This window comes from Oncorhynchus mykiss, chromosome 24 (genome assembly GCF_013265735.2).
Source record: "Oncorhynchus mykiss isolate Arlee chromosome 24, USDA_OmykA_1.1, whole genome shotgun sequence".
Taxonomy (NCBI): Eukaryota; Metazoa; Chordata; class Actinopteri; order Salmoniformes; family Salmonidae; genus Oncorhynchus; species Oncorhynchus mykiss.
The window spans coordinates 1,376,549-1,448,637 of NC_048588.1; the positions used below are offsets into that span (position 1 = coordinate 1,376,549).

General features: G+C 42.1%; 1 protein-coding gene across 1 annotated transcript; it reads right to left on the minus strand.

The window, feature by feature from the left end:
• Positions 1 to 7,229: 7,229 nt before the first annotated feature.
• On the minus strand, positions 7,230 to 58,647 carry d2r1 (dopamine D2 receptor 1). Its single transcript, NM_001124371.2, is given in 8 exon segments — positions 7,230 to 8,321; positions 8,728 to 9,100; positions 9,291 to 9,377; positions 11,865 to 12,067; positions 20,933 to 21,069; positions 23,610 to 23,719; positions 40,941 to 41,251; positions 58,251 to 58,647. Coding segments are annotated over 7 exon segments (1,386 nt in total). The 5' UTR covers positions 41,220 to 41,251; positions 58,251 to 58,647; the 3' UTR covers positions 7,230 to 8,124.
• Between the last annotated feature and the right edge of the window lie 13,442 nt (positions 58,648 to 72,089).

Sequence of the window (72,089 nt, forward strand, 5' to 3'; positions counted from 1 at the left end):
TTCAGCGTGTCTCAAGCATGTGATTATGGCCGCGACGCCGTGGGAGCTCTCCAATCTTCCACCACTTCCCCAACACAATTAACAACAGGCTCCTCTTGCAATCTCCAGCCTCAAATGCGATAGATTGTACCAAGATTTAGATTGATACTGTGCCTGGGAGGGATAAATTATTACAAACGACTCCGTCCTGACTCCACAGCCATTAGTGAAATGGAAAAAGTGCCAGGTGAAAATAATTGCATTGATTAAAGAAAATGTTCCCTTTTAAGTAAGGGTCGAGCTTCGAAGGCTTAGGGACAAGTTGCCAATCTTGTCTATCAGCCACAAAATCTGTTCTCCATGCTTATCTACAAAGGACTTACATATGTATACTTTTAGGACAATAGTGTGCTTATTTAATAACCTCTTAGAGTCGATTGACGCACCGGTGCACCGTCAGTTTAAGCTAGAGATACGTTTTTTTTTTTTCCATTGGATGAGTCTCAATCCACCTCCTCCACCAGTGTCGCACTTACGCATCTGTGGTGAAAGTAGCAGAGCTAGAGTGGTGTTCGACAGACCATGAGACATCCCGAAAAATCGGTCTTCTCACAAAAATGTCTATAGCATCCAAACGGTTTGCTCTATCACCCACACAAGTGTCAAGGGACTCTTCAGAAACCAGTACCGTTGATGTGCCAACTACTGTTTGTAGCGTAAAAAATGTTTGGCTACAAACTAATGTGACCCCACTGTGGAAAGGGGAGATTCTCACAAACACAATGTTGATTACACCTCTCCCAGGATTTCTGTATCCAGTAAAATTATTTCTGGATGAATTGCTACAGTATTCCTCCTGATGGCATTTTAACCACCTTGGTCCAACCCCCTCAGACTCTGAAAGCACTCAAAGAGCCAAAATGTGCAGGGCTAAATCATTACAGTTCTGTTGCATCAACAACTTTATAAAATCACCACTTGTTTTCTTTTTGTCTCCACCATGCAATTTGTGGTAAAATATTGTCTTTCAAATAAATATTCAATGCGGTTCATGCCATGTGAACGCATACAGCAGCAGATGGAAGGGTTTTGGAAAAAGAAAAAGAAAGTCTCTGAACTTCTGTATTTATATAGTGCCGTATTTTCTGTCATTAATACCATTTTTAAAAATGTATATAAAAAAATAAGGAAATATTACATTTACATAAGTATTCAGACCCTTTCCTCAATACTTTGTTGAAGCACCTTCGGCAGCGATTACAGCCTCGAGTATCCTTGGGTATGTCACTACAAGCGTGGCACATCTGTATATGACTTTAATGGAGGGTAACTTAACTCCGTTTTACCTAATTTCTACCAGCATGTGCAACCAGAGTGAAATAAAACTCTAGACCCCTTTTACTCCACACACAGAGATGCGGTCAAAGCTCTCCCTCGCCTTCCATTTGGCAATTCTGGCCATAATTATATCCTCCTGATTCCTGCTTACAAGTGAAATCTAAAGCAGGAAGCACCAGTGACTCGGTCGAAAAAGAAGTGGTCAGATGACGCAGATGCTAAGCTGCAGGACTGTTTTGGGAGCACATACTGGAATATGTTCCGGAATTCCTCCGATGGCATTGAGGAGTATATCACATCAGTCACTGGCTTCATCAACAAGTGCACCGATGATGTTGTCCCCACAGTGATCGCAAGTACATACCCAACCAGAAACCATGTACTATAGGCAACTGAGCTAAAGGGTAGAGCTGCCGCTTTCAAGGAGCGGGACTCTAACCCGGACGCGTATAAGAAATCTCACTATGCCCTCAGACGAACCATCAAACAGGCAAAGAGTCAATACAGGACTAAGATTGAATCATTCTTCACTGGCTTCGACGCTCGTCGGATTTGGCAGGGCTTGCAAACCATTAGACTACAAAGCGAAGCACAGCCGCGAGCTAGTGACATGAGCCTACCAGATGAGCAAAATAACTTCTATGCTCACTTCGAGACAAGCAACACTAAAGTATGCATGAGAGCATCAGCTGTCCCGGATGACTGTGTGATCTCTCTTTCTGTAGCAGATGTGAATAAGACCTTTAAACTGTCCGCGTCTGTAATACGAACGTATTTTAAGCAGAACACCATAGTGCCTGTGACCAAGAACACTAAGGTAACCTGCCTACCGACCCGTAGCACTCACATCTGTAGTCATGAAGTGCTTTGAAAGGCTGGTCATAGCTCACATCAACACAACTATCCAAGATACCCTAGACCCACTCCAATTTGTATACCGCCCCAACAGATCCACAGATGATGCAATCTCTATTGCACTCAACACTGCGTTTTCCCACCTGGACAAAAATAACACCTATGTGAGAATGCTATTCATTGACTAGAGTTCAGCGTTCAACATCGTAGTGCCCTCAAAGCTCATCACTAAGCTAAGGACCCTGGGATTCAACACCTCCCTCTGCAACTGGATCCTGGACTTCCCGGCAGGCCGCCCCCAGGTGGTAAGGGTATGTAACAACACATCTGCCACGCTGATCCTCAACACAAGGGCCCCTCAGGGGTGCTTGCTCAGTCCCCTCCTGTACCCCCTGTTCACCCATGACTGCATGGCCAGGCACGACTCCAACACCATCATTAAGTTTGCAGATGACACAACAGTGGTAGGCCTGATCACTGATAACGATGAGACAGCCTATAGGGAGGAGGTCAGAGACCGGGCCAGGAAAACAATCAATCAATCAAATGTATTTAAAAAGCCCTTCTTACATCAGCTGATGTCACAAAGTGCTGTACAGAAACCCAGCCTAAAACTCCAAACAGCAAGCGATGCAGTTGTAGAAGCATGGTGGCTAGGAAAAACTCCCTAGAAAAGGGCAGAACCTGGGAAGAAACCTAGAGAGGAACCAGGCTATGAGGGGTGGCCAGTCCTCTTCTGGCTGTGCCAGGGGGAGATTATAACAGAACATGGCCAAGATGTTCAAATGTTCATAGATGACCAACAAGGTCAAATAATGATAATCACAGTTGTTGACGAGGGTGCAACAGGTCAGCACCTCAGGAGTAAATGTCAGGACAGTTGTGAACAGGGCACGACAAAGCCTATTCCGCCTCAGGAGACTGAAAAGATTTGGCATGGATCCTCAGATACTCAAAAAGTTCTACAGCTGCACCATCGAGAGCGTCCTGGTTGCATCACTGCCTGGTATAGCAACTGCTCGGCATCCAACCGCAAGGCATTACAGAGAGTAATGCGTACGTCCCAGTACATCACTGGGGATAAGCTTCCTGCCTTCCAGGACCTCTATACCAGCCCCTGTCAGAGGAAGGCCCTAAAAATGATCAATGACTCCAGCCATCCTAGGCATAGACCGTTCTCTCTGCTGTCGCACGGCAAGCGGTACTGGAACGCCAAGTCTAGGTTCAAAAGGCTTCTTAACAGCTTCTACCCCCAAGTCATAAGACTCATGAACAGCTAATCAAATGGCTACCCAGAGTATTTGCATTGGCCCCCCCTTTTACGCTGCTGTTACTCTCTGGTTATTATCTATGCGTAGTCACTTTACCTCTACCTACATGTACATATTACCTCAATTACCTCGACTAACCTGTGCCCCACATTGACTCTGTGCCGATAGCCAACATATATAGCCTTGATACTGTTTACTGCTGCTGTTGAATTATTTGTATTTTTTTTTTCACTTAACACTAATTTCTCAAAAAATGGCATTGTTGGTTAAACGCTTGTAAGTAAGCATTTCACTTGGAAGGTCTACACCTGTTGTATTCGGCGCATGTGACAAATAACATTTTTATTTCATATGGGGAGTTTCTCCCATTCTTCTCAGCAGATCCTCTCAAGCTCTGTCAGGCTGCTCAGCTATTTTGAGGTCTCTCCAGAGATGTTTGATCGGGTTTAAGTCCGGGCTCTGGCTCCGCCACTCAAGGACATTCGCAGACTTGACTCGAAGCCACTCCTGCGTTGTCTTGGCTGTGTGCTTAGGGTTGTTGTCCTGTTGGAAAGTTAACCTTTGGCCCAGTCTGAGGTCCTGAGCGCTCTGGAGCAGGTTTTCATCAAGGATCTCTCTGTACTTTGCACCGTTCATCTTTCCCTCGATCCTGCCTAGTCTCCCATTCCCTGCCGCCGAAAAACATCCCCACAGCATGATGCTGCCACCACCATGATTCACCATAGGGATGGTTCCAAGTTTCCTCCAGACATGACGCTTGGCATTTTAAGTCAAAGAGTTCAATCTTGGTTTCATCAGACCAGAGAATCCTGAACTCCAAGCAGGGTGTCATGTGCCTTTTACTGAGGAGTGGCTTCAGTCTGGCCACTCTACCATAAAGGCCTGATTGGTGGAGTGCTGCAGAGATGGTTGTCCTTCTGGAAGGTTCTCCCATCTCCACAGAGGATCTCTGGAGCTCTGTCAGAGTGACTGTCAGAGTGACCATCGGGTTCTTGGTCACCTCTCTGACCAAGGCTCTTCTCCCCTGATTGCTCAGTTTGGCCGGGCGGCCAGCTCTTGGAAGAGTCTTGGTGGTTACAAACTCCTTCCATTTAAGAATGATGGAGGTCACTGTGTTCATGGGGACCATCAATGCTGCCAACATTTTTTGGTACACTTCCCTAGATCTGTGCCTCGACACAATCCTGTCTCAGAGCTCTACGGACAATTCCTTTGACCTCATGCCTTGGTTTTTGCTCTGACATGCACTGTCGAATGTGGGACCTTATATAGGCAGGTGTGTGCCTTTCCAAATCATGTCCAATCAATTGAGGAGGAATCAACAGGAGGACTCCAATTAAAAAACATCTCAAGGATGATCAATGGAAACAGGATGCACTTCAGCTCAATTTCAAAGGGTCTGAATACTTGGGTAAATAAGGTATTTCTGTTTTAAATTTTTAGTACATTTGCAAACTTTTCTAAAAACCTGTTTTCGCTTTGTCATTATGCGGTATTGTGTGTAGATTGATGAGGAACATTTTTATTTAATCCATTTTAGAATAAGGCTGTAACGTAACAAAGGGAAGGGATCTGAATTCTTTCCGAATGCATTGCATCTCTATATTTACTGTAATATTTCCGTTAACCCTGTCTAACCCTGTCGTTGCAAAGTCATGTCTAGTCCATCATTAGCGATGAATAGGTCTAAACTGGATGTAACTGCATAGATGTAGATATGTGCTCTTCAGTTAATGAGACGAGACAGAGGTGAAATCAGTTGCAGTTCAAAACATCCTGTTAGATTTTCACAACGCAGTACCCAGGATGCTCCATCTCTGAGAGGCAATCATCCATCCAGCATACTCCCTGCAGCACAGCAATCACTAGTCAGAGCAGCACGACTTCACAGCTCACGCTGGAGGTAAATGGCAATGGCTGATCTAGCAATCACATGGAAAGCTCTGACACAAAGTCCATTAAGAGCCTTTCAGGCCGCCTGATCACAGCTCGGGTGTGGAAACTTTTCAATAATGCAGTGTCTGGCAAGCCTTCTTCACTCAGTTCATTAAAGGGCCCCAGTGTTGGAACACACACCACCACTACTACTTTATTTGAACATGCCAATCACTGGGGCTCAGGCATGCCTTTAGGGTGATAGCAGACGAGGAAAAGGGGAAAAGTCGCTTCAGAGATCAGAGGAAGAGGGATATACACTGGAAGGAGGCAGGCACTTGCGAGGCCAAGGGAGGCCTATCCCTGTCCTCCCCTGATGGTTTGTATTAGGGCTGTGCAGAGATTATACAGTGTTTCCAGTTGTCCCTCGAGGTAAGTGCTTGTCAAAAGTTGCCGTTGATATAAATTAAACTTGAGGAGAATCAATGTCACAGACCATTCAACGTTGCGTAAATCTTAGACAACACAGTGGAGGCCTGACTGTGTCATCATCACGGATGGAGGGGAGGACATTCAGATTGACAGTGACGGGATAGTACATGTATGGTTGGTATTGGGGTCATTGAAGGTGATATAGCATCTGAATAACAAGATTTTGAAGACTCAGGGTGCTGTTTGAATTGGGGTCCTGGGGACCTCCTTAAAATGTGACACAGGGCCAGGGGCTGGATGCTGGTTGTAGGAAACGTCTAGTATTTACAAAAAAATTCTAAGGGACAGCCTGTTACAGCGTAAGGATGATGAAAGAGAAAGGTAAATATTCAATCGGCTCTGGCACAGATGAACCATGGCTAAAGTGTAAATCAAAGTACGCAGAATAACACAGTAGCCTGTGATGAGACGTATAGTGTGACGACAGAATGTGTCTGAATGCCAAACAAATTCAGACAAGGTATACAAAAGGCACATTACTTGGTCAGAAAAAAACTACGACAAGGTTGTGGGTTTAAGTCCCACAGGGATGACACAGACATTCTAAAAGTGTATGCACTCATTGTACTGCAAGTCAATTAGGATTTTAAGGAAACATCTGGTAAGTGTCATTACTATCCTACCAGTACAACAATGGGGTTCTGTGTGTGACCGCTGGTACAGCTCTATTCTTTACTATTGTTGGTGGTATCAGGCCAGACAGCCAGGGTATACTTTCAGTGCAGTGAGGAGCCATCTTATGGGGTAGTGATGAGGGACTTGATATGTCAAGACAGGTAGCTCGTGGGGCAGAAAATCTTGAGGGTTCAAGATTACACATTAATTATGGGATGAGGCATCCCTTTTACACTGAAGACATTATGCGCTGTCATCAGAAACTGTGGCTGTGACCTTATGTAGAGAGACTAACCACAGTCTCTGATAATGGTTACCATGGGACTAATGACATTATAACATCCTACGAGATGGGGTCTGTAGATCAAGCTGTGTCATGGCACAAAAACCATAGACTAGGCCTAGGGGGCTTTGACACTAAAGACTTGCTCTTGATTTGTCTTTTTGAAATGGATAGATATATTGTATTCGATTTTTCACTATAATGGAAATAAAGTAATATTCAAACATGTTTTGTGTGTCCCACTATGGTTTCCTGCACAGAGAACATTAGAATAATCTGCAGAAAACATTGATATGGAATAGCGCGAGTCCCTATTCTTAGTTGAAACTACATAATTGCCATATTATTTTTTGCTGTGTATTTACAGGAAAATAATGAACGCCCTCTCGACCAATTATAATAGAGTATTCAGCCTAGTAGATTTTGCATTGTACTATTATATTAGTTATTTATACAGTATTACATTATAGAAACAGTATATAGAGTACCAAAGAATAACACATTTACATAGCACAGCACGTCTCATTACTTCATTTATTGGACATAGTTTTTTTTGTTGTTGTCAAACTTACATTTCATGAGAATCCATATAAAGGAGCATTGCAACATGCATCAAATTTTCATTGCAGGCATTTAATCACATAGAACAGGTTGATAAAAAGCATTTACAGCAAATGTAAATAATAATTGCTTAAAAACCTTATTCATGGTCCTTCCGAGCCAGATAGGAACAATTGTCACGTGGTGGCTGTAAGTTGTTTTGGTATAATATTAATAATAATAATCATATTATTAATAATAATAATAATGAAATGTATCACAAACATGTGCCTCTCTTGCCAAGTGGACCAGTGAGAAAACCATGAGTCAAAATGTTTAATCTCTATGCAAAACACATTTTATTCTGTGGGTGGTTTAAAGCTGCAGAGCTCATAGATGACCAGTTTAATATGATCAGGTTTAATACTGAGATGAACACTGATTTGTTGACATCTAGTTGTTCTTTGCAGGATTCAGCCATGATCAAAATACATCATATACACAGATTAAATAGGTGGTTTGCTTTAGTGTTTTTTAAGCACATCTTCTTGTGTTTTCTTTACATTTCCTGGAGTGGACAGTTCTTAAGTGACAAGCACGATGGTTAAGACCAACATGACATTTCCAACAGACAGTTCATTGATAAAAGACATTATTCCTCGATATACATTCATGTGGGAGATCATAAGTCCACAAAATAATCAAACAAAAGTCCCCAGGTCTTCATGTGTGGCATTTACTCAGTCTCTCCATTTCTCAAAAGATCATCACTGAGACTTATGGTCACGTGCAGAGTCCTCATGTGGATGAGGTATATTTTAGTAGGCTATAAGTTATGCTTTTCTTCATTTCAGCTCCCTGCTGAAAATGCCAACCTTAGCAATGCAGGATCTTGATGAAAGCTTTTCTGAACTCTATATTGAAAGTGGTGTATATGATGGGGTTCACCGCACTGTTCACATACCCCAGCCACGTGAAAGCATTATACATCTCCGCAGGAACCTTGCATGTGGTGCAGTGGGTGTTCAATATATGAGTGATGAAAAAAGGTAGCCAGCATATGATAAATACACCTAGAGAGAGAGAGAGAGAGAGAGAAGACAAAATGTGAAGAGATCGGAGAAACCAGCTATTACCGTGGTACTGGATTGATGCTGACATTGAGTCATGTCCTGAAGTTAAACTTGATTAAAAAAAAGTCCTTCTGATGTATGAAAATTTAAAACTGTCTCCTTTTGTTGCAACATTGTCTGCCTCGCTGCCTGTAAGCTCTTTTCAAGTTAAGGATTACTAAGGGACTATAATATACCTACACAGGCCATCAGAAAGCTACAGCTAGTAAAATAAATATATCAGCTACATTTTATTGAGTTCTCTTACTGCTTATAACGTGTGAAAGTAAAATAGACTTTACCCCAATGTTTATATCCCTCCTCTCTCAACAGTACCTTCAAAGTGGTATTCATGTTAACAACTTACCAAGGACTATGGCTAACATTTGAGTGGCTTTCTTTTCTTTCTGTTGGGAGATCTTCCTCTTACTCATGAGAGTGGGTTGCTGCTTGATAGACGTCTGGGTTTTGCCGTTGGGTAAGGCCTCGGTCTGAAACACTTTAGCCACTTTGGGCACCGCCAGTATGTCCTTCGAGTCGCTGTTCTTCTCCACTTTGAGGGAGCCCTCAGGCGGGGAGGGGGACACGGAGGTGGGGCTGGTGTTACCCTTGGTTGGCGGGAGGAGCTGGTGGCTGACAGGCGTGGCGGTAGCAGTGTCCACATTCTTCTGTTTCTGAGGGTTGGTGCTCTCGTCCAACTCCATGTCGTCCCCTTCGTGGGCCACCTCTTTGATGAAGATCTGCTGACAGAGATCAACAACAATGTAGTAGTAGTAGTAATACTATTAATAGAGCAGTAACTTCTATATCTTGCTTATGGGGAGAAATGGGAACGATAGAGGAGACACTGCATTAACTGCCTTTGAAAGTAAATACATTTCCTTCTGAGAGTTACTCTGTAAAAAATAGCACAACAAATACTTGACGCACCACTTTTTTCTTGTTGACAGGAAAGCTCCCATTAGGTTTCACAATCACAGTGCACAGACTCACATCTCCTGGGTGACTGCACTTCTCCTGAAACAACAACAGGGGAAAGAAGCCGGCACACAGTCACTGCACAGGCACCAAATGGTCTCCGAGTCGCTCTTTGAGAGGGCACAATTCTAAAGAACAATTAACCAAACAAACTGTCATTCTATTGAGCGTACACCGTTATTTGATTCCCATTCGAATCATTACATCCATAACACTCAATAGGGCAGAAATAAAAAGTCCACAGAGTTAAACTGACAATATTGTTTCAGAAATGGTTTATTGACTCTCAGTATAAAAGTGTTGAGGACTATTTTTCTTGCAATTGCCCAGTACCTTGTGAATTTATTTTCTCTTCGCTCTCCCTTCCCCACACCAAGACAAAAGCATGCATGTACATGAGTAATGTACAGGGGTGAGAGAAACACGTCTTCTTTTCCTGTATTGATCCGCTTTAATGTCACTAAAATCAATATCCAGAAAAGGTCACTTAAAAGGCACATCATAATTACTGTTGCATTTCAGGTCTCCTCCTAATCTAGTAGACCAATGTAACATGGCCAAGTGGGATTTGTCACGTGAAATGACCAATTACAGCACAATATGTTGCTAACAATCTCATTGCACAAAAGATAACCATCTTAAAAACACCTTAGGATAATTGAGTGTGCCCTTTTCATCCCAGCTAGAAAGCTATCTCGTGTGTATTTCTTGCCCCCTCCAACAAGATCATTATCTACAGTTGAAGTCGGAGGTTTACATACACCTTAGCCAAATACATTTAAACTCAGTTTTTCACAATTCCTGACATTTAATCCTAGTAAAAATTCCCTGTTTTAGCTCAGTTAGGATCACCACATTATTTTAAGAATGTGAAAGGTCAAAATAAAAAGAGAGAGAATGATTTATTTCAGCTTGTATTCCTATTATCACATTCCCAGTGGGTCAGAAGTTTACATACGCTCAATTAGTACTTGGTAGCATTGCCTTTAAAATTGTTTAACTTGGATCAAACGTTTTGGGTAGCCTTCCACAAGCTTCCCACAATAGGTTGGGTGAATTCAGGTTTGTAGGCCTCCTTGCTCACACATGCTTTTTCAGTTCTGGCCACAATTTTTCTATGGGATAGAGGTCAGGGCTTTGTGATGGCCACTCCAATACCTTAACTTTGTTGTCCTTAAGCCATTTTGCCACAACTTTGGAAGTATGCTTGGGGTCATTGTCCATTTGGAAGACCCATTTGAGACCAAGCTTTAACTTCCTGACTGATGTCTTAAGATGCTGCTTCAATATATCCACATAATTTTTCCCCCTTCATGATGCCATCTATGTTGTGAAGTGCACCAGTCTCTCGTGCAGCAAAGCACGCCCACAACATGATACTGCCACCCCCGTGCTTCAAGGATGGGATGGTGTTCTTTGGCTTGCAAGCCTCCCCCTTTTCCTCCAAACATAATGATAATGATGGTCATTATGGCCAAACAGTTCTATTTTTGTTTCATCAGACCAGGGGACATTTCTCCAAAAAGTACGATCTTTGACCCCATGTGCAGTTGCAAACCATAGTCTGGCTTTTTTATGCTGGTTTTGTAGCAGTGGCTTTTTCCTTGTTGAGCAGCCTTTCAGGTTATGTCGATATAGGACTTATTTTTACTGTGGATATAGATACTTTTGTACCTGTTTCATCCAGCATCTTCACAAGGTCCTTTACTGTTGTTCTGGGATTGATTTGCACTTTTCGCACCAAAGTACGTTAATCTTTAGGAGACAGAACGTGCCTCCTTCCTGAGCAGTATGACGGATGTGTGGTCCCATGGTGTTTATACTTGCGTACCAATGTTTGCACAGATTTGCGTGGTACCTTCAGGCATTTGGAAATTGTTCCCAAGGATGAACCAGATTTGTGGAGGTCTACAATTTTATTCTGAGGTCTTGGCTGATTTCTTTTGATTTTCCCATGATGTCGAGCAAAGAGGCACTGAGATTGAAGGTAGGCCTTGAAACACATCCACAGGTACACCTCCAATTGACTCAAATGATGTCAATTAGCCTATCAGAAGCTTCTAAAGCCAGGATATAATTGTCTGGAATTTTCCAAAATGTTTAAGGGCACAGTCAACTTAGTGCATTTAAACTTCTGACCCACCTGAATTGTTATACAGTGAATATAAGTGAAATAATCTGTCCAAAAACAATTATCGGAAAAATGACTTGTGTTATGCACAAAGTAGATGTCCTAACCGACTTGCCAAAACTATAGTTTGTTAACAAGAAATTTGTGGAGTGGTTGAAAAATGAGTTTTAATGACTCCAACCTAAGTGTATGTAAACTTCCGACTTACATACAACTGTATGTGTTTGGCCTCTCAAGTCTGGGAAGCGCAAACACTTTATGGACAATATTTTGCTTCCTCCTGTTAGATTACATTCTCCAAAAACACATGACGTGTTGTTGACAAAGTATTTCATTGAATTGGCTCTCCTAAGTGTCTCTTAATTTTTGAAAAACATGATTTGCAGCCTAGTCACCTTTAATGTGACGCCTGTGTCGCGGTCGCCTGTCCCTTGACACAAGCGCTTTGTGTTCACCCGTTTTCGCCGCTTGCGAAGCACCACATAAATTTGCACGTAGACCAGCAGAGTGATGATGAAGGGAATGTAGAAGGACACAATGGAGGAGTACACCACAAAGGCCGGGTTGGCGATGATGCACAGGGACTCGTCGCGAGTCGCTAGGGAGGAAAACAAAATGACAGAAAACAACAATACTAGTCAAACGTACAGTGGCAAGAAAAAGTATGTGAACTTTGAAATTACCCGGATTTCTGCATAAATTGGTCATCAAAATGGATCTGATCTTCATCTAAGTCACAACAATAGACAGACATAGTGTGCTTAAACTAATAACACACAAATGATTGTATTTTTCTTGTCTACACTGAATACATATTTTAAACATTCACAGTGTAGGTTGGAAAATGTATGTGAACCCCTAGGCTAATGACTTCTCCAAAAGCTAATTGGAGCCAGGAGTCAGCTAACCTGGAGTCCAATCAATGAGACGAGATTGGATATGTTGGAGCTGCCTTGCCATATATAAAAAATTACATGAACACCCATCTGCGGCCCGCTAATCGTTAGCTGTCTTATCGGCTGCTCTCTGAATAGGTCTATCGGACAATTTTTTCTTGGGTCACTATAACTATTTTGCCAATTGGATTGATCCCCTCTACCACACGGAACCCCCCTAATCTACTGACGGAAGCGCACGAGATGGCTAAAAACAGACCTTCATCCTATGGCTAGCTTGCTACTGATGGCACGGCTAGCTGTCTGAGACCCTTATGATCACTCGACAAAGCATGCTTCTCCTTAATGCCAATATGCCTTGTCCATTGCTGTTCTGGTTAGTGTTTATTGGCTTATTTCACTGTAGAGCCTCTAGCCCTGCTCATTATATCTTATCCAACCTTTCAGTTCCACCACACACACATGCGATGACATCACCTGGTTTCAAGGATGTTTCTAGAGACAATATCTCTCTCATCATCACTCAATACCTAGGTTTACCTGCACTGTATTCACATCCTACCATAACTTGGTCTGTACATTATACCTTGAATCTATTTTATCACCTCCAGAAACCTCATTTTACTCTGTTCCGGACGTTCTAGATGACCAATTCTCATAGTTTTTAGCCGTACCCTTATCCTACTCCTCTGTTCCTCTGGTGATGTAGAGGTGAATCCAGGCCCTGCAGTGCCTAGCTCCACTCCTATTCCCCAGGCGCTCTCTTTTGATGACTTCTGTAACCGTAATAGCCTTGGTTTCATGCATGTTAACATTAGAAGCCTCCTCCCTAAGTTTGTATTATTCACTGCTTTAGCACACTCTGCCAACCCGGATGTTCTAGCAGTGTCTGAATCCTGGCTTAGGAAGACCACCAAAAACTCTGAAATCTCCATTACTAACTACAACATTTTCAGACAAGATAGAACGGCCAAAGGGGGCGGTGTTGCAATCTACTGCAAAGATAGCCTGCAGAGTTCTGTCCTACTATCCAGGTCTGTACCCAAACAATTTGAACTTCCACTCTTAAAAATCAACCTCTCTAAAAACAAGTCTCTCACCGTTGTCGCCTGCTATATAACCCCTCTTCCCCCAGCTGTGCTCTGGATACCATATGTGAACTGATTGCCCCCCATCTATCTTCAGAGCTCGTGCTGCTAGGTGACCTAAAATAGAACATGCTTAACACCCCAGCCATCCTACAATCTAAGCTTGATGCCCTCAATCTCACACAAATTATCAATGAACCTACCAGGTACAACCCCAAAGCCCTAAACACGGGCACCCTCATAGATATCATCCTAACCAACTTGCCCTCTAAATACACCTCTGCTGTTTTCAACCAAGCGATCACTGCCTCGTTGCCTGTATCCGTAATGGGTCAGCGGTCAAACGACCTCCACTCATCACTGTCAAACGCTCCCTGAAACACTTCAGCGAGCAGGCCTTTCTAATCGACCTGGCCGGGGTATCCTGGAAGATATTGATCTCATCCCGTCAGTAGAGGATGCCTGGTTATTTAAAAAAAATGCCTTCCTCACCATCTTAAATAAGCATGCCCCATTCAAGAAACTTTGAACCAGGAACAGATATAGCCCTTGGTTCTCTCCAGACCTGACTGCCCTTAACCAACACAAAAACCGCCTATGGCGTTCTGCATTAGCATCGAACAGACCCCGTGATATGCAACTTTTCAGGGAAGCTAGAAACCAATATACACAGGCAGTTAGAAAAGCCAAGGCTATCTTTTTCAAGCAGAAATTTGCTACCTGCAACACAAACTCAAAAAAGTTCTGGGACACTGTAAAGTCCATGGAGAATAAGAACACCTCCTCCCAGCTGCCCACTGCACTGAGGATAGGAAACACTGTCACCACCGATAAATCCACTATAATTGAGAATTTCAATAAGCATTTTTCTACGGCTGGCCATGCTTTTCACCTGGCTACCCCTACCCCGGTCAACAGCACTGCACCCCCCCACAGCAACTCGCCCAAGCCTTCCCCATTTCTCCTTCTCCCAAATCCAGTCAGCTGATGTTCTGAAAGAGCTGCAAAATCTGAACCCCTACAAATCAGCCAGGCTAGACAATCTGGACCCTTTCTTTCTAAAAATTATCTGCTGAAATTGTTGCAACCCCTATTACTAGCCTGTTCAACCTCTCTTTCGTGTCGTCTGAGATTCCCAAAGATTGGAAAGCAGCTGCGGCCATCCCCCTCTTCAAAGGGGGGGGGACACTCTTGACCCAAACTGCTACAAACCTATTTCTATCCTACCCTGCTTATCTAAGGTCTTCGAAAACCAAGTCAACAAACAGATTACCGACCATTTCGAATCCCACCATACCTTCTCCGCTATGCAACCTGGTTTCAGAGCTGGTCATGGGTGCACCTCAGCCACGCTCAAGGTCCTAAACGATAGCTTAACCGCCATCGATAAGAAACAATACTGTGCAACCGTATTCATTGACCTGGCCAAGGCTTTCAACTCTGTCAATCACCACATCCTCATTGGCAGACTCAATAGCCTTGGTTTCTCAAATGATTGCCTCGCCTGGTTCACCAACTACTCTGATAGAGTTCAGTGTGTCAAATCGGAGGGCCTGTTGTCCGGGCCTCTGACAGTCTCTATGGGGGTGCCACAGGGTTAATTCTTGGACTGACTCTCTTCTCTGTATACATCAATGATGTCGCTCTTGCTGCTGGTGAGTCTCTGATCCACCTCTACGCAGACGACACCATTCTGTATACTTCTGGCCCTTCTTTGGACACTGTGTTAACAACCCTCCAGACGAGCTTCAATGCCATACAACTCTCCTTCCGTGGCCTACATTTGCTCTTAAATACAAGTAAAACTAAATGGTTGCTCTTCAACCGATCGCTGCCTGAACCTGCCCGCACGTCCAACATCACTACTCTGGACGGTTCTGACTTAGAATATGTGGACAACTACAAATACCCAGGTGTCTGGTTAGACTGTAAACTCTCCTTCCAGACTCACATCAAACATTTCCAATCCAAAGTTAAATCTAGAATTGGCTTCCTGTTTCGCAACAAAGCCTCCTTCACTCATGCTGCCAAACATACCCTTGTAAAACTGACCATCCTACCGATCCTCGACTTCGGCGATGTCATTTACAAAATAGCCTCCAATACCCTACTCAATAAATTGGATGTAGTAGTCTATCACAGTGCCATCCGTTTTGTCACCAAAGCCCCATATACTACCCACCACTGAGACCTGTACGCTCTCGTTGGCTGGCCCTCGCTTCATACTCGTCGCCAAACCCACTGGCTCCAGGTCATCTACAAGACCCTGCTAGGTAAATTCCCCCCTTATCTCAGCTCGCTGGTCATCATAGCAGCACCCACCTGTAGCACGCGGTCCAGCAGGTATATTTCTCTGTTCACCCCCAAAACCAATTCTTCCTTTGGCCGCCAATCCTTCCAGTTCTCTGCTGCCAATGACTGGAACGAACTACAAAAATCTCTGAAACTGGAAACACTTATATCCCTCACTAGCTTTAAGCACCAGATGTCAGAGCAGCTCACAGATTACTGCACCTGTAGATAGCCATCTATAATTTAGCCCAAAAAACTACCTCTCCCCCTACTGTATTTATTTATTTTGCTCCATTGCACCCCATTATTTCTATCTCTACTTTGCACATTCTTCCACTGCAAATCTACCATTCCAGTGTTTTACTTGCTATATTGTATTAACTTCGCCACCATGGCCTTTTTTGCCTTTACCTCCCTTATCTCACCTCATTTGCTCACATTGTATATACAGTAGAAAAATAAGTGTATGTTTGTTTTACTCCATGTGTAACTCTGTGTTGTTGTATGTGTCGAACTGCTTTGCTTTATCTTGGTCAGGTCGCAATTGTAAATGAGAACTTGTTCTCAATTTGCCTACCTGGTTAAATAAAGGTGAAATAAAAAGAAAAGTAAAAGAAACTCACACATTTTGAGTTTGCTATTGTCATGACTGTCATGACCAGGTCAGGTTACAGGAGACCACAACCCTACAGATTATCTCTCAACCCCGACAGAGGAGGAGAGATCTAGGGGTCTGAAGATGTGGGGGATTTTATGACCCCTCACGCCCCTGGTAAATCTCAGGCCACAGACAAATTCCTTTGTCCTGTTACTATGGAGAACCAGCCTCAGAACATTAAACATGAAATAAAGGGACTTTGGAACAATGGTTTCCATCAGCCACAATGGTGGTCATGACGATAGATGGAATATGAAAATGTATGTCATTTTTGTTTTGTTATTAAAGGTTAATAGATGATGTTATTATGAAAACATTGTAACGTGAAGAGTTTTCCTAGTAGATGTTTGATGTTTATACATTGTACATTGTATGGAAAATATCCAAATCAAAGAGAATGTTTTGGGGAAGATGAAATGTTATTAAGTTAGTTGTCTAAAATTGGATTTGAATAAAATCTAGACCTTGCCTCATTAACTTGGTACGCCCAGAGAATTGCCCTAAAGGCAGTTATGCCCACTTCTGACCCAAGGGTATAAAACCTGTGGGTATAGAATTTACACGAAGACTACGTGACCCAGGCTGCAGCAAGGTCTAAAAAGTCAACGAACCCAGAACGCAACGCAAGTTTGAAGACAAAGAAATCCTTTTCTACCCAAGCTACGGTTGAGTAGCTGTGTCTAAGCGGATTAATTCAAGTCAAACCACCTAGCCTCCATCTCCCATCGAATCGTGGTATCTAAAGGGTTTCATTCCTATGCTGTGAGCTCTGAGCTACAGAGCTGTGTCCTCAGAAGACCCCTTCCAGAGCAAAGGGTGAGGGAACAGACTCCTAAGCCAAAAGGACACTGACATCGGGAGGACGATCAGTGAGGTGCGCCGGAGTAGTGCGTCATCGAGCAGTCTGGACGGTCCACGCAGAGAATCTTCGGAGATCATCCCCACGTAATTAAATAATTATATTCTGACCCATAAGAGCGGCAGTTTGGGGCAAGGCTAGGGTTAAAATAGCATAGCTGACAAATTCACCCAAATGTATATTTCTCTCGTTTACTTTCTTTTTTCTCGCTCTCTTTGAAATCCCCATTTTGGGTAACACGCGCCATAGTGTGTTGGCCCGTTAAACTAAGTTCTAATCAATAGCCTATAATGTGTTTTGTCTATGTGTATCTTTTATCATCATTTTAGCTTTTTAGTAAATAAATATTCAACTAAGATTGGTGTGGTACGAACTCATTGGTGAGACCCGGGTCCGTGCAGATTCACGGGCTATACGACGTTCAGAATGAGATTGGTAGAGGCAACTGGTTAATTAGCGGCCGTTGTAAAATCGATATTCTAATATTCTTTGAGTTAATTTGGGAAATAGAAACTCAATAAAAACTAGTTTTCCTATGGTGCCCCAGGTTAATTAGTTAATAATTGCTTGATTCAGTTAATCACGCAATTAGAAACTTTAATCATTCGATGAACAACAGTCGTCACATTAACTAATACAACGTCACAACACTATTCACAAGAAGCATTGCCTGATGTGAACCATGCCTCGAACAAAAGAGAGCTCAGAAGACCTCAAATTAAGAATGGTTGACTTGCATAAAGCTGGAAAGGGTTACAAAGGTATCTCTAAAAGCCTTGATGTTCATCAGTCCACGGTAAGACAAATTGTCTATAAATGGAGAAAGTTCAGTACTGTTGCTACTCTCCCTAGGAGTGACCGTCCTGCAAAGATAACTGCAAGAGCCGTGTAGAATGCTCAATGAGGTTAAGAAGAATCCTAAAGTGTCAGCTAAAGACTTGCTATCATCTCCGTTGACGAGTCTACGATATGGAAAACACTAAAGAAGAATGGTGTTCATGGAAGGACATCACAGAAGAAGCCACTGCTGTCCAAAAAAACATTTTTTTAAGTTTGCAAAAGTGCACCTGGATGTTCCACAGAGCTACTGGCAAAATATTCTGTGGACAGATGAAACTAAAGTTGAGTTGTTTGGAAAGAACACACAACACTGTATGTGGAGAAATAAAAGGCACAGCACACCAACATAAAAACCTCATCCCAACTATAAAGTATGGTGGAGGGGAGCATCATGGTTTGGGGCTGCTTTGCTGCCTCAGGGCCTGGACAGCTTGCTATCATCGAAGGGAAAATGAATTTTATCAAGACATTTTGCAGGAGAATGTTAGGCTATCTGTCCGCGAAATGAATCTCAACCGAAGTTGGGTGATGCATCCGGACAACGACCCAAAACACAGACGTAAATCAACAACAGAATGGCTTCAACAGAAGCCTGACCTCAACACGATTGAGATGCTGTGGCATGATTTCAAGGGAGCAGTTCACACCAGACATCCCAAGAATATTGCTGAACTGAAACAGTTTTGTAAGAGGAATGGTCCAAAATTCCTCCTGACTATTGTGCATGTCTGATCAGCAACTGCAGAAAACATTTGGTTGAGGTCATTGCAGCCCAAAGCGGGTCAACCAGTTATTAAATCCAAGGGTTCACATAAGTTTTCCACCCTAAACTGTAAATGTTTACACGGTGTGTTCAATAAAGACATGAAAACGTATAATTGTTTGTGTGTTATTAGTGTAAGCAGAATGTTTGTCTATTGTTGTGATGAAGACCAGATAATTTTTTGGGACCAATTTATGCAGAAAGTCAGGTATTTCCAAAGGGTTTACATACTTTTTCTTGCCACTGTATGTAAGGAGCCTTGCATGAGCGAACAGGAACAGCTCATTTGAGCAATAGTCATTCTCTGTAGCATGAAGCAGCTTGATGTATAAGTACAACCCCTGGACAGGACACTATTCTATTGCAATCTTATCCCCAATGTACCTCCTTAATTCTGAGTGCCAAGCTAAGACGCATCGGGTACCATATAAACAGGGTGTGGTATGACTCAGCCGACGAGCGGTCTACCAACCTTTCAATCTCAGGGTGGGTACTCTAACCACAAGGCAACGGAGTTGGTCAAAACAGTGCAAAATACATCAAATTGACATTTTGGATGAATATACAGTCGTGGGCAAAAGTTTTGAGAATAACACAAATATTAATTTCCACAAAGTTTGCTGCTTCAGTGGCTTTAGATATTTCTGTCAGTTTTTGTTTGTCCACCCGCCTCTTGAGGATTGACCACAAGTTCTCAATGGGATAAAGGTCTGGGGAGTTTCCTGGCCATGGACCCAAAATATCAATGTTTTGTTCCCTGAGCAAGGTGCTCCATCATGCTGGAAAAGGCATTGTTCGTCACCAAACTGTTCCTGGATGGTTGGGAGAAGTTGCTCTCGGAGGATGTGTTGGTTCTATTCTTTATTCATGGCTGTGTTCGTAGGCAAAATTGTGACTGTGCCCACTCCCTTGGATGAGAAGCAACCCCACACATGAATGGTCTCAAGATGCTTTAATGTTGGCATGATACAGGACTGATGGTAGCGCTCACCTTGTCTTCTCCGGACAAGCTTTTTTCCAGATACCCCAAACAATCGGAAAGGGGATTCATCAGAGAAAATGACTTTACCCCAGAATATCAGTCTGTCCCTGATGTTTTTCCTGGAGAGAAGTGGCTTCTTTGCTGCCCTTCTTGACACCAGGCCATTCTCCAAAAGTCTTCGCCTCACTGTGCATGCAGACATTCCTGCTGACATTCCTGAGCTTGCAAGCTCTGTACTGGTGGTGCCCCGATCCCGCAGCTGAATCCACTTTAGGAGACAGTCCTGGCGCTCGCTGGACTTTTTTGGGCGCCCTGAAGCCTTCTTCACAACAATTGAATTGCTCTCCTTGAAGTTCTTGATGATCCAATACATTTTTGATTTAGGTGCAATCTTACTGGCAGCAATATCCTTGCCTTTGAAGCCCTTTTTTGTGCAAAGCAATGATGACGGGATGTGTTTCCTTGCAGGTAACCATGGTTGACAGAGGAAGCACAATGATTCCAAGCACCACCCTCCTTTTGAAGCTTCCAGTCTGTTATTCGAACTCAATTAGCATGACAGAGTGATTTCCAGCCTTGTCCTCGTCTACACTCGTGTTAACGAGAGAATCACTGACATGATGTCAGCTGGTCCTTTTGTCGCAGGGCTGAAATGCAGTGGAAATGTTTTTTGGGGATTCAGTTAATTTGCATGGCAAATAGGGGCTTTGCATCTAATTGAAATTCATCTGATCACTCTTCATAACATTCTGGAGTATGCAAATTGAAGTATTGAAATTGGAGAAATTGGAGTATGCAAATTGCCATAATACAAACTGAGGCAGCAGACTTTGTGAAAATGTATATTTGTGTCATTCTCAAAAATTTTGGCCATGACTGTACTCTGTGTTTGAAAGAGGAGCGTTCAAACTAACCATCACACTGTTAACCCCCATTCACAGCAGTCATACAGTTTAGTATCACCTATCATTGTCAAATTGAGTCTACTCCTTAGTGCCATTAAAGCCAAAACACAGTGGAAGCACTGTGCAATAGCACAGATTACAGTGCAGCAGAGCAAGGTAGCTCACAGTTCCTGCTATTACCTGTGTTATTTAGGCCGAACAACAGGGGGCATGATATTGCAAAGGACAGAACCCACACCACTGAGATCATAACAGTGACTCGTCTTCTGGAGCTGTAGCGCGTGTTGTACAGCATGGGCATGGCGACTGCTGTGTATCTGTTGTGGAAGGAAGCAGATGGGAGAAAAGACAAGGGAAAAACACAGTAGGAATAGACAAACTGGCTTTTCTACTGTGCAGACTACACGTGGAGTAACAGACAACATCTTTCTCCATCTTCTCTTAGTAGGGACATCAGGGATGTATGGGTAGAAAAAAGGTGGGTAAACTCTGATATGATGGGAGACGACTAACATACAGTAAACGCAAAAAAACTCTAATTTAGTATAACAGGTAAATGCTATTCAGGAAATAAAACGGTGCTTAATGTGCATTAACCCTTGTGCATTAAGTGTGTTTATATGAATTAACCCTCCACTACATCCCTGGCAGAGAACCTTATCAATTAACCTCTAGCCTGCTGTGTGACCTTATTAGTGAGTTAGAGAATCTTTACTTCCTAAGGATGTCAACTAACAGACTTACTTTATTGATTTCATTGTAATTTGGTTTGGAACCTTAAGGTACGAAGCCGAAGGCGACTTAAGCACTTAAAGCTATAATCCTTAGTTGCTAAATATATTGGACTTAGAAATGAATGATATCAAGCACCAGTCAAAAGTTTGGACACACCTACTCATTTAAGGATTTTTCTTTATTTTGACTATTTTTTACATTGTAGAATAATAGTGAAGAAATCAAAACTATGAAATAACATATGGAATCATGTAGTAACCCAAAGTGTTAAACAAATGAACAAATATTTTATACTATTCAAAGTAGCCACCCTTTGCCTTGATGACAGCTTTGCACACTCTTGGGATTATCTCAACAAGTTTCATAAGGAATCCAACAGTCTTGAAGGAGTTCCCACATATGCTGAGCACTTGTTGGCGGCTTTTCCTTCACTCTGCGGTCCAACTCATCCCAAACCATCTCAATTGGGTTGAGGTCGGGTGATATTGGAGGCCAGGTCATCTAATGCAGCACTCCATCACAAATCTCAAATTTGGACTCATCAGACCAAAGGACAGATTTCCACCGGTCTAATGTCCATTGCTCGTGTTTCTTGGCCCAAGCAAGTCTCTTCTTCTTATTGGTGTCCTTTAGTAGTGGTTTCATTGCAGCAAGGCCTGATTCATGCAGTCTCCTCTGAACAGTTGATGTTGAGATGCGTCTGTTACTTGAACTCTGTGAAGCATTTATTTGGGCTGCAACCTGAGGTGCAGTTAACTCTAATGAACGTATCCTCTGCAGCAGAGGTAACTCGGTCTTCCTTTCCTGTTGCTGTCCTCATAAGAGCCAGTTTCATCATGATGGTTTTTGCAACTGCACTTGAAGAAACTTTAGAAGTTCTTGAAATATTCTGGATTGACTGGCCTTCATGTCTTAAAGTAATGATGGACTGTAATTTCTCTTTACTTATTTGAGCTGTTCTTTACATAATATGGACTTGGTCTTTCAGGGCTATTAGGGCTATCTTCTGTATATCACCCCTACCTTGTCACAACACAACTGATTGGCTAAAACGCATTAAGAAGGTAAGAAATTCCACAAATTAACTTAACAAGGCACACCTGTTAGTTGAAATGCATTCCAGATGACTACCTCATGAAGCTGGTTGAGAGAATGCCAAGAGTATGCAAAGCTGTCATCAAGGCAAAGGGTGGCTACTTTGAAGAATCTCACATATAAAATATATTTTCATTTGTTTAACACTTTTTTGGTTACTACATGATTCCATGTGTGTTATTTCACAGTTCTGATGTCTTCGATATTATTCTACAATGTAGAAAATATAAATAGTAAAGAAAAACCTTGGAATAAGTTGGTCTGTCCAAACTATACAGTACTGGTACAGTACATAATAACCATTGATTCTTGAAAAATATAATAATAATAATATTGTGAGCTTAGTTCCATTGTTGTACCCCATCAGAACCCAAAATTAGCTTGTTTTACTTCAATGCTTGTAAACAATGTAACTATAAACACCATATAGCTTCAAATCACGGTAAAACTGTACATTTTAAATCATGGAGCGACAGTCCTTTCATCCATAGCTCTGTCTATGAATTTGAGAGTGGTTGTTGTTTCAATTAAGGACTCTAGCTTTATGGGTACTCTTTATTCAATATTACAGATCACAAGACACAGGACTAATTGTTAATCACAGGACTATTCTATATAGGACTATTCACAGGACTATTCTCTTACTCTAAAATAAGTATCTGCAGTATAAACAACTCCAAGATTTTCTGCACACAATGAATGTGCAGACATTTTGTATTCAAATACAAATTACTTCAATAAATATTTAAATCACCTCTGAGTTATGTATTCACATAACCACGGTGGTGTTCTGAACATGCATTTGAGTGACACGAAAATCAGTGAAGTGGAAAATCATTCAAAATGAAAAGTGGCACACTGCATAGTCCATAAATAATGGCATTGGTATTTAATAGAAAGTACCAGCTGGGTTATGCAAGTAGGCCTTTTAGGCCCAGACTCCAATGAATTTGCTTAAAGATTTTCACTGCAAATCCACAATGGCACCTGCCTCCAGCCACGATTCAACAATTTCAAGAACACTTACCGATCAATGCTGATGGCACAGAGATTGAGGATGCTTGCAGTGCACATCATGACATCTAGGGTGACAAAGATGTCACAGTGGATTTTACTAAACCTCCACTCTCCCACCACCTGAAAGAAAGATGTTCCAACATTTAGAGACAACAGAAATATTTGTTTTATCCCCCTTCAGCACCGACTCATACACTGACTGTTTTTCAGTTGCAGTTCAGTCAGATACTAAAATGCACACCTTACATGTTCCTGAATAAATGTTCTTATCTTTTCAGCTGTTCTCATGAATCTTCCAATGCCTGCTCCATTCACCATCAAACAATTCTAAAAACCTGTTTTTGCAGTGTCATTACTGGGTATTGCGTGTAGATTGATGAGGGGAAAAAAACATTTCCATTTTAGAATAAGGCTGTAACGTAACAAAACATGGAAAAAGTCAAGGGGTCTGAATACCTTCCGAAATCAATGTATTTACAGTGTATGCTGATCTTTCCATGACAGACTGACCTGGTGAATCCAGGTGAAAATGATGATCTGCTATTGACGTCCCTTGTTAAATCCACTTCAAATCAGTGTAGATGAGGGGAGGAGACAGGTTAAAGAAGGATTTTTAAGCCTCGAGACAATTGAGACATGGATTGTGTACATGTGCCATTCAGATGGTGAATGGTTAAGATACAAGATTTAAGTGCCTTTGAACGGGGTATGGTAGTAGGTGCCAGGCACACTGGTTTGAGTATGTCAAGAACTGCAACGCTACTGGGTTTTTGACGCTTAACAGTTTCCCGTGTGTATCAAGAATGGCCCACCACCCAATGGACATTCAGCCAACGGCAGGCCAGTTGTCGAAAATGTGTCATTGATTAACAAGGACAAAGGAGGCAGACACAAATTGTGCAGAGCAACAGAGGGGCTGTTAGTCAACTAACAGTCAAGAACAACATTGGTGCCCAAAGACCCATAAAAGAAAGCACAACTCATTGTACATTGACACAAATGGGTTATGGCAGCGGATGACCTGACAGAGTTCCACTTCTTTCAGCAAAAAACAAGACTCTGCGGTTGCAGTGGGCTCAGGAACGAAAACACTGGAGAATTGGAAAAACATTGCCTGGTCTGATGAATCTCGGTTCCTGCCGTTGCACGCAGATGGGAGGACAGGGGAATGGAGAAAACCACGAGTACATGTATCCATCACGAAGGGTGTCAACATTGGAGGCTTACGGTGGTGGTGCGAGGTGTGTTTTTAATGGCACACATTGGGCCCCATCATAAAAGTGGAGCAATGTTTGAATGCCACAGGATATCTGAACAACATTGCCATCAGGTGCATCCCAGCATGGCAGCTAGGATTGTCCAGAAATGGTTCCACAAACATGACAGTGAATTGAGCTTATTGCGGTGGTCTGCCCAGTCACCAGATCTCAATTCAATTGCATATGTGGAATGAGATGGAACAAGCTATTCACCACTAGCCAACTTGACACAACTGTGGGAAGCATTAGAGTCAACATGGTCCAGCATCCCTGTGGAACGCTTTCAACACCTTGTAGAGCCCATGCCCCGACAAATGGAGTCTGTTCTGGAGGGAAAAGGGAGGAATTGCAACTCAATATGAGGAAGGTGTTCCTAATGTTTGGTATAGTCAGTGTATATTAACTCAGTGCCAAGTTTATTAGGTACAGCCAACTAGTACTGGGTCAGATCCTATAATGTCTCCAGAAGTTATCACTTTTCTATTTATTCCTTATGTTATTTATTTATTTATATATTTGTATTTTTTCTACTATTTCTCTTTTTTTATTATTATTGTTGGGAAGGGCCCATAAGTAAGCATTTCACTGTTGTTTACGTAGCACATGACAAATACAATTTGATTTGAACAGCCTTAATTCTTCAGAGCATGGGTTGATTCTATTTTCAAACATTTCTCAATTGGTATCAAAGGGACCTAACGTTTGCCAGGAAAACATTCCCCACACCATTACACAACCAGCATGTACCTTTGGCATCAGGCAGTATGGGGCCATGGACTCATGCTGCTCACGCCAAATCCTGACTCTGCAAATCAGCATGACGCACAGGAACTAGGATTTGTCAGACCAGGCAATGTTTTTCCACTCCTCAATTGTCCAGTGTTGGTGATCTCGTGCCCACTGGAGCCGCTGATAGGAGTGGAACCCAGTGTGGTTGTCTGCTGTAATAGCCCACAAGGACCGACGAGTTGTGCATTCCGAGATGCCGTTCTGCACACCACAGTTGTATTGAGCCGTTATTTGCCTGTCTGTGGCCAGCCTGTTAGCCTGCACGATTCTTGCCATTCTCCTTCAACTTCAACGAGCTGTTTTCGGCCCATAGGACTGCCGCTGACTGGATGTTTTCTGTTTGTTGCACCATTGTTGATAAACCCTAAACATTGTTGTGTGTGAAAAGCCAAGGAGTCTGGTCGTTTCTGAGATACTGGAACCGGCGCAGCAGGCACAGACGATCAATACAGTACCACGCTCAATGTCTCTTAGGTCACTCAAATTTGCCCATTCTAAAGTTCAATCGAACAGTAACAGAATGCCTTGATGCATGTCTGCCTGCTTTATATAGCAAGCAAATCTTCTATTTTTTGTGAACGGGGTGGTGTACCTAATAAACTGGCCACTGAGTGAATGCATGTACACACACAACTGGTAAAAAGTTTTAGAACACGTTTTAGAACTGAAATCATTCAAGGTTTTCTTTATTTTTACTATTGTCTACATTGTAGTAAAGGCATCAAAACATATGGAATCATGTAGTTAAATCAAAATATATTTATATTTGAGATTATTCAAATAGCCACCCTTTGTCTTGATGACAGCTTTGTACACTTTTGGAATTCTCTCAACCAGCTTCACCTGGAAGGCTTTTCCAACAGTCTTGAAGGAGTTCCCACATATGCTGAGAACTTGTTGGGTGCTTTCCCTTCACACTTTTTTGGTTACTACATGATTCCATATGTGTTATTTCATAGTTTGATGTCTTCACTATTATTCTACAACATAGAAAATATGAAAAATAAAGAAAAACCCTTGAATGAGTAGGTGTTCTAAAACTTTGACTGGTAGAGTGTGTGATATATATATTGTAGCAGGCTCAATAACGCACCAGTAGCACAACTAGAACACACATGGGGAGTTTATTAGGGATTTTTGTACACTGGGGAAAAGGGTGGGAATTCAACTATTTCACAGTCCACAAACCGGTCTTGTTATCCGTTCTGTTCTCCAGGGGTAATCCTAAAACTCGGGTCCTCAGCCAATCCTGTTCGGTACACAAGGGGGGTAATCAGACAGTCCAGGTCACAACGGGTTAACACACAGATATTGCTCTCTCTTCTCCCACTCTTCATCACGCACGCTTTGCTATCCATTCTCTGCCCCTTTGTGCCGGCTGCTTCCTATTTTTTTCCCAAGCACTCCCTGGCTTAATGATCCACAGTCTCGCCTCGTTGGGGCAGGAAGTCCATATAAGACTTGGGAGTGGAGCCAGCGGGCTGCAAGATATCTCCCTTCAATAACCACTCCCGTCACCTCTCCCTGCTGTCTGCCCCACACACACACCAGCTCCGACCGGGAGGGAGGGGCGGTCCAGCTACCTAGAGCATCCCTTCTGGAGAGGGCATCGGCATTTCCATGGGCTGCACCTGATCTGTGGATGACAGGGAAAGCAAAGGGCTGTAAGGATAGGAACCAGCGGATGACCTGGGCGTTACTGTCCTCATTCGGTGACATACAAACAAGTGGTGCATGGTCCATTATGAGGGTGAAGTGCCGTCACAATAAGTAATACTTCAGCATTTACAGCGCCCACTTGATCACTAGATATTCTTTCGCCACAGTGAAATATCTTTGTTCCCGCAGCAACAGCTTCAAGCTAATGTACATGACTGGGTGTTCCTCACCTTCTTGTAGCTATGACAGGACGGCACCCACCCCTGTTTCGGACACATCTGGCTGTACCACCAGTGGTTTGGAGAAGTCGAGGGTCACCAGCACGGGTCCAGAACAGAGTGCTCCCTTTAGGTCCTGGAAGACTTTCTCCATCTCCTCGGTCCACGTCACTTGAGCGGGCAGATGGCTCCTGGACAGATCTGTAAGGGAGCTGGCTAGGGAGGCAAAGTGGGGAATACATCTCTGGTAATAACTTGTCAATCCCACAAACGTGCGTAGCTGCTTCTTGGTGAGGGGGCGAGGCCAGTCCCGAATCGCCTCCGCTTTCCTCACCTGGGGTTTGACACGTCCCCTCGCGATCGTGTACCCAGGATACTCAGCCTCCCGTAGGCCGAGCATACAATTCTTTGGGTTTGCTGTTAGCCCCGCCTCCCGTAAGGCCTGCAGTACCACACTCACCTGCTTTAGATGTGTCTCCCACTCGCTCCCATGGATCACACTATCGTCGATGTATGCCACCGCATACTCCCGATGGGGTCGGAGAACCCGGTCCATCATACTCTGGAAGGTGGCCAGGGCCCCGTGCAGCCCAAAGGACAGCTTCTTGTAATGGAACAGCCTGCCAGGGGTGGCAAAAGCAGTTTTCTCCCGTGTCACGGGAGTTAAGGGCACCTGCCAATAACCCTTCGTCAGGTTGAGTGTGCTGATAAATCGGGCGGTCCCTAGCCATTCCATTAATTCAGCAACTCAAGGCATGGGGTAGGTGTCGAACTTTAAGATTTCATTTACCTTTCTAAAAATAATTACAGAAGCGAATGGTGCCGTCTGGTTTCGGCACCAACACTATGGGGCTGCACCACTTGCTATGCGACTCTTCGATTATATCAACTTTCAACATAGTTTTTTCCTCGGTCCTGACAGCCTCTCTCGTTGCTTCCGGTATGCGGTAAGGTCTCAACTTCACCTTTTTCCCGGGTTCGGTGATGATGTTGTGTCAGATCGGTGTGTCCTGGTTCACTGGAGAACACATCCTGGTTTTGGCAAACCAACTCCCTCAGCTCCTGCTTCTGTGTTTGGCTCAGCTGGTCCCCCAGTGGCACCTCTGCCGGCTTGGTCTCTGTGGTAACCTTCTTCGGGGAAATAGAGTAGAGTGCATTTCTTTAGCAAATTCACATGGTAAATCTGGGTTAAATGCCTAAGTCCCGGCTATCTGACCCTATAGTTAACTTCACCCTCGTTCTCAATGACTTCATATGGGAACAACACTTTGTCTTCTGGCTGGAAGTCCCTTCGTTGTGCCCCTCTGTTGTACACCCACGCTTGGGCCTCTTGTATGTGTTCCCGTACCAAGGGCCACAGGGTTGCCATGCGGTCTATCAAGTCTTCCACGTGCTCCACCAAAAGCGTGCCTTGAGCCTGTCTAAGGTCTTTGACACCCATAGGTGAGCCCCAAGAAGGTGGGAGTGCGCCAACTGTAGGAGAGGTGGTACAACGGGACGGGGTACCAACAACAACTCCATACATTCGTCATTCTTCTTCACGACCTGACATAGCAACCTTTTCTTTATAGAAAAATGGGACATCGCCTCGTTGCGGCAGGAAGTCCATATAAGGCTCGGGGGTATACACACACACACACACACACACACAGTGGGGAGAACAAGTTTTATTTATTTATTTTTATTTCACCTTTATTTAACCAGGTAGGCTAGTTGAGAACAAGTTCTCATTTACAACTGCGACCCGGCCATGATAAAGCATAGCAGTGTGAACAGACAACACAGAGTTACACATGGAGTAAGCAATTAACAAGTCAATAACACAGTAGAAAAAAAAAGAGAGTCTATATACATTGTGTGCAAAAGGCATGAGGAGGTAGGCGAATAATTACAATTTTGCAGATTAACACTGGAGTGATAAATGATCAGATGGTCATGTACAGGTAGAGTTATTGGAACTGGAACGAAAGGCGGCCAAATGAGGTGTTGGCTATAGGGATGATCAGTGAGATACACCTGCTGGAGCGCGTGCTACGGGTGGGTGTTGCCATCGTGACCAGTGAACTGAGATAAGGCGGAACTTTACCAAGCATGGACTTGTAGATGACCTGGAGCCAGTGGGTCTGGCGACGAATATGTAGCAAGGGCCAGCCGACTAGAACATACAGGTCGCAGTGGTGGGTGGCATAAGGTGCTTTAGTAACAAAACAGATGGCACTGTGATAAACTGCATCCAGTTTGCTGAGTAGAGTATTGGAAGATATTTTGTAGATGACATCGCCAAAGTCGAGGATCGGTAGGATAGTCAGTTTTACTAGGGTAAGTTTGGCGGCGTGAGTGAAGGAGGCTTTGTTGCGGAATAGAAAGCCGACTCTAGATTTGATTTTAGATTGGAGATGTTTGATATGAGTCTGGAAGGAGAGTTTACAGTCTAGCCAGACACCTAGGTACTTATAAATGTCTACATATTCTAGGTCGGAACCATCCAGGGTGGTGATGCTAGTCGGGCGTGCGGGTGCAGGCAGCGAACGGTTGAAAAGCATGCATTTGGTTTTACTAGCGTTTAAGAGCAGTTGGAGGCCACGGAAAGAGTGTTGTATCACGTTGAAGCTCGTTTGGAGGTTAGATAGCACAGTGTCCAAGGAAGGGCCGGAAGTATACAGAATGGTGTCGTCTGCGTAGAGGTGGATCAGGGAATCGCCCGCAGCAAGAGCAACATCATTGATATATACAGAGAAAAGAGTCGGCCCGAGAATTGAACCTTGTGGCACCCCCATAGAGACTGCCAGAGGACCGGACAACATGTCCTCCAATTTGACACACTGAACTCTGTCTGCAAAGTAGTTGGTGAACCAGGCAAGGCAGTCATTAGAAAAACCGAGGCTACTGAGTCTGCTGATAAGAATATGGTGATTGACAGAGTCGAAAGCCTTGGCCAGGTCGATGAAGACGGCTGCACAGTACTGTCTTTTATCGATGGTGGTTATGATATCGTTTAGTACCTTGAGCGTGGCTGAGGTGCACCCGTGACCGGCTCGGAAACCAGAATGCACAGCGGAGAAGGTACGGTGGGATTCGAGATGGTCAGTGACCTGTTTGTTGACTTGGCTTTTGAAGACCTTAGATAGGCAGGGCAGGATGGATATAGGTCTGTAACAGTTTGGGTCCAGGGTGTCTCCCCCTTTGAAGAGGGGGATGACTGCGGCAGCTTTACAATCCTTGGGGATCTCAGACGATATGAAAGCGAGGTTGAACAGGCTGGTATCAGGGGTTGTGACAATGGCGGCGGATAGTTTCATAAATAGAGGGTTCAGGTTGTCAAGCCCAGCTGATTTGTACGGGTCCAGGTTTTGCAGGTCTTTCAGAACATCTGCTATCTGGATTTGGGTAAAGGAGAACCTGGAGAGGCTTGGGCGAGTAGCTGCGGGGGGGGGGGGGGGGGGGGCTGTTGGCCGAGGTTGGAGTAGCCAGGAGGAAGGCATGGCCAGCCGTTGAGAAATGCTTGAAGTTTTCGATTATCATGGATTTATCGGTGGTGACCGTGTTACCTAGCCTCAGTGCAGTGGGCAGCTGGGAGGAGGTGCTCTTGTTCTCCATGGACTTTACAGTGTCCCAGAACGATTTGGAGTTAGAGCTACAGGATGCAAATTTCTGCCTGAAGAAGCTGGTCTTGGCTTTCCTGACTGACTGCGTGTATTGGTTCCTGACTTCCCTGAACAGTTGCATATCGCGGGGACTATTCGATGCTATTGCAGTCCGCCACAGGATGTTTTTGTGCTGGTCGAGGGCAGTCAGGTCTGGAGTGAAGCAAGGGCTATATCTGTTCTTAGTTCTGCATTTTTTGAACGGAGCATGCTTATCTAAAATGGTGAGGAAGTTACTTATAAAGAATGACCAGGCATCCTCAACTGACGGGATGAGGTCAATATCCTTCCAGGATACCCGGGCCAGGTCGATTAGAAAGGCCTGCTCGCAGAAGTGTTTTAGGGAGCGTTTGACAGTGATGAGGGGTGGTCGTTTGACTGCGGAACCGTAGCGGATACAGGCAATGAGGCAGTGATCGCTGAGATCCTGGTTGAAGACAGCGGAGGTGTATTTGGAGGGCCAGTTGGTCAGGATGACGTCTATGAGGGTGCCCTTGTTTACAGATTTAGGGTTGTACCTGGTGGGTTCCTTGATGATTTGTGTGAGATTGAGGGCATCTAGCTTAGATTGTAGGACTGACGGGGTGTTAAGTATTTAATACACCGCCGATTTTGCAGGTTTTCCTACTTACAAAGCATGTAGAGGTCTGTCATAGGTAACCTTCAAATGTGAGAGATGGAATCTAAAACAAAAATCTAGAAAATCACATTGTAGGATTTTTAAGTAATTAATTTGCATTTTATTGCATGACATAAGTATTTGATACATCAGAAAAGCAGAAAAACATAATATTTGGTACAGAAACTTTGTTTGCAATTACAGAGATCATACGTTTCCTGTAGTTCTTGACCAGGTTTGCACACACTGCAGCAGGGATTTTGGCCCACTCCTGCATACAGACCTTCTCCTGATCCTTCAGGTTTCGGGGCTGTCACTGGGCAATACGGACTTTCAGCTCCCTCCAAAGATTTTCTATTGGGTTCAGGTCTGGAGACTGGCTAGGCCACTCCAGGACCTTGAGATGCTTCTTACGGAGCCACTCCTTAGTTGCCCTGGCTGTGTGTTTCGGGTCGTTGTCATGCTGGAAGACCCAGCCACGACCCATCTTCAATGCTCTTACTGAGGGAAGGAGGTTGTTGGCGAAGATCTCGCGATACATGGCCCCATCCATCCTCCCTTCAATGCGGTGCAGTCGTCCTGTCCTCTTTGCAGAAAAGCATCCCCAAAGAATGATGTTTCCACCTCCATGCTTCACGGTTGGGATGGTGTTCTTGGGGTTGTACTCATCCTTCTTCTTCCTCCAAACACAGCGAGTGGAGTTGAGACAAAAATAGAGCTTTTTGGTCTAATGACCTCCTCCCATTCCTCCTCTGGATCATCCAGATGGTCATTGGCAAACTTCAGACGGGCAGTGGACATGCGCTGGCTTGAGCAGGGGGACCTTGTGTACGCTGCAGGATTTTAATCCATGACGGCGTAGTGTGTTACTAATGGTTTTCTTTGAGACTGTGGTCCCAGCTCTCTTCAGGTCATTGACCAGGTCCTGCCGTGTAGTTCTGGGCTGATCCCTCACCTTCCTCATGATCATTGATGCCCCATGAGGTGAGATCTTGCATGGAGCCCCAGATCGAGGGTGATTGACCGTCATCTTGAACTTCTTCCATTTTCTAATAATTGCGCCAACAGTTGTTGCCTTCTCACCAAGCTGCTTGCCTATTGTCCTGTATCCCATCCCAGCCTTGTGCAGGTCTACAATTCTATCCCTGATGTCCTTACACAGCTCTCTGGTCTTGGCCATTGTGGAGAGGTTGGAGTCTGTTTGAGTGAGTGTGTGGACAGGTGTCTTTTATACAGGTAACGAGTTCAAACAGGTGCAGTTAATACAAGTAATGAGTGGAGAACAGGAGGGCTTCTTAAAGAAAAACTAACAGGTCTATGAGAGCCAGAATTCTTACTGGTTGGTAGGTGATCAAATACTTATGTCATGCAATCCGCTCACTGTCAACAGCATTTATTTTCAGCAAACTTAACATGTAAATATTTGTAGGAACATAACAAGGTTCAACAACTGAGACATAAACTGAACAAGTTCCACAGGCATGGGACTAACAGAAATGGAATAATGTGTCCCTGAACAAAGGGGGGGGGGGGGGGGTCAAAATCAAAAGTAAGTCAGTATCTGGTGTGGCCACCAGCTGCATTAAGTACTGCAGTGCATCTCCTCCTCGTGGACTCCACCAGATTTGCCAGTTCTTGCTGTGAGATGTTACTCTTCCACCAAGGCGCCTGCAAATTCCCAGACATTTCTGGGGGGAATGGACCTAGCTCTCACCCTCCGATCCAACAGGTCCCAGACGTGCTCAATGGGATTGAGATCCGGGCTCTTCACTGGCCATGGCAGAACACTGACATTCCGGTCTTGCAGGAAATCACGCACAGAACGAGCAGTATGGCTGGTGGCATTGTCATGCTGGAGGGTCATGTCAGGATGAGCCTGCAAGAAGGGTACCAGATGAGGGAGGAGGATGTCTTCCCTGTAATGCACAGCATTGATATTGCCTGCAATGACAACAAGGTCAGTCTGATGATGTTAAGACACACCACCCCAGACCATGATGGACCCTCCACCTCCAAATTGATCCCACTCCAGAGTACAGGCCTCGGTGTAACGCTCATTCCTTTGATGATATATGCATATCCGACCATCACCCCTGGTGAGACTCGTCAGACTCGTCAGTGAAGAGCACTTTTTGCCAGTCCTGTCTAGACCAGCGACGGTGGGCTTGTGCCCACAAGCAACGTTGTTGCCGGTGATGTCTTGTGAGGACCTGCCTTACAACAGGCCGAAATCCAGCCTCTCTCAGCCTATTGCGCACTAATGGAGGGATTGTGTGTTCCTGGTGTAACTCGGACAGTTTGTTGCCATCCTGTTCCTGTCCCACAGGTGTGATGTTCGAATGTACCGATCCTGTGCAGGTGTTGCACGTGGTCTGCCACTGTGAGGATGATCAGCTGTCTGCCCGTCTCCCTGTAGCTCTGTCTTGGGTGTTTCACAGTACGGACATTGCAATTTATTGCCCTGGCCACATCTGCAGTCCTCATGCCTCCTTGCAGCATGCCTAAGGCACATTCACGCAGATGAGCAGGGACCCTGGGCATCTTTTTTTTTGTGTTTTTCAGAGTCAGTAGAAAGGCCTCTTTAGTGTCCTAAGTTTTCAAAACTGTGACCTTAATTGCCTACCATCTTTAAGCTGTTAGTGTCTTAACGGCCATTCCACAGGTGCATGTTCATTAATTGTTTATGGTTCACTGAACAAACATGGGAAACAGTGTTTAACCCCTTGACAATGAAGATCTGTGAAGTTATTTGGATTTTTATGAATTATCTTCGAAAGACAGGGCCCTGAAAAAGGGAAGTACATTTTTTGCTGAATTTATACATACATAATATTACACACACACACACACACACACACACACACATATTCAAAAGTTTGGGGTCACAGACATTTTTTGATCATTAAAATAACATCAAATTGATCAGAGATACAGTGTAGACATTGTTAATGTTGTAAATGACTATTGTAGCTGGAAACAGCAGATTTTTTTATGGAATATCTACATAGGCATAGAGGCCCATTGTCAGCAAACATCACTCCTGTGCTCCAATGGCACGTTGTTTTAGATAATCCAAGTGTATTATTTTAAAAGGCTAATTGATCATTAGAAAACCCTTTTGCAATTATGTTAGCACAGCTGAAAACTGTTGAGTATCTGGAGCATCCGCATTTGTGGGTTCGATTACAGGCTCAAAATAGCCAGAAACAAAGTACCTTCTGAAACTCGTCAGTCTCTTCTTGTTCTGAGAAATGAAGGCTGTTCCATGCGAGAAATTACCAAGAAACTGAAGATCTCGTACAACACTGTGCACTACTCACTTCACATAACAGTGCAAACTGGCTCTAACCAGAATAGAAAGAGGAGTGGGAGTCTCAGGCGCACAACGGAGCAAGAGGACAAGTACATTAGTGTGTCTAGTTTGAGAAACAGAAGCCTCAACTGGCAGCTTCATTAAATAGCACTGCCTCCAGTCCACTTACCGATATCTGAACAAGAGAGCCTAATCCAAATTGCAACAAGCGGTTCTGTGAAAATTGAATTTAAATTAGAAGCCACTGCCAGATTTCTGGATTGAGCTGCGCTCAGAGTATCCTGCCTTGGCAAATCTCGCTGTTAAGACACTGATGCCCTTTGCAACCACATACCCACAGTGGGGCAAAAAAAAGTATTTAGTCAGCCACTAATTGTGCAAGTTCTCCCACTTAAAAAGATGAGAGAGGCCTGTAATTTTCATCATAGGTACACTTCAACTATGACATACAAAATGAGAAAAAGAAATCCAGAAAATCACATTGTAGGATTTGTTATGAATTTATTTGCAAATGGTGGAAAATAAGTATTTGGTCAATAACAACAGTTTCTCAATACTTTGTTATATACCCTTTGTTGGCAATGTGCATCCTTTCAAGCACACCCTTCTCATTAACCTGTGGTGAGTTGACAATTTCCGATGAACAAATAAGGTTTTATATGTAAGATGGTTAATAAAAGAGCAAAAATGTTGATTATTTGTACATTATTATTTGTGCCCTTCCCACCAGCCGGATTGTGAAAAAAACTCACACTCATTCTTATGTTTAATAAATGTATCGTATAGTGCGTGTGTGGCAGGCTTACAATGATGGCAAAAAACAACATTTGAGAGTGCGCTGACCCTTGCACTAGAGGGGGTAGGCAGCTGGAGGTTGAATGTTTGAAGAGGTATGGGACTATAACAAATATGGGAACCACTGTTCTAGACGATTCGGTGCTTTGAACTTGCCCCAGTGCACAAAGCGAGGTCCATACAGAAATGGTTGGTGTGGAAGAATTTGACTGGCCTGCACAGAGCCCTGACATCAACCACATCAAAAACCTTTGGAATGAATTGGAACGCCAAGTTCCAGGCCTAATCACAAAACCTCACTAATGCTTGTGGCTGAATGGAAGCAAGTCCCCACCGCAATGTTCCAACATCTACTGGAAAGCCTTCCCCTAAAAGTGGAGGCTGTTATAGCAGCAAAGGCAGGGACCAACTCCATATTAATGGCCATGATTTTGGAATCAGATGTCAGACGAGCAGGTGTCCACATACTTTTGGTCATGACAGAGATTTTAATAACGAGTAGCCGATGCTTCTACTTCATTCCCAAGAGCCTGATGAACCCATTCGTATTCACAAACCACCTCCACTCTCTACATGAACAGGGCTGCCATGGTCTAGCTACTAGCTAATATCCACGCATTACTGACAGTGCGCTTCGAAGCCTGCCCATCGTGGCAGATCCTAAGCCTTTCCCCTGCACCACTACTGAGAGTGGCTTCTCACTCAATCATATTGGAGTCGTCAAGCTCAGAGATATCTGCATCTCACCTTTTTCTTTTTTTAAACAGCCAGAACTGCGAAGCCGCTCTCACGGAGACCTGCCTGATTAATCTCTGTCCTGAGGCAGTGTGTTATTAATTATGCCAAACTCAGGCTTGAAGAAGGTTATGTCTTTGCTCCTGGTTGTCAGTCTGCAGCCCTGCCAGTGATTAAAGAATGATCTGACAAACCTAATGAGAGACTCTTTATACCAGGCTCCACAAATCAGCCTCCTAACACACCTCCCAAACTGGTGGGAATGGAGATCATTATGAACACCCATAGACATCATGGTAAGGGCTTATTGGAAACATATATCTACCTTCACCATGATAAGTGATGCTGGAAAATGTTGGATCGATTTGGTCGGTGACTGCCCTGACATCGTAAAAATAAAACGTAGCGAGAAATCCAATTGCTATGTTAACGTCAACTGCGGCCCGATACATATTTTCTGATTTAGTCCTGACGTTTTGTTTTTCTCATTTTGCGCGGGGATTGTACATTAGATCTCGCACTTTCTCAGAAATGTCAACATTTCGTTTGCCACCTGCACAGACACTTTGTTTAACATACTGTGAGGCTAGCTGGGAGGAGAGAGGCTAAGCATCTTTCCCAGCTGCTCATCAAAGCCAATAAACATCTGAAGACCTGTCATCTAGCATATGTCAAGAAGAGGCCCTTAATATACCACATTTGGCGTGGTCGAACTAAGGTGTAACATATTCATAATTAATGCAAATGTAGCATTTAGCGAGAAAGGGCAACAGTGCTCCTGCAGCAGACTGTGACCAACACATTACCACAGCTTGTTGTTAGACTAGGAAGATAAATGAACCTGAACAAGATCTCAGCAAGATGAAAACAAATAGACAATGGTCACGCAGCAAATTACAATGTTCTCCCGGGAGAGAGACGATAATCCAAAACACGGCATTGTAATAAAAGATCAACGTGTTTATTTTCGTTGTGTCGAAGCATAATCCTACATGACATCTATTTTCTCTGCTAGAAATCGAACGTTTCATGAGTGTGAATCATCCCAAAAAAATCCACCAGTTTCACTTAAGGGCAGTGCTTATTCTCATGCTAACACTAAGCCCTTGTTATGTTGCCAAGCTGCAGCCTACTGCATAAGAGACACAGATTTTAATTTGTGCCATTTCCATAGCATTGTAAAGGCTGGTTATGCTACTATTAGTCGGTAAGACAAATAAAGGGATTTGTGCACAACAAACCATCAAATCTCCTTAACTTCTTGTTAAACCTGTACTAATCCACACAACCTTAAACTTGGTATCCTTTGTAATACAATTGAGAGGCCCGTTTGAAGGGAGCTGATTGTCACTGTGGAAAGGTTGTGTAACGAGTTAGCCTACTGTATGTGGCATTTCTCAACTTTTAGTCAGATGTAGCCTAGCGGTTTAGAGCGTTGGGCCAGTAACCAAAAGGTCGCTGGTTTGAATCCCCGAGCCAACTACGTGAAAAATATGTCAATGTGCCCTTGAGCAAGGCACTTAACCCCGATTGCTCCTGTAAATTGCTCTGGATAAGAGCATCTGCAAAATGACAAGATTTTTAAATGTAAGTAGACCAGAGGAGAATTATTGGCGTTTTCTTGGATGCTAGAGCAAGAGATCAAGTCACAGTTTTTCTCCCGAGCACACGACAGACTATAATTTTAGAGTGTAACTTAATAGCCCTGGTAAATCAGGAGGCAGGCTCATTGATACACACATAGGAGGATCATTTCGCTGCAGTCTTGGATAGCCTCTCACGTCACTGGCCAAAGACCACGGTATAAAAAATAACATCCTAACACAGCGAGGTAAAACAAGGAGTTTTTCCTCCGAAACCTGTACTACTTCCTGCTCTCAATTGATTTGCTGGAATGAGGTTATTGTATTGCTGCCCAAGGCTACCGTTCTGCTGTTTTATGTCGCAAATGTCACTGGGCATTGATTCAACCTTACGTGGTTTACACAGCACACACCTAGATCACACAAGACAGTTTTAAAAGTCACATCACAATATAATACATAATAATTCACCAATGTTGTCTAACCTAGCTATAGCTGGGAAATGAGTACATACACTACCATTCAAAAGTTTGGGGTCACTTAGAAATGTCCTCATTTTTGAAAGAAAAGCACATTTTCTGCCCATTAAAATATACATCAAATTGATCAGAAATACAGTGGTTACATTGTTAATGTTGTAAATGAATATTGTAGCTGGAAACGGTCGATTTTTTAAAATGGAATATCTACATAGGCCCATAATCAGCAGCCATCACTCCTGTGTTCCAATGGCACGTTGTGTTAGCCTTTTGAAATAATACACTTGGATTAGCTAACTGATCATTAGAAAACCCTTTTGCAATTATGTTAGCACAGCTGAAAACTGTTGTCCTGATTATAGAAGCAATAAAACTGGGCTTCCTTAGACTAGGTGAGTATCTGGAGCATCAGCATTTGTGGGTTCGATTACAGGCTCAAAATAGCCAGAAACAAAGTACCTTCTGAAACTCGTCAGTCTCTTCTTGTTCTGAGAAATGAAGGCTGTTCCATGCGAGAAATTACCAAGAAACTGAAGATCTCGTACAACACTGTGCACTACTCACTTCACATAACAGTGCAAACTGGCTCTAACCAGAATAGAAAGAGGAGTGGGAGTCTCAGGCGCACAACGGAGCAAGAGGACAAGTACATTAGTGTGTCTAGTTTGAGAAACAGAAGCCTCAACTGGCAGCTTCATTAAATAGCACTGCCTCCAGTCCACTTACCGATATCTGAACAAGAGAGCCTAATCCAAATTGCAACAAGCGGTTCTGTGAAAATTGAATTTAAATTAGAAGCCACTGCCAGATTTCTGGATTGAGCTGCGCTCAGAGTATCCTGCCTTGGCAAATCTCGCTGTTAAGGCACTGATGCCCTTTGCAACCACATACCCACAGTGGGGCAAAAAAAAGTATTTAGTCAGCCACTAATTGTGCAAGTTCTGTCCCATGGACAGAAACAAAGACCTTTCTTCTGAAACTCGTCAGTCTATTATTTTTTCTGAGAAATGAAGGCTATTCCATGCAAGAAATTGCCAACAAACTGAAGATCTAGTACAACGCTGTGTAATCCTCCCTTCACAGAACAGCGCAAACGGGCTCTAACCAGAATAGATAGAGGAGTGGGAGCACAACAGCGCAAGAGGACAAGTACACATTTATAAATTATCTTTGAAAGACAGGGTCCTGAAAAAGGGACGTTTCTTTTTTTTGCTGAGTTTAGATAGCTTTGTAGGTACAGTGCCATTTATTTTCATGATGTGAATTTATTAATTTCCTCACTTTGCTCAAACTTAATTGTCTGACCTCCTGTATACAGTAGACATTTGATCAACATTACAGCCTATTTGCTACAGTGATAACTTTTTTATTGAGTGACTGATTAAACTGTCAGTTATAATATGCAATGCTATTTCCCACAATTTAATGTTGATGCTATCTTAATTATTATCTATTAAATTCCATAATTACATTGTATGGAACCATAATTACTTACATATTTTCTTGTTGACAGGGAAACATTTTTGATGGATTTAAACTTTAATATTTTATTGTGTGGTAAATTGGCATCATAAAATGCAATAACATTTATGTACTTTTTTTAAATGGTAGAACTATTATTTCTCATGCACTTTTAAGCTACGCAGAACATTTTATTTGTAATATTTAAATTGTATTTATTACTCATTTAGTTCAAATGAATATCTTTAACAAGTTATGTGGAGAAGATACACAATGAAAACAGACACACATTGCATTCACATTGTTCCAGCAATGGTAGTTGTTGCCTTTATCCTTTCTGTTTGTGTAATGCTCATGCTTCAATGACCGACATCTTGGGAAAGCTGTTGCATTACCAGACCTTTAATAAAGGAGCACTGTGAATGTATTCTTTTCAGATCAACAATGTGGCCCTAAAGGTTTGTTTTCATTTTGGAGGACTGAGGAGGGTCAATGCAAGGGCAAAATCCAAGAGGAAGGGTAAAAGGTACCCTGATTGGCATAAGCGTAATCAAACAACCTCTTGTTTATGTGCATTTGTTTTGCTTCAGCTATGTATGCAATTTGCTGTGCAACCTCATCTGAAAGAATACTACACTGCACCTTTAAGCCTTTAGCCAATGACAAATGTGCATGAGTGTACAGAAAGCCTACCTCCAGCAACCACAGGGTAAAAAACGAAACTGTATCATTAGCTTCAAGCCTTTCTGACAATGAAAAAGCATGCGTGGGTGTGTAGGTAACCTACCTCCAGATAGACCACCCAGGGCATAACCAAGGTGGCCACCAGCAGGTCAGCCACGGCCAGGCTGACGATCAGGTAATTGGTGGTGGACTGGAGGGCCTTCTCCCTGGACACGGCCATGCACACCAACACATTGCCAAAGACGATGACGAGGATGAGCAGCGTCAGGAGCATGGCATAGTAATTGTACGGGTGCTTCTGCCCACTCTCCGTGTCATTGAAGCTCCCATTCCCATTGTCCCAGAAACTCTCATTGTAGGCATACTGTGTGAGGACATCCATTAGCTGTGAGTGACGAAGGCCGAGAACGGGCCCTGAAATGGACACAAAGAAAAAGAGAGGTAATTAAAGCTAAATATGCAAATTATAAGAGCTGTGTGTGTGTGTGTGTGTGTGTAACATACATAAATTGGGGATTGCGCATTTACTTGATTGTCTTCATCTCTCACTACATGTGTGCATTTTTTTGTGCGTACGTGTGCGTGCATTCATGTCTGTGTGAATGCACGCATCTGTGTGTACGACAGTGTGCGCCGTACATGAGGAACTTTCTTTCGACTCAGCAGCCGAGAGGTTGGCTCTGGGATTCTATCCCCCTCTCTCTCGCTCTCTCTCTCCCCCTTCCTCACGTGCTCCTGCCTACCTGAAAGCATTGCACCGGGGACCCAGGCCTGTGCCTTTACCCTGCAGATGCCCTGTGCTGTCTGATCTCATTTATTTGCCCGCTCCAATTCTTTATTTATGAGAGATTGTTCTCACTGCTGTCCTGAAAGCTTGTGTTTGAACTGGTTGTCCTTGCAGTGCTCACTGGGGCAGTAACAGCATCCAGACGTATCCCTGCAGCGCATCATGTACACTTATTCCAAGATGAGAGATAGTCGCAACGGCTAGCTATCTCCCAATCGCATACACAGAGCTGAGGGTATGCTAGGAGGTTGAAGTCAGGGGGCTAATCCTGAAGGTCGTACAGATAAAACTAGTGGATTGTGTCAAGGTATAACCAGACATTCAGGCCCTATGGTCCACTAGGAGCTAAAATGAATAAGCCAAGCCAGATATGACCATTGATTGACAATACATGGATTTACAGATTTTTTTTTGTTTTGAAAACCATAGAGATGCAATATCATACGTTCTATTGAATTCTATTGCTGATAACCTTTATAAGAAACACAGTGTGTTTCTAGTAGTGTCTCCTCCCCGGCATCATTTGACATCAAATGACTCCATATTCACTCATAAGCTGACCGCATAATCTTGACCTACATCATCCATGAGCAGGTGACCTGCCATGAAGTGCTGACCTAGATGAACACTCAACGACCCCTGTCTAACCACAAGCATCCATACGCCCTGCATAGCCTGCTATGTCTTATTCCCATAGCAGCACAGATGACTGGAGCCTAGATAGAAGATGATGATTGGAATGTGTGTGTATATATATATGGAATACAAGTGTCTGAGTGTGGGAAAAACCTCCAGTAGATACCAGCTGTTCGGGGCAAATGCCAGATGGGCTGATCTTTAGCCCAGTGGGCCTGCAAAATGTTTATTTTATTGCCGAATTATCATTATTTGGCCAACAATGGGGCCTTGAGGAAAAAAATTGGACAGTGTGGGGCCTCAAGTAATAAAATGGTCCAGTGTGTTAGAAATGCTTGGGCTGATTTCTGGTCCCAGTCTGCCCTTGTCCTAGATAGTCATTATACTGCATATACCCATTTTACCTCTGTCTGGCTACCTACTGACATGCTTTCGGTAGGTAGTCATCATTTAGCCATTTACTAAGCAGGGTCATTGTACCTCTACTGTGCAGAGAAGAAAAATCCCTCCCTGGCCTGCATACAGTAGCAATTACAGACTCTTCCCTTTATCTTATTTATCTTCTTAGAGCAATTATTTCCTTCAAAATGGTTACATCACTAAGAATAATTACCACCCTTGCCCTCTAAAATGTGCATCTATTCCGGTTTGGAACCTTTCCCAGATAAAAAAAATATATATATGAGAAAATTGGAAAAAGTGAGAATTGATTGCATTAATAAAATAGTACAAGCTGTTCCAGATACAAAATGAATTCACTGTATCATCTTAGAAAATATTGGCTCCTCGATTTGAACAAAGACTGGGGAGTGTTTCCAGAGTAATAATGATCTAACATTTCTCAGGCTCCAACTCAAAGTACGACCTGCAACGAGGCTCTTTCAAGGTCCAAAAGAATATGGCTCACTAATTGTTTTTCGAATCCAAGAGGTGTTGGGTTTAGTGAATCAAATAACAGCTGGTCAGAAATGGCTGAGTAACTCTTTAAGCCTCCGAGGGGATGTTTGAACACGAGCAGCACTCCATCACTCTATAAATGTTTACGGAGGAGATTTGCAGGTCACATATTTTACAACTCGGGAAATTGTTAGTTTACACTTTGATGAATGCTGCAAACATTGGCGAAGAAAAATGCCCAGATGTTTACGATTTTACACTTCTTACGATTGATACTAAATGTTTTCGGTGAAGGCTTATTAATTCCAATACACTGAGAGCTAAGATTTAAATTGTGGCCATATCGTGATAGGACAACATAGGAATAAAAGGCGTTCACTTTTGATAGTATCCGACTAATGAAATATTTATGAATCGCCTGATGGATTCAAGAAGACAAACAATGTTCACACCAGCTGAACTGACTCATAGATTCCATAAACTGCAATGTAAGCATTGGAAACCAATAGCCTTTTAATAAACACTTAACTTTAGACATGCTATCAGAATATAACAGAAGCCAGGTACTAATTCTACTGATTCTAGCTAGTAGCTACTCAAATAAAGTAGTCTGGGAAGCTGTGGAGCATCTGCCTTCTGGAGGCATCAGAGAAGGGGGACGTTAAGCGAGCCTCTAATGACCTCATTAGGTTGTGGGGAAGCTCTTTCCTAACACCTAGCCACGCCTCTGCTGAGATTCTCTGCCTACTTTCCTACTCAGCTGTCTGCATAGGAGGCCCAGGTGAAGCTCATGCTTGTAGGTAAAGCCCTACCTGAAGCAGCTAGCAACAGAGAATGACAGAAAAAATCCATTGAATTCTGCCTTGAACCTGTTTGAGATGTTTGCCATGGGTTTGCGAATAACATAGGTCGTTTTTTGTTACTAAAGAATTCAATTTGTGTATGTAGTCACGCTGCTACAATAAAATGTCCCTTTTCTGAGATGGTTTTCCCTTTGATCAGTTGTGTCGCTTTTCCATGTGTTTTTTTCTATTGTCCCCGATGCAAGTTCAATAAATACCCAACATTCTATGGTAAATTCATTGCATCTTGTGACTTTGACATCAAAACTCACTCAACGGTCTTGCAATATTTGATGAAAAGCGCACTAACAATTGTGCTTGATGCCACAGTGTTCTCCAGAAGTCACACCAAAGACAAAAAAAAAACAGAACACAGCAAGTGTTTATTGCGCGGTCTGTACTGAAGCAGCAACATCATTTCAGCCATTTAGTTTCTTACTTGTTTCTGATTGAAAAGTTCTGTTATCGAAATCCCTAATTTGTGTAGGAAAAACATTCCCTATTCTCTCAACCGTTGCTCTCTTTATGTGAAACATGTAAACATCCATGCATGTAACCAATAGGGCCTGACCTATAGCCTATCACATCAATAAAACACGTGACAGAAAAAATGGATGCAGAGGACATGAAAAATAAACTCTAAAACGGGAAAATGTTGACTAGTTGCTCAGGAGGGAAAGGGGAAGATCTGTGGAAGACATTTGACTTAGTTGTGGAAACTATTGGAGATCAAGAGAAAGGAGGGTATAGGAGCAAGAGTTGAGTGAGTATCATGTGTGCCAAACAGTTGCTTTTAGGTTACAATATTATTACTTTTTCTGACCATTTGGAACAGTGTAATCACCAAATAAGTGTAGCAGAGAGTGTTCTAACAGGGGGGAAAATGATATATAAAAGCCTGTATTACATCACACATTCATGAATTGCTATTTATTTCATGTTAAGTCTAATTATACAAAGCTCCCCTTGTTATTGAATTGTAAAACTAAAAACGCTTGATTGCATTTCAAAGCATGAATGTCTCGTATGTTGTGTGATGGCATGAACAAATGATGGAATGATACAGTAGCCTATATATTGAAATATAGGCCTAAGTTACGGCATTAAGACTAAACAGGACACGCACTTAGGCCTACAGCTCGATGGTGGTTATACAAAGCTACTACACAAAGCTTACTAATGATTAGGACAATATTATTATTATATTAATGATGATCATAATAACAACAATAAGGTGATCAAGAAAAAGGAGGGTATAGGGGCGAGAGCTGCGTGCATATTATGTGTGACAAACAGGTGCTGTTAGATTACAATATAGTTTTTCTGTGTGTTTGGAACAGTGTAAACACTAAAATCAATAAGTACTAACAGTTTATAAAAATAAAAAAAAGTAAAGCCTTTATTGCAGTATAGCAAAGATTTTTAAAAACTGACGAATCGGTGAAATTTCTTGATCCAACATTTTGCAGTTGCATAAGGCTTGGTGCTCACGGAATTAGTAGGCTATTAAACAAACAAACACTCAGAGGCAACAGAAGCAAGATCTGTCTTATTTATGTAGATACAGTGCCTTGCGAAAGTATTCGGCCCCCTTGAACTTTGCGACCTTTTGCCACATTTTAGGCTTCAAACATAAAGATATAAAACTGTATTTTTTTGTGAAGAATCAACAACAAGTGGGACACAATCATGAAGTGGAACGACATTTATTGGACATTTCAAACTTTTTTAACAAATCAAAAACTGAAAAATTGGGCGTGCAAAATTATTCAGCCCCCTTAAGTTAATACTTTGTAGCGCCACCTTTTGCTGCGATTACAGCTGTAAGTCGCTTGGGGTATGTCTCTATCAGTTTTACACATCATTTTTTCCCATTCCTCCTTGCAAAACAGCTTGAGCTCAGTGAGGTTGGATGGAGAGCATTTGTGAACAGCAGTTTTCAGTTCTTTCCACAGATTCTCGATTGGATTCAGGTCTGGACTTTGACTTGGCCATTCTAACACCTGGATATGTTTATTATTGAACCATTCCATTGTAGATTTTGCTTTATGTTTTGGATCATTGTCTTGTTGGAAGACAAATCTCCGTCCCAGTCTCAGGTCTTTTGCAGACTCCATCAGGTTTTCTTCCAGAATGGTCCTGTATTTGGCTCCATCCATCTTCCCATCAATTTTAACCATCTTCCCTGTCCCTGCTGAAGAAAAGCAGGCCCAAACCATGATGCTGCCACCACCATGTTTGACAGTGGGGATGGTGTGAGCTGTGTTGATTTTACGCCAAACATAACGTTTTGCATTGTTGCCAAAAAGTTCAATTTTGGTTTCATCTGACCAGAGCACCTTCTTCCACATGTTTGGTGTGTCTCCCAGGTGGCTTGTGGCAAACTTTAAACGACACTTTTTATGGATATCTTTAAGAAATGGCTTTCTTCTTGCCACTCTTACATAAAGGCCAGATTTGTGCAATATACGACTGATTGTTGTCCTATGGACAGAGTCTCCCACCTCAGCTGTAGATCTCCGCAGTTCATCCAGAGTGATCATGGGCCTCTTGGCTGCATCTCTGATCAGTCTTCTCCTTGTATGAGCTGAAAGTTTAGAGGGACGGCCAGGTCTTGGTAGATTTGCAGTGGTCTGATACTCCTTCCATTTCAATATTATCGCTTGCACAGTGCTCTTTGGGATGTTTAAAGCTTGGGAAATCTTTTTGTATCCAAATCCGGCTTTAAACTTCTTCACAACAGTATCTTGGACCTGCCTGGTGTGTTCCTTGTTCTTCATGATGCTCTCTGCGCTTTTAACTGACCTCTGAGACTATCACAGTGCAGGTGCATTTATACGGAGACTTGATTACACACAGGTGGATTGTATTTATCATCATTAGTCATTTAGGTCAACATTGGATCATTCAGAGATCCTCACTAAACTTCTGGAGAGAGTTTGCGGCACTGAAAGTAAAGGGGCTGAATAATTTTGCACGCCCAATTTTTCAGTTTTTGATTTGTTAAAAAAGTTTGAAATATCCAATAAATGTCGTTCCACTGCATGATTGTGTCCCACTTGTTGTTGATTCTTCACAAAAAAATACAGTTTTATATCTTTATGTTTGAAGCCTGAAATGTGGCAAAAGGTCGCAAAGTTCAAGGGGGCCAAATACTTTCGCAAGGCACTGTATATACAGTGGGGCAAAAAAGTATTTAATAAGCCACCAATTGTGCAAGTTCTCCCACTTAAAACGATGAGAGAGGCCTGTAATTTTCATCATAGGTACACTTCAACTATGACAGACAAAATGAGAAAAAAAAATCCAGAAAAATCACATTTTAGCATTTTTTATTAATTTATTTGCAAATTATGGTGGAAAATAAGTATTTGGTCACCTACAAACAAGCAAGATTTCTGGCTCTCACAGACCTGTAACTTCTTCTTTAATAAGAGGCTCCTCTGTCCTCCACACGTTACCTGTATTAATGGCACCTGTTTGAACTTGTTATCAGTATAAAAGACACCTGTCCACAACCTCAAACAGTCACACTCCAAACTCCACTATGGCCAAGACCAAAGAGCTATCAAAGGACACCAGAAACACAATTGTAGACCTGCACCAGGCTGGGAAGACTGAGTCTGCAATAGGTAAGCGGCTTGGTTTGAAGAAATCAACTGTGGGAGCAATTATTAGGAAATGGAAGACATACAAGACCACTGATAATCTCCCTCGATCTGGGGCTCCACGCAAGATCTCACCCCGTGGGGTCAAAATGATCACAAGAACGGTGAGCAAAAATCCCAGAACCACACGGGGGGACCTAGTGAATGACCTGCAGAGAGCTGGGACCAAAGTAACAAAGCCTACCATCAGTAACACACTACGCCGCCAGGGACTCAAATCCTGCAGTGCCCTGCTTAAGCCAGTACATGTCCAGGACCGTCTGAAGTTTGCTAGAGAGCATTTGGATAATCCAGAAGAAGATTGGGAGAATGTCATATGGTCAGATGAAACCAAAATATAACTTTTTGGTAAAAACTCAACTCGTTGTGTTTGGAGGACAAAGAATGCTGAGTTGCATCCAAAGAACACCATACCTACTGTGAAGCATGGGGGTGGGAACATCATGCTTTGGGGCTGTTTTTCTGCAAAGGTAACCAGGACGACTGATCCGTGTAAAAGAAAGAATGAGTGGGGCCATGTATCGTGAGATTTTGAGTGAAAACCTCCTTCCATCAGCAAGGGCATTGAAGATGAAACGTGGCTGTGTCTTTCAGCATGACAATGATCCCAAACACAGCGCCTGGGCAATGAAGGAGTGGCTTCGTAAGAAACATTTCAAGGTCCTGGAGTGGCCTAGCCAGTCTCCAGATCTCAACCCCATAGAAAATCTTTGGAGGGAGTTGAAAGTCCGTGTTGCCCAGCAACAGCCCCAAAACATCACTGCTCTAGAGGAGATCTGCATGGAGGAATGGGCCAAAATACCAGCAAGTGTGTGAAAACCTTGTGAAGACTTACAGAAAACGTTTGACCTCTGTCATTGCCAACAAAGGTTATATAACAAAGTATTGAGATAAACTTTTGTTATTGACCAAATACTTATTTTCCACCATAATTTGCAAATAAATTCATAAAAAATCCTACAATGTGATTTTCTGGATTTTTTTTTTCTCATTTTGTCTGTCATAGTTGAAGTGTACCTATGATGAATATTACAGGTCTCTCATCTTTTTAAGTGGGAGAACTTACACAATTGGTGGCTGACTAAATACGTTTTTGCCCCACTGTATATGGTTGATTTATAAAGCCAGGCACATTTAAAAGTTAGGCTATTGATTGTAGACCTCAATTTGGAGACAGGCTAAAGCAAGGGCCGTTTTCTTGTCTCTGCTGCTGCTGCTTCCGCCACATTGTTTTCATCCCAATATGTTGGTTAACTTTGCTGTTATGCACATAGCAACATAGGGAAATAAGCTAATTCTACTGCACACTGAAGATTGTCCGCGGTTCTGAAACAGCGACCATATCCAACGTGGGAGAAACCGCATTTGTCCTTAAATAACATTAGATTTTTTGCACCATTATTTTTTACATAATATAAGCATACAGTTTCAGTATCACGTCTTAGAGTGATGGACTGTTCCATCCCCGTGGCCTTCACAATGGATTAGTCCACTGAGACAGGCGCGAGTCAGACACGTGTCTTTTGCACAAAGAAAAAATTGTGACTGCTTGACAAAAAAAAAAAAATCTTAGTCGACCAACAGCCTATCGACCAAACAATTTACCAGTCTACTAAATGGAGTCAGCCCTACCCTGTATATAGTATGCTTACTTACTTATTGTGTTTTTCATGTTTCTTATTATCGCTCATGTGTTTTTTTTTCTAGTATTACATTGTTATTGATTATTGCATTGTTGGGTTTTGAGTGTGCAAGAAAGACATTTCACTGTACTTGTACAAGTGACATAAAAACTTGAAAATGTAAACTTGAAAATCTGTGCGTAAGACAGTTCAATCAGAGAGATCAAGGACTAAATTATGAAAAGGGGAGCCTATGGAGAGTATGAATCCCACACAGGAGCAATTACAGAGATATTATTCATTTAACAACACTAAACCCTTTAATGAATGCCTGTGATGTTGAGGTTATGGGCCAAGGTCTAAATGGGTACATGCCATTTCCAAATGTAATCTTTAATAAGAACATATTTGATTGGACCATTACTTGTATGTATCAAAGCCCAGAGTAACGGTCACACAGTAAAGTTTTGTACCAGTTGGGGGAACATTTCGAAACTGCAGTTAAAAAGCTATTTAAACTATACACACTCTAACCCACACTGTGTAGTCGAACATTTAGATCTTATTGAAACATTTCCAGACTAACATCACAAAAGAGAGGTACTGCACTTCAAACCTGGGTAAATGTTGTTCCCTACACACCTCGGGGTCTGTCAATGTCACCAACCATCTGTTTGCACCGAGGCTTAATCTAAAGCTAGTCATTCTGACTAAATGTCTAAGGGGACCAGCCCACATCTAGTGCCACATTCACAGTTAATGGTCCTTTGACTGAACAGCCGTACACAAGCCTAAGATCACCATGCGCAATGCCAAGCGCCGGCTGGAGTGGTGTAAAGCTTGCCGCCAATAGACTCTGGAGCATTGGAAACGCGTTCTCAGGGGGGAGAAATCACGCTTCACCTATTGGTAGTTGGACACGCAAAAACTGGTTTGACGGATGCAAGGAGAACACTACCTGGCTGAATGCATCTAAATACTACAGCATACAATGACATAGTAGATGATTCTGTGCTTCCAACTTTGTGGTAACAGTTTTGGGAAGGCCCTTTCCTGTTTCAGCATGACAATGCCCCTGTACACAAAGCGAGATCCATACAGAAATGGTTTGTCGAGATCGGTGTGGAAGAACTTGACTGGCCTGCAAAGAGCCCTGACCTCAACCCCATCGAACACCTTTAAGATGAATTGGAACACTGACTGCGAACCAGGGATAATCACCCAACATCAGTGCCCGACCTCACTAATGCTCGTGGCTGAATGGAAGTCCCCACAGCAATGTGGAAGGCTAGTATAGCAGTAAAGGGGGGACCAACTCCATATTAATGCCCATTATTTTGGAATGAGATGTTTGACTAGCAGGTGTCCACATACTTCTTTGTTATGAGTGAGAGAGAGAGAGAGAGAGATATTTTTTACATATAGCCTATGCTTCTACTTCATTCCCAAGAGCCTGATTAACCCATTCTTATTTCACAAACCACCTTCATGCTCCACATGAACAGGGCTCCCATGGTGTAGCTACTAGCTAACTTCCCGGAATGACTGACAGCCCGCCCATCATGGCAGATCCTAAGCCATAGCAACACTGAACCCTTTAATGAATGCCTGTGATGTTGAGGTTATGGGCCAAGGTCTAAATGGACACATCCTATTTCCAGATGTAAATCTTTCATCTTTAATAAGAACATATTTGATTGGACCATTACTTGTATGTATCAAAGCCCAGAGTAACGGTCACACAGTAAGGTTTTGTACCAGTTGGGGGAACATTTCGAAACTGCAGTTAAAAAGCTATTTAAACTATACACACTAACCCACACTGTGTAGTCGAACATTTAGATCTTATTGAAACATTTCCAGACTAACATCACAAAAGAGAGGTACTGCACTTCAAACCTGGGTAAATGTTGTTCCCTACACACCTCGGAGTCTGTCAATGTCACCAACCATCTGTTTGTACCAAGGCTTAATCTAAAGCTAGTCATTCTGACTAAATGTTTAAGGGGACCAGCCCAGATCTAGTGCCACATTAACAGTTAATGGTCCTTTGACTGAACATGTTGCCACATTGAGATGTTGTTGAGAGATTTCATGTCACTCAAGCACTTATCTCTCTTTTTGTGCACAATAGTCAGTTATTTGGACAATCGTTGTCTCGAACTTGTGGGGAGCTTGACATGCATCTTTTTGTACATTTTTTTTAACCTGTGCAGTGGTGTGTATTCATGGCTGCCAAGAGAAGCCAGGCTTCCCCAAAACATTTACAAATCGTTTCTGTGTTTCATGAATTTCCTTCAATTCGCAAGAAGCGGAATGTATCTCACCGGAGAAAGCGTCCGAGCAAACAAAACAGTACCCCTCTGTCTCAGTATGTGTAGCCCATCCATCTGATGCTGTCTGGTCAAAAAGGGTATGATATTGTTGCCACTCATAGCATTGAATGCACAGCAAGCCAGCGAGCATTTGGCCTCCTTAGATAAAACATTCATAAAATAATTTTCCAATCAGAGTTGAGCTCATCTGAGTGAGCTCATCTTTGAATGTTCCTGGCGTACCCAAAAAAAGTGTCAATGGAAGCCAGTTTGGATTTGGCTTCATACCAATCACATCACACCAGAAGCTAAATGTCATTGACAGAAAACACTTGCATCAGGTTGTGTCGTAGTCCTCTGGTGGCTGCATACGGGACCCTATTCCAACTAAACTACTGAAAGAGCTGCTTCCTGTGCTTGGCCCTCCTATGTTGAACATATAAACAGCTCTCTATCCACCGGATGTGTACCAAACTCACTAAAAGTGGCAGTAATAAAACCTCTTGAAAAAGCCAAACTTTGACCCAGAAAAAAAATAAAGGGAATCTCCCATTCCTCAAAAGAAAAATGGAAAAAGCTGTTGCGCTTCAACTCACTGCCTTCCTGAAGACAAACCATGTTTTAGACCCCATCATAGCACTGAGACTGCACTTGTGAAGGTGGTAAATTACCTTTTAATCGTGTCAGACCGAGGCTCTGCATCTGTGCTCCTAGACCTTCGTGCTGCTTTTGATACCATCGATCACCACATACTTTTGGAGAGATTGTAAACACAAATTGGTCTTCACGGACAAGTTCTGGCCTGGTGTTGATCTTATCTGTCGGATAGATATCAGTTTGTCTCTGAAGAGGGTTTTTCCTCTTACAAATCAACTGTAAATGTCGGTGTTCTTCAAGGCTCCGTTTTAGGGCTACTATTGTTTTCACTATATATTTTACCTCTTGGTGATGTTATTCGAAAATATAATGTTAACTTTCACTGCTATTCGGACGACACACAGCTGTACATTTCAATGAGACGTGGCGAAGCCCCAAAATTGCCTTCCCTGGAAGCCTGTGTTTCAGACATAAGGAAGTGGATGGCTGTAAATGTTCTACTTATAAACTTGGACAAAACAGAGATGCTAGTTCTAGGTCCCAAGAAACAAAGATCTTCTGTTGAATTTGACAATTAATCTTGATGGTTTTATTGTCGTTTCAAAAAAACTGTGAAGGACCTCGGCGTTACTCTGGACCCTGATCTCTCTTTTGACGAACATATCAAGACTGTTTCAAGGACAGATTTTTTTATCTACGTAACATTGCAAAAATCAGATACTTTGTCCAAAAAAGATACAGCAAAATGAATCCATGCTCATCACTTCTAAGTTAGACTACTGCAATGCTCTACTTTCCGGCTACCCGGAAAAAGCACTAAATAAACTTCAGTTAGTGCTAAAAACACGGCTGCTAGAATCTTGACTATAACCAACAAATTTGATCATATTACTCCAGTGCTAGCCTCTCTACACTGGCTTCCTGTTAATGCTAGGTCTGATTTCAACATTGTACTGCTAATCTATAAAGCATTACGTGGTCTTGCTCCTACCTATCTTTCCGATTTGGTCCTGCCGTACATACCTACATATATGCTACGGTCACAAGACGCAGGTCTCCTTACTGTCCTGAGTAATTTCTAAGCAAACAGCTGGAGGCAGGGCTTTGTCCTTTAGAGCTCAATTTGTATGGAATGGTCTGCCTATCCATAGGAGAGAGACTCGGGCTTGACCTTTAAGCCTTTATTGAAGACTCATGTCTTCAGTAGGTCCTATTATTGAGTGTAGTCTGGCCCAAGAGCGTGAAGGTGAACGGAAAGGCACTGGAGCAACGAACCGCCCTTGCTGTCTGCCTGGCCGGTTCCCCTCGATCCACTGGGATTCTCTGCCTCAAACCCTATTACAGGGGCTGAGTCACTGGCGTACTGGTGCTCTTCCATGCCATCCCAAGGAGGGGTGCGCCACTTGACTGGGTTGAGTCACTGACGTTATCTTCCTGTCTGGTTTGGCACCCCCCCCCCCCCCTTGGGTTCGTGCCGTGGGGGAGATCTTCGTGGGCTATACTAGGGCTCGTCTCAGGGTAGCAAGTTGGTGGTTGAAGACATCCCTCTAGTGGTGTGGGGGCTGTGCTTTGGCAAAGCGGGTGGGGTTATATTCTGCCTGGTTGGCCCTATTCGGGGGTATCGTCAAACGGGGACACAGTGTCTCCCGACCCCTCCTGTCTCAGCCTCCAGTATTTATGCTGCAAAAGTTTGTGTCAGGGGGGCTAGGGTCAGTCTGTTATATCTGAGTATTTCTCCTGTCTTATCCAGTGTCCTGTGTGAATGTAAGTATATTTTCTCTCTCTCTCTCTCTCTCTCTCTCAGCCCTAGTACCATGCCTCAGAACTACCTGGCCTGATGACTCCTTGCTGTCCCCAGTCCACCTGGTCGTGTTGCTGCTCCTTTTTCAACTGTTCCGCCTGTGGCTATGGAACCCTGACCTGTTCACCGGACGTGCTACCTTGTCCAAGACCCGCTGTTCTCAACTCTCTAGAGACAGCAGGAGCAGTAGAGATACTCTGAACGATTGGCTATGAAAAGCCAACTGACATTTACTCCTGAGGTGCTGACCAGTTGCACCCTCTACAACCACTTTGATTTATTATTTGATCCTGCTAGTCATCTATGAACATTTGAACATCTTGGCCATGTTCGGTTATAATCTCCAACCCGACACAGCCAGAAGAGGACTGGCCACCCCTCATAGCCTGGTTCATCTCTAGGTTTCTTCCTAGGTTCCGGCCTTTCCTAGTTTTTCCTAGCCACCGTGCTTCTACACCTGCACACGTTGTAACATCAGCTGATTTAAAAAGCGCTTTATAAATCAATTTGATTGATGATTGATTGATTGATGATGTTGAAATGTTTAAGTTGAAATGATGCTGCAATAGTGTATTCTTTGTGATTTGCGTCAATTCTGTGGTTTTAAATCAATAGTTGTTTATTAGTCCAAAAATGTCAGAAACATGAACTTGCTTGACCATACTGTAGGTAATGTAACTGTTTGTTGCATGCAATATATTCTCTGGACTTGAATTTATTCTGCCACTGTGTCTTCTTATTGTCTCGGCCTTAGGCCTATATATATATATATATATATATATAACAGTGCCAAGGCATATGAACTAACAGGCGAACAACGCAATTATCACAACACATAGGTTGTAATACAGATTTTTTCCTGGCTTGGCTACACTGGTGATTTTACCCAAGCACTGCTCCTGTACCTGTGATACTTTATCATGCCATGCAAAAGTAACCATAGAGGACACCCATATGAATGTGTGTGTGTATGCCTGTGTGTATTGTTGTGTGCACGTGTTCGTATGTCTGTGGAGAGAGCTTTGACAATTTAGCCTGACCGTGACTAAAAGGAGTTAAACGTCTCCCAGGGGAGCATTGTCTCTTTATAATCCTGCAGTGGATGAGAGAGAGATAGAGGGGGAGAAAGGATCTCTGCTTCTAAGAACCCAAAATAACCAAGACTGCTTACTTATGATAAGGCAAGGATTTCACCGTGGACCATTTGTTTAGATAAGGTTTGTCAGGAAACATTTAAAATCAAGTGTGATGCCAGATGTATGACGTTTTGATCAGCTTAGGATAAGAGTTCAAAGGGACTAAGGGCCAACTAAAGGTTTATACGATCCCTCCCTTCTGACCTTCTCCTCCAATGGGTTTTGAGGAGAAATGAGAGGACGTGAGGAGTATGCAATTGAAATCTTCCCTATGTTATTATGTAAAAATGTACTCCTCTGTGTTTAAATAAGAAGAGCTGTTATCCAGACAGTATACAGTTGATGGTATTTTGGATGCAACAAATACTAGGGATACTGTACATCAGACCTGGGTTCAAGTAGTATTCATTTTCTATAAAATAATTGAGCTGTGCTTGATTGAGCTTGCATGGCACAATGCAACTAATGGGATAAGTCTTAAAAGTGTATACCCGCCCAACTGGCAGACAATCAAACACTCAGTATTTTAATTTGAAAGAAAACAAATGCTATTTGAACCCAGGTTTGTCTGAACATATGACACATGCCATAAATACCATTTAAAATGCATAACATTCTCATTCCTGGTCAGACACTTTACACCCCCTTTATCGTGTTGGCCCCTATAGCCCCTTAATGACCAGACAGATGCACTGTGTCAGTGTATGACTGTAACCTGCAACATCATAAGCAGACCATACATTTTATTGGTTTTTGGACTTAAATTGCCTCCTCCATCTCCAGTCCTTTCTGTGAGCATTGCTTGCAAGAGATGTCCGGCAGTTGACACACTCGGGAAAAGGTACTCGAAGTGGGAATATCAGTTCAGTTGTTTACCAATACAATTAAATGATTGACATGTGAAAAACCCCAATGTCACATAACGTCTACCCACACCAGAAAATGATGTCTTAATGTGTTATTATTTTAAGGTTGTGGTTATTGAAACTGAAGGTATGGAAACATGAGCCATGATGTATTGGCAGACTACAGTACTAGTGTGGTGGTGTCTCAACTATTCAAATGGAGGTCTTCATAAATCATGGGAGACAGCTAGCTATCTGCAAGGGGGAAATCTGCTGAAGCCTACAGTCTACCTCCAAACAAACCAAACATGACTCAAGCGTGTAAACAAAGCTAGATTGTTCGAATCCTTCTCGTTTAGAAAATAGGGTAGGCAACGTGCACCCTCCTGGGTTTTGCCCTAGTACTTCACAGTGGATTCAAATAACCAACTCATAGTCAAGCTTTGATTACTTGAATCAGCTGTTTAGGGCAAAAACCAAAATGTGCACCGGGGAGGGGGGGGGGGGGGACTGAGTTTGGGAAACCCTGATCTGTAGGGTAATTGCAGCAGCTTGGATTGCCATCAGCAGCACAAGAGTGAGATACAGTACAGAGTAACCAGAGAGCTGAGAGTATCGTATTGAGATGGTATGGAGCTATAGGCTTCCGACCTGCCAGTAAGCAAGACAATGGACAGCACAAACAGAAATAATCATAAAAGTAGCATATAACATAGCTTGATCAGACCCAAAATCACTGCAATTCAGTTGTAATAACAGTTGCTATTCTCTGTGGCTTAACTAATTATTGCACAGTGTCCATTTATTCCTGTCTCTCCGCAGTTTGCATTTAAAGATGTTTCTCTGCAGTTGGAGTATTGAGTCATTTTAATTTGTCACCATTCAGGCTAATTAGGTATTTCTCAGTAATTGTGTAATTGTTTTAAATATGTTCCAAAAGCCTGCTGGCATTTTATGCTAAAACAGTGTTTGGTCCCTCACAAGTAAATTATTATATGAGCAATGATGAAAATAGCAATTATCATCATCTTTTGTCATGAGTACGACTGTGCATTCCACCTTGTTATTTTTATCATTGCTCATATAATAATTTAATTGAGGGATTAAACACTGTTTTAGCTAAATTAGATATATATTTTAAAAAACTGATTAAAAAAAATTACACCTTATGGAACAGCAGAGATTGTGAAGACACACACACACACACACACGCAGGCACAGACATGCACACACACACGATAAAATACACACATACAGATGGATTTTGTGTTGTAGATATGTGGTGGTAGAAGAGTAGTGGCCTGAGGGCATACACTTAATGCGTTGTGAAATCTATGTTGTTGTATAATTGCCTTAATTTTTGCTGGACCCCATAAAGAGTCATAAATACTACAATAAAGTGGCGTAAAGTCAAAACAAAACCCCTTACATATACAACCCTCATTGATTTAGTTGTAGCCTACTGTATGTAACAGTAGTTTATATTCTAAGGCAACACATTTAAGACATATTAAAGATGGTGTTGCTGCTCTCGGGAGGCTGTTGATAGGAACAAGAAGATGCATGAGATAAACAGGCAGTTCCCTCACAGGATCACAAAAACACACCGTCACTGGGGCACAGCAGACAATAAACATTCAATAAGTCTTTAAATTACTTACTAGTGGTGAGTGTGTACATAATCACATGTTTGCTTTGCTCTATCATCAAGGCCTTTGAAGAAAACCAATATGCAACCTTTTCATATTCCATCACTGACATATTACACAGAAATCATCCTTAAATCCACAAAAATTCACTTTGATGCCGAGAGCATGCTTGCAAACAAACACACAAACTTAAGCAAGCAGATAAATACATATTTATGCATGCACACAGACACCCACGCAAAAACACACATAATAACGCACGTAGGCACTCACGCACGCAAATGTCATAGCCTAGAGCACATCGTTTAGTTGATCATGAAATTATCCCTGCCCTACAGCATATGCTCCAATTCAATAAAATGACTCAATACCTCATCGATTTCTCAAATTCAGCCGTGCGCAAATTGTTACCAATTGAAAACTTAAAAAGGAAGAAGCATTAATTACATGAAAAAAAAAACTATTATGATCTTGAAATATCACTTTAAGCAACTGGATCTAGTCTACACTTTCCTTTATAGTGCAGGTATCGGGTAGCCTATCTTAAATGTGGACAATTTCACCTCTGGAGCGTTAGACCTGTGTTAATTAAGATGTCAGAGCAAGATATGCTCTTACCTTCACGCCATAAGTTTGATTGAATCACTGCTCTTACAGGGATCCGTCTTTTAAATCCAACGATATCCAAATTCACCGCGTTTGAAGTCCTCGGTTTGGTTTGAACATTTTGCTCAAAGTTCTCAAATTGTTCATCGAGTCTGGTTGTTCAGAAGCAAATGATAAGTTGCTCCACCAAAGGCACTGCCATATGGTCTGACGAACGCTCTTCACAAAAACATTGTTTTTTTACAATATCCTACTCAAGTTCATATTATTTTGGTTTGTTGAAAACCTTAGGTAAGATTCAGGCTAGCATCATTACCGCGCGGTTGATAGAGTGTGTGTGAGAGCAGCGGAATATCCGTCTCCCCCCTGCACCTTTTACGCACTATGCACGAGGTAACCTTCAACGCTGACGGTGGAACAGTCGCTCCAACTATAACGAGCAGAACAGACTGTAAAATTAAGGCGGGGCTAGTTCTTAAACCTTTGGGGGGAAAAGCATAAGCGCATTTTTCTCTTTAAAAGACACAGTTATCTTGAGTTGATGTAGTCTGCCGGACATATCTGTATTATTTTAATACGAATGACAGTGGAATTGTTGGCCCGCCTACTGGTGGGGAAAATTCGAAATAGAATATTTTAAGGAGATGCCTCTTTAAACATATGTTAAGGAGTCCCAAAAGGCATTATGTTAGACAATGATAGAGATGCCTGCAAGTTGTTCATCGTTATTCATAAGTTAAGCAATTGAAGATGTTCATGTAAAGGTGTGAATCAAGTTTTACATGACCAATGATCTGTTCACATCTGAATTGAGAGACAATGGCAAACATTTATGGGTAGTGGGTGTCTTGAATCACAAGGTCAACATTCATGTGAAAATAAAAGTGCTCGTTTACCAAACTATGCCAGGCATTTACACATTTACATTCCTAAAAGGGAGCAGGTGAGTTTTTCCACAAAGTTGAAAAGTTCAGTGCATTCCTAAAACCCCTTTAGAGAACCATGCTTCAGTCACATACTGTACTTACGCATGCACACACACACACACACACTAGTAAGGCAACTGGAAGTATTCTCTAAAGAATAGGATCAAAACTGTTCCTAAAGATTTCAATTGATTTCTAATATACCACTCTTACAGTAAAATACATTTTACCAACCCATAGGATTACAGAGATGCTAACATGTAGATGATATGGATGTGCTGTATTTTGAATACCTATGTATATTTTCCTACATACATTCAACTACAGTCTCTCTATCCAGATACCCTAAAAGCATCTATTTTTGTAGCCTTTACTGTGCAGTAGGAAGTAACTAAATCCACCAAAAATGTCTCAAATTTCCAATACGTCATCATGATACCTAAATGCTATTTATCAAGTTTATTCTGCTGATCTGTGTTTGTATATGTATTTATATGTATATTGTAATAATTGTTGGTTCACTAATGTTTTTATTACCACTATGTACCGCCCTTCCACAGGTGTGGGCAATTGTAATTATCACCTATTCACCTGCTTATAAAAAAAAACAATGGCTTCCACACATCTCTGATGAAGGCATAACTGCCGAAACGCGTTAGCCTGTCCGGACAAACAATAGAAAGGTGAATTGAAGTGTTGTCTTTTTGTCAATTTTTTTAAAGAAACGTTTTGGAGTGCCGCAGTTTCCCGATGTTTCTTGAACTTGGGATTTTATGTGAAGTTAACACATACAGCGTAGCCTTTGCTTACAAATACAATGACTGGCATATAATATTAGAACACGTGAGGTGTGACTTGAGTGAGGTGTGAGGTGTGAGTCTTCACTTCATTAAACAGTATAGTAAGTTTGACGAATTTGCAATGTTTTACTCCCAGTGGCAGAAATGTGGTCCTCCACAGTTGCAACAACTGTGCTTTGCAGACATCACATCAGATACTATACTGATGATAGTAAATCAAAAGGCCCAAATACTTACAGCCACTGAAGTGAAATCGAACTGGCAAACATATTACCAAGGAGGCAATTGAGATCATTTGTGCCATTTTTTTAAATGTAGATGACATAATGCTCTCGGGACCATTATGTATGCAGCACTGCAAGCCCACTATAGAACAATGACATCTTAAAATGTTCATGACAGAACAAGCACATGATCAAACAGATTGTGTCAAATCAATCACAATCACCCAATAGAATATAAAGTAGAAAAGAGAGGAAGAAACCATTGTCTCTATATGACATCCATCCATCTCCCATGGGTGTAAAGGACAGAGAGAACAGAGGTGGGCTGCGCCCCTAATTGCACCCTGTTCGTTATGTAATGTTCTACTTTTGACCAGGACCCATAGGGCTCTGGTCAGAACTTAAGTAGTGTACTATATAGAGAATAGGGTGCCATTTGGGATGCACACATGATCAGAAACACCTCATGGGTTTGAATGTCCTTGTCATGACAAGAACAGTGTTCCTATCAATCTGCCTGTCTTCTCCAGTCACATCCCTGGCCATGGGCACTAACAGCTCACACCCGCCATAGTGCCACGGGGCTACCATTAAAGCTAGTCACTGCCACCAACAACCTCTATTAACTTGGGCTGATGAGATGACAACTGTAGATTGCAAAAAATAAATCACGGTAACTTCTAATTTCAAGCATCAGCTACTTATTTATTTATATAATTTTTGTTTATATATATATTTAGGGATGTTGTATGCTTATTGGATAGAGCGATACAAGAGCTGAAAGGTAGGAGAAACAGTGCTGAGAGAGTAGTGGGTTGGATTTTAGGTCATGCTGGCAGCTGTACTTTGTACATGTGCTCCAGAGGCAGAGGCTTAGACCACTACACCACTCCAAGCCTCTACTTGGGTATATTCTTTAGTACGAACCAGCAAAATCCTGCCTGATATAGAATGTAGGGATCATCATTATTTATCATTCTTTTTCTATTGAACAGTTCAATCTGCCAGTCCGACTGACATGCATCTCCTTATTTAATAACGGACACAGCTACAAAGTCTAACTCCAGGCAATTGTGATGCACTGATTCTCATTATATCTCTTGGCTCAAAGCCTGCCTGTCTAGTCACAAGGGACCATAGGGACTGTAGTGTGTCTTATGTACAGAAGGCGGGTGCTACGATGTGACAAAATAATAATGCTGCCAGGTATGCGTAAATGGCTGTAAGGGAGTCAGGTGCAGGAGAGCAGACATTGGGTAGCCAACAGAGCCTTTTATTTAGGCGAACCAGAAGCACATGTCAAAATAAACACTAAATAACAATTTGGATTAACATAACCCAGCGCAACAGATTAACGTGCGGATAACATGAAACAGAATATGCAATACCACACAAAGACATGGGGGAAACAGAGGTTTAAATACACAATGCATAATGAGGGAAATGAGAACCAGGTGTGTGGAAAAACAAGACAAGACAAATGGAAAATGAAAAATGGATCGGCAATGGCTAGAAGACCGGCGACGTCGACCGCCGAGCACCGCCCGAACAAGGAGAGGCATCAACTTCGGCAGAAGTCGTGACAAATACAGTCCCATGAAAGGACTCATCTCTACATCTTTAGTCCAGTACTCTATCTATCTGCTGCAAATAGCTACACTGTCAGGAAATGTTATTGGCCTGGCCATATTTCATGGATGTACACTTTGCTTGAACTCTCTCATAAAGCAAGTATAATAGATTAATCAGTGCTAAATAAACGTGTCACAACTGGTAGATACCACAATATTTAATCATATATTGTTTGGCATGTATTCATGTATTGTTTGGCATATGTTTTTTGCAAGCAGCCATTTGTGTTGTGCTACACATAGGTAGAGAAAAAGAGAGACAGAGAGAGATATAGAAAAATACAGAGAGATACAGTGAGAGAAAGAGAGAGGGAGGGAACAGACTACAGAGAAAGAGAGAGAGAAAGAAAGAGAGCGAGAGAAAGAGAGGAAGAGAGAGCGGGAGATGGAGAGAAACAGACTACAGAGAAAGAGAAAGAGAGAGAGAGAGAAAGAGCGAGAGAGATCTGGGCCCCTAAGACAACAGGGGAAATGTTTGAGTGGCTGCTTCCTCTTGGGACAAGAACATGATCAATAATAACACGAGCTGCTATGTACTGTAAGTGTGGGGTAACCAACCACTGTGGTTTACAGCCACATGAAGTCCCCTTCTGCATAGTCATTAGATGCGTCGTTGTAGGCTGATACACTGCCTCTATCTGTCTTCATATAGAGAAGTTTAGTCCACATTAATAAAGAGGCAGAGATAAGGACTTTCTTAATAAGGCAGAGGAAGGCATTAAAACTGGTGCTGGCTAAGAGAATTCAGATTAGAAAAATACTCCAATTAGTTAGAGGGGAAATGAACCACGTAAAGGAAAGAGGCGTACTACAAACATGTTAGCCCTTGAGCCCTTTGCAATTTCAAAGAACTTGCTCACTCCGACAAAACAATTTATTTGTCTGCCATATATCAAAAGAGAAACAGGCAGCAGGTGAAAGCAAATGCAAGCGCCGTAATTTAACGATGGTTGTTCTATTTAGTCCGTCTGTCACCTCTGCAGATTTTGTTTATGACACCATTGTCTGTGCCATTGCTCTATGTTAAAAGTCATACGGAAGTATGGGTGGTTTTGAAGGGGAGGGCTAAATGAAATATAATGCTGCAAACTGTAGAAGGAGGGGAAAAACACTAAATTATTGATGGAGCATATCTTAAAATCGTATATTTTCAGCTGTATCTCTCAATGTGTGGTGAAGGAACGCAGAAATACAGTCCATTAATAGGGAAGGAGTTGTGATATATTGATGTCAACATACAGGACAGATCGAGGAAGTAATGGTTACTAAACATAATGCTCAAAGTCTTTGCTATTGAATTGGCTAATGGTGAACAGCAGGTTAACCCTTCAAGGTCCTATAAGTCATTGCATCATTTGATCGGTTTGTGGGTGGGTGATCGAAAGGAGGTTATAATACTCTTCTGTAAATTATTGTTCTGTAATAGAGGTGAAGCCTGAAACTGATGGAGACATTTTTATTCAACTGTAGGTGCACAAGTGTAACAGCTTCATTTGAATTTAAACCTATTTAGGGAGACACAGGCCATGTTATCTTTGAAGACTTCTAGTTATGCCTCCTTTGGTACAGCCGAGTTGAGCTACACGCAGCTTTGATTCAATCATTTTGAAAGTTCTCCTGTTTTCTGTTGTCTTACCCTTTTTTCACAAGGCCTTTAGAGATCCTTGAAAATCCTTTAACCTCACTAGGGTAGGGGGCAGCATTTGGAATTTTGGATGAAAAGCGTGCCCAAAGTAAACTGCCTGCTACTCAGGTCCAGAAGCTAGGATATGCATATAATTGGTAGATGTGGATAGAAAACACTCCAAAGTTTCCAAACCTGTTAAAATAATGTCTGTGAGTATAACAGGACTGAAATGGCAGGCAAAAACCTGAGGAAAATCCATTAATGAAGTGCTTTTATTTTGAAATGCCTGTTTTTCCATTGAAAGCCTATCCACCATACAAAGACGTATGACCCAGTTCACGATCTCTGTGGCTTCCTCTACATGTGGCCAGTCTTTAGGCATTGTTTCAGGCTTTACTCTGAAAAATGAGGGAGAAACATCACTTTCAACGAGTGGACAATGGAAATTTCCAGACATGAGCCCAGCGCGTGACCGGAGCGTGCCTTTCTTGTTTGAAATATGATCGATTATTTATGACAAAAACAACCTGAGGATTGATTATAAATGCCGTTTGACTTTTATGGTACTTTTTAGATTTTTCGTCTGTCTGTTGTATTACTGAACAAAACGTACCAACAAAACTGAGGTTTTTGAATATAAAGAGGGTTTTAACATTGAACAAAACAAACATTTATTGTGTAACATAAACCATATGAACCATATGAAGATCATCAAAGTTAAGTGATACATTTTAATGCTATTTCTGACTTTTGTTACTCCTCTTCTTGTCTGCTAACAGTTTGTAATGATTTGTCTGCTGGGCGCTGTTCTCAGATAATCGCATGGTTTGCTTTCGCCGTAAAGGCTTTTGAAGTCTGACACAGCGGTTGGATTAACAAGAAGTTTATCTTTAAGCTGGTGTATAACATTTGTATCTTTTATGTATGTTTATTATGAGAATTTCTGTTTTGTTGAGTTTCACGCTCTGCAATTTCACCGGATGCTGTTTGAGACAGTGTTTTACTGAACAAAATGCGCTAACAAAATGGAGGTTTTTGGATATAAAGAGGGACTTGATCAAACAAAACGAACATTTATTGGGTAACTGGGAGTTTTGTGACTGTAATCATATGAAGATCATCAAAGGTAAGTGATTACTTTTATCGCTATTTTTGTTACTCGTCTACTTGGCTGGTTACTGTTTGCAATGATTTGTCTGCTGGGCTCTGTTCTCAGATAATCGCATGGTTTGCTTTCGCCGTAAAGTATTTTTGAAATCTGACACCGTGGTTGGATTAACAAGAAGTTCATCTTTAAACCAATGTATGACACTTGTATGTTTCATGAATTTTTATTATTTCTGTTTTTTGAATTTGGAGCATTGCAATTTCACTGGATGTTGGCCAAGTGGAACGGTAGCATCCCAAACCCCCTAGAGAGGTTAACTGCTACATTCACATGAAACACATCAACAGGATAGAATGTCTAGGGTTAACTTTGCTATTCTTCATGTGTACATCTACCAGCACTAGTTTCCCCAGTTACTGAGTGTCATGCAGACACGCATTGCTCTTTAACCTAGAATCTCTGTAAGCTGGCAACATTCAAGCTTTTCTTTGTTCAAGACCATTGCACTGTGTTCCAGAGTACGGCAACTGCACTCAGTTAAAAATGTCAAGTGAAGGCTAGTTTAGTATTCCAGAGAGACATACAAAAGGCTGCAACACATAATTTTTTAAAGCTTTAACGTGCTTGCTCCGACTAGGCCACTAACTCACAAGGGCATCTCACTCATGACTACAAAGGTCGAAGGTTAGTGTTTATGTAAATTGTGGCTTGTGTAACATCATCACTAACCTACTTTTCAGTTTTAATAAGTTTCAACATTTTGCAAATGCATGAATTGTGCTAATATAAAATATATTTCTCTTTAATATTTACATTTAGCAGACACACTTATCCAGAGTGACAGTGACACTCCATTTCCATGCTGATGTCAAAGTTCGAGTCATTTTTTAAAGTCTCAGGCAGATCTAATTTTTCCTCTCATATTCTCTTTGGCAAATTAAACATCCCATGTGTCTACAGCATCTTCTTATATAATGCCCAGAAAGAGTAAAAGAAGGTAGAATGGACTTGGGGTATATAACTTTATGTGTGCTCAGCATTTTCAGACCATTATGCTCATCATTGTTTTACATTTCCTTGTTTTGTGAATAGTCTCACCATTTCACCTCAAAAATGATGTCTCACACAGTTAGAAAATGTAGGCCATTTTGGTAAAATAGGACCACCTTTTTACGATGTATTCTGAACAAAATAGACTAGTGCTTTTTTCAGAATTCTTTAAAAAAAAAGTGTTTGTTTGTTCAATATTATTTGGGTAGATCAGCTTTAATATTGCAAATAGATTGTAGCTTCCATCAATGTAATTATCTGCATAATTTCCAATCCCCCATATATTTTGGGGGTAAATATACAGTTGAAGTAGGAAGTTTACATACACTTAGGTTAGAGTGATTAAAACTCGTTTTTCAACCACTTAAAACATTTCTTGTTAACAAACTATTGTTTTGCCAAGTCGGTTAGGACATCTATTTTGTGCATGACACAAGTCATTTTTCCAACAACTGTTAACCAACAGATTATTCATTTATAATTCACTGTATCACAATTCCAGAGGGTCAGAAGTTTAAATACACTAAGTTGATTGTGCCTTTAAACAGCTTGGAAAATTCCAGAAAATAATGTCATGGCTTTAGAAGCTTCTGATAGGCTAATTGACATAATCTGAGTAAATTGGAGGTGTACTTGTGGATGTATTTCAAGGCCTACCTTCAAACTCAGTGCCTCTTTACTTGACATCATGGGGAAATCAAAAGAAATCAGCCAAGACCTCAGAAAAAAATGTTAGACCTCCACAAGTCTGGATCATCCTTGTGAGCAATTTCCAAATGCCTGAAAGTACCACACTCATCTGTACGAACAATAGTACGAAGTATAAACACCATGGGACCACGCAGCCGTCATACCGCTCAGGAAGGAGAGGCGTTCTGTCTCCTAGAGCTGAACGTACTTTGGTGCGAAAAGTGCAAAACAATCCCAGAGCAACAGCAAAGGACCTTGTGAAGATGCTGGAGGAAACAGGTACAAAAGTACCTATATCCACACTAAAACAAGTCCTATATTGACATAACCTGAAAGGCTGATCAGCAAGGAAGAAGCCACTGCTTCAAAACTGCCATTAAAAAGTCAGACTACGGTTTGCAACTGCACACGGGGACAAAGATCGTACTTTTTGGAGAAATGTCCTCTGGTCTGATGAAACAAAAATAGAACTGTTTAGCCATAATGACCATCGTTATGTTTGGAGGAAAAAGGGGGAGGCATGCAAGCCGAAGAACACCATCCCAATCGTGAAGCACGGGGGTGGCAGCATCATGTTGTGGGGGTGCTTTTCTGCAGGAGGGACTGGTGCACTTTACAAAATAGATGGCATCATGAGGGGGGAAAATGATGTGGATATATTGAAGCAACATCTCAAGACATCAGTCAGGAAGTTATAGCCTGGTCGCAAATGGGTCTTCCAAATGGACAATGACCCCAAGCATACTTACAAAGCATACTTCCCCAAGCATACTTCCAACTTTGGAAGTATGCTTGGGGTCATTGTCCATTTGGAAGACCCATTTTCGACCAGGTTCTAACTTCACAAAGCCCTGACCTCAAACCTGTAGAAAATCTGTGGGAAGAACTGAAAAAGCGTGTGCGAGCAAGGAGGCCTACAAACATGATTCACTTACACCAGCTCTGTCAGGAGGAATGGGCCAAAATTCACCCAACTTATTGTGGGAAGCTTGTGGAAGGGTACCCAAAACGTTTGACCCAAGTTAAACAATTTAAAGGCAATGCTACCAGATACTAATTGAGTCTATGTAAACTTCTGACCCACTGGGAATGTGATGAAAGAAATAAAAGCTGAAATAAATAATTCTCTACAATTATTCTGACATTTCACATTCTTAAAATAAAGTGGTGATCCTAACTGACCTAAGACAGGGGATTTTACTAGAATTAAATGTCAGGAATTGTTTAAATGTATTTGGCTAAGGTGTATGTAAACTTCAGACTTCAACTGTATATAACATTCTATTGGTTGCATATAATTTGAATGGAAACATTTTAAGTTTTGAATCTGGCATTGTGTTGCGTGTCAATTCATGTGCCATGGAATCGGTACATCGAAAATCTCTTCCCAACTATAAAGTTGGTGATCCTAACTGACCTAAGACAGGGGATTTTACTAGGATTAAATGTCAGGAATTGTTTAAATGTATTTGGCTAAGGTGTATGAAAACTTCAGACTTTAACTTCAACTGTATATAACATTCTATTGGTTGCATATAATTTGAATGGAAACATTTTGAGTTTTGAATCTGGCATCGTGTTGCGTGTCAATTCATGTGCCATGGAATCGGTACATCGAAAATCTCTTCCCAACTATTTAGCAATCAATATGGCACAGCTGGTCATTTTTGGTCCTTAAATGAAACTGGTATGTATTTTTTTAATCACAATTTGATTTAACCAATTTTGATCTTTCATGCTGGACTGACAGACAAGTTCCGTACTTTTCCCGCCTTCCACATGCCTCTTCCATTTTTGTGGTAATGCTGCAATTACTTTGTTGTAATTTTGGGTAGAGCAGAGATTTCCATATATTTGTATTAGCTGCATGTGTAACAACTCCATCAGTCCCATTTATGATATCATTTACAAAGATTATACCTTTTTTAAACATTTTCTTTAATTAAATAAAAAAAAATATCAATGAGAATATTTGAGTTTAACCACAATATTTGTTGTATTATTTGTTCTGTATTTTCTGCTGTATTAAACTGAAATCACAACTAACTTTCTATGGCTTGTTTAAAAAATAATTATATTTTGGAGATTATTTTGTTTTCTAATCACCAAAAGTGAGAGAGGTTGTAATCTGAATAAAGGGGAAAGGGCCATTCTTGAACATGGGGTGAGACATTCTTACTAATTTGCAGGAGAACCAGTTCGGATTTAAGTGTAACTTTTGTATGACTGATGCCTTTAGTGAGAGGTCTAATGCTTTTGTATTTAATCATTTCTGCCCTCCGAATTCATAATCATTATATAAATAGGCCCTTTTACATTTTGTCTAGCTTGCCATTCCAAATAAAATAGAATATTTTTTGCACATATAATTTTCAAAAACTGGTCGCTAGGTGTAGGCAAAACCATAAGCAAATAGGTAAACTGTGATATGACTAAAGAGTTAATCAGCTATTTTCCTTTCCATGGTAGCAAGATCTTATCTATTTTTTCTAACTTTCTATTAAAATGTATTGGATTGAGATCATATCTGTTTCACCTGTCCTTGTAATTGTCTCCACCCCCTCCAAGTGTTGCTTGCTTTCCCCAGTGTATTTATCCCTGTGTTTCCTGTCTCTCTGTGCCAGTTCATCTTGTATGTTCCAAGTCTACCAGCGGTTTTTCCCTTACTGCTGCCTTTGCTATACTCCTTTTTCTAGTCCTCCCAGTTTTGATCCTTGCCTGTTCTGGACTCTGTACATGTCTGCCTGACCATTCTGCCTCCCTTGACCTTGAGCCTGTCTGCCACTCTGTACCTCCTGGACTCTGAACTGGTTTTGACCTTTTGCCTGTCCACGACCATTCTCTTCCCTACTCTTTTTTGGATTATTAAACAACTTAAATTCCAACCATCTGCCTCCTTTGTCTGCATCTGGGTCTCACCTTGTGTCATGATCATTTCTTTCTTTCGGGATATGTATACCAAGTATGTCCACATCCCGGTCAGACCATTTTATTGGTGAACTACGCTGTAATGTAAAAGTTGTATTTTTTTTGTGATCCAGTACGTAATATACACTTATCATAATTTGGTTTTAACCCAGAGAGGTTAAAAAAAGTATCTAGATCCTCTATGAGGCTGTGGAGGGATTCTGATTGTGGATTTAAAAGAGTATGAATCATCAGCGTACAATGACACCTTTGTTTTTTAACCTGGGATTTCTAATCTCTTAATATTATTGTTGGATCTGATTTTAACAGCTAACATTTCAATGGCCATAATAAATAGACATGTCGATAGTATTTAACTCCTTGTTTAACTCATCTTGACAGATTAAAACCATAATTTTAACCCCTTTTAAAAGAGATTCTCCAAACTTTAACAGCTTCTACCCCAAAGCCGTAATACTTCTGAACATCTAATCAATTGGCTACCCACACTATTTGCATTGCCCACCCCCACCTTTTATGCTGCTGCTTCTCTCTGTTGTTATCTATACATAGTCCCTTTAATAACTCTCATGTACATATTACCTTGACTAACCGGTGCCCCCGCACATTGACTCTGTACCGGTACCCCCTGTATATAGCCTCGCTATTGTTATCTTACTGCTGCTGTGTAATTATTTCTCTGACTTTTTTAAGGTATTTTCTTAAAACTGGATTGCTGGTTAAGAGCTTGTAAGTAAGCATTTCATTGTAAGGTTGTATTCGGCACATGTGACAAATACGATTTGATTTGTGGGCACTATGGTGTTGAGCACTGAGCTGTAGTCAATTAACAACATTATCACATAGGTGTTCCTTTTGTCCAGGTGGGAAAGGGCAGTGTGGAGTGTGATTGAGATTGGGTCATCAGTGGATATGTTAGGGCAGTATGCAAATTGGAGTGGGTCTAGGGTATCCAGGATGATGGTGATGATGTGAGCCATGCCCAGCCTTTCAATTTACAAGCCTTGCCACACCTGATGAGCGTCAGAGCCGGTGTCGGAGGATTCAATCTTTGTCATGTATTGACGCTTTGCCTGTTTGATGGTTTATCTGAGGTCATAGCAGGATTTCTTATAAGCGTCTGGATTAGCTCTAGCCTCGGTGCGGATGTTGGCGGTAATCTATGGCTTCTGGTTGGGATATGTACGTACGGTCAACATGGGGATGACGTTGTCGATGCACTTATTGATGAAGCCGGTGACTGAGGTGATATACTCCTCAATGCCATTGGATTAATCCCAGAAGATATTCCAGTCTGTGCTATCAAAACAGTCCTGTAGCGTAGCATCCACGTCATCTGACCACTTCTATATTAATTTTGGATGTAAGCAGGAATCAGGAGAATAGAATTATGGTCAGATTTGACAAATGGAGGGCGAGGGAGAGCTCTGTATGCATTTCTGCGTGTGGAGTAAAGGTGGTATAGAGTTTTTTTCCCCCTCTGTTTGCACATGTGACAAGCTGGTAAAAATGAGGTAAAACTGATTTAAGTTTGCCTGCATTAAAGTCCCTGGCCATTAGATTGCCACTTCTGGATGAGCATTTTCTTGTTTGCTTATGGCCTTATACAGCTCATTGAGTGCGGTCTTAGTGCCAGCGTCGGTTTGTGGTGTTAAATAGACAGCTACGAAAAATATATGAATATAAAATATATAGAAAACTCTCTTGGTAGATAGTGTGGTCTACAGCTTATCATGAGGTACTCTACCTCAGGCAAGCAATACCTTGAGACTACCTTAATATTAGATCAAACACCAGCTGTTATTGACAAATAGACACACACCCCCACACCTCATCTTACCGAACATAGCTGTTCTGTCCTGCCAATGCACAGAAAACCCAGCCAACTGTATTTTAACCGTGTCGTCGTTCAGCTGCGATTCGTGAAATATAAAATATTATAGTTTTTAATGTCTCGTTGGTAGGATAGTCTCGAATGGAGCTCATCCATTTTATTCTCCAGTGATTGCACGTTGGCTAATAGAACGGATGGTATAGGCGGGTTACCCAATCGCCGACGAATTCTCACAAGGTACCCTGATCTCCCCTGCATTTCCTTCTTTCCTTCATGCGAATGACGGGATTCGGTCCTTGTATGGGAGCAAGTTTATATCCTTTGCGTTCCACTCATTAAAGAAATAATCTTGGTCGAGTTCGAGACCTGTTTTGATATCCAAAAGCTCTTTACGGTCATAAGAGACGGTAGCATAAACATTATGTACAAAATAAGTAAGAACCATGTGAAAAAAACATGCAAAATAGCACAATTGGTTAGGAGTCCATAAAACGGGAGCCATCCCCTCTGGCGCCATTCTTCATAGCCCCTTGCTTTAACTACTGTCATAGAATTTGCTAAATATTTTGATATAGAAACTGGTAAAAACACACAGGTGCTAAATCAAGGTGACATACGAAGATGAGGACCAAGAGCAAGAGAGGGAGTGCAGTGATGTAGTGTCCACTTCTAAAGAATCATTGTGGAATCTGAAAAGACACTTAAGTGGCATTGTTTAAAGTGGCTAGTGATACATTACATCAAGATGCAGTAGATGGTATAGAGTACAGTATATACATATGAGATGAGTAATGTGGGGTATGTAAACATTATATAAAGTGGCATTATTAAAGTGGCTGGAGTTGAGTCAGTATGTTGGCAGCAGCTACTCAATGTTAGAAGCTGTTTTTCAGTGTCTCCGTCCCTGCTTTGATGCACCTGTACTGACCTCACATTCTGGATGATAGCGGGGTGAACAGGCAGTGGCTCGGGTGGTTGTTGTCCTTGATGGTCGTTGTACTTAAAGTGCGCAATGAAATGTTGCGCACTTTAT